The sequence below is a fragment of the Rousettus aegyptiacus genome, unplaced genomic scaffold (genome assembly GCF_014176215.1).
Source record: "Rousettus aegyptiacus isolate mRouAeg1 unplaced genomic scaffold, mRouAeg1.p scaffold_m13_p_19, whole genome shotgun sequence".
Lineage (NCBI taxonomy): Eukaryota > Metazoa > Chordata > Mammalia > Chiroptera > Pteropodidae > Rousettus > Rousettus aegyptiacus.
Window position 1 is genome coordinate 1,006,613 of NW_023416294.1, and position 72,089 is coordinate 1,078,701.

At 37.9% G+C, this 72,089-nt stretch overlaps 2 protein-coding genes across 4 annotated transcripts in view; both read right to left on the minus strand.

Annotated features, from left to right (window-relative positions):
* The window catches only part of LOC107507052 (heat shock transcription factor, Y-linked-like), a 3,091-nt gene extending 939 nt beyond the window's left edge, over nucleotides 1-2,152 (minus strand). The window contains exons 1-2 of the mRNA XM_016138038.2: nucleotides 1,397-2,152; nucleotides 1-932 (exon numbers count right to left, since the gene is read on the minus strand). The exon at nucleotides 1-932 is cut by the window's left edge and continues 939 nt beyond it. Of these exons, the coding sequence (XP_015993524.2) occupies nucleotides 246-932; nucleotides 1,397-1,909 (1,200 nt within the window). The 5' untranslated portion in view covers nucleotides 1,910-2,152 and the 3' untranslated portion in view covers nucleotides 1-245. The remainder of the gene's footprint in view (nucleotides 933-1,396) is intronic.
* A 3,406-nt stretch (nucleotides 2,153-5,558) lies between these two features.
* On the minus strand, nucleotides 5,559-14,249 carry LOC107507417 (endogenous retrovirus group K member 7 Env polyprotein-like). 3 transcript variants are annotated; one of them, XM_036235669.1, is made up of 3 exons: nucleotides 14,227-14,249; nucleotides 9,111-9,144; nucleotides 5,559-7,974 (listed from the first exon to the last, which is right to left on the minus strand). In XM_036235669.1, exon 3 carries the CDS (start codon nucleotides 7,310-7,312, stop codon nucleotides 6,065-6,067), a length of 1,248 nt encoding a protein of 415 aa, XP_036091562.1. In that variant the 5' UTR covers nucleotides 7,313-7,974; nucleotides 9,111-9,144; nucleotides 14,227-14,249; the 3' UTR covers nucleotides 5,559-6,064. The 3 variants fall into 3 exon arrangements, with proteins under 3 accessions (XP_036091562.1, XP_015993993.2, XP_036091563.1); XM_016138507.2 differs by lacking the exon at nucleotides 14,227-14,249 and adding an exon at nucleotides 11,867-13,198; XM_036235670.1 differs by lacking the exons at nucleotides 9,111-9,144; nucleotides 14,227-14,249 and adding an exon at nucleotides 8,499-9,085.
* Between the last annotated feature and the right edge of the window lie 57,840 nt (nucleotides 14,250-72,089).

The window sequence follows — 72,089 nt, forward strand, 5'->3', positions numbered from 1 at the left end:
TACTTAGAAAGTCTGGTAAGTATTCCTAATGACCAAAATGTCCAAATGTTAAACACTAGTAAGTAGCCTAACATGAAATAAAGCATCATTTCACTCTTAACTCTTTCAAAAAATAAGGGCAATTAACCCGTAAGGTGAACATGTAAGTTTATTGTCCAGATAAGGTGATTGCATGCATTTTGCTGATGTTTGCCAACATGACTTAAACTTCGTGTTTTTGCACGGTCCGGTAGTCCATTGGTACATCACTTGTAATTAGGGTATTGTTCACCTAACGAAGGTGGTTGACGAGTTAACCTTGAAAGAGTGGCAGCAGACGTATCAGCTATCGTTGGCAGGGGGAACCATGGGTTGCCTGCTGGTTGCAAGGTGGAAAAAGGGCCGTCAACGACTGATAAATCAGGATATCTAGTTGGAAAAGTAGAAGGCACCATCATTCCAAAATAACTTCTCTGCAAGGGAGATGTAATATACTGAGAGGTCGAAGTTGTGCTTGTAACAAAATTCACGATGCGGCCATTTGCTTGGGTGTAACTGCCATGTGAGTGCATGTGAAAAGTGGTCAACTGATTCAAGACAGCATGTTGGTCCATTACACTTTGTTCTGATGGTCTACCTAAAGTTGATGATGGAGGAGACAGTTCACTTCTGACTGGAGCAGTTGTACTCGCAATTCTCTGGCTGGTAGCAGGCTTGCTTATTGGTGGCGTGTTTAAATTTGCGGAAGTTGAAAATACGCTTTCTGCACGTGTGTCAGCAACAAATGCAGAATGATGATTACCTTCAATATTCTCTGTTCCAGAGTGCTTCTTGCTGAAATGTTGAGCTATCGAAGCTGCTGGAGAAGCATTTTTGATCCTAACTCTTCTTTTCAGTCGGAGTAAAAGTTGGGGACAGCCTCGTTTAAAATTCGGATTTTGATAGAAGTGTAACTAAAACCAGAGGAGAAAGTTATTTGTTGACACAAGACTCTAAGAAAGCTGACCTCTAAATCATATAGCAAATTTATTATGCAAAGCTAATGCCATCAACACACGGACATTGTTAACTATTGTCAAAAATTACTTATTGGGAATAAAAACTTAAATAGCATAGCTCTCAAGTAAAAGTGTTTTTTTAAATTTAAACTATCACCGAAAGCACTTTTTAAAGTGGTTTCAATACCTTTACTTAAGAGTTCACTGATGAGAGTCAAAGTTGCTAGCAAAATTTTTATAATCCAGAATGCCCCGTTCTCAATTTTGTGAAAAAAAACTTTTAACCTTACTAGTGTCATATATTTTTATGAGATATACGTATTTCATTATATGTCTGTATGCACACACACGCGCGCGCGCACACACACACACACACTTATATAGGACCTACTATATGTTGTAACTAAATTTAGTACTACCTTGCTTAAAACAGAGACTTCTTTTTCTTCTGCCAAGAAGTCAGCTAGAGAAGCAGATCTTTGAAAACTCTGTTGCACTTTACTAAATCCGTAAAGGTTAAGCTGTCGAACTAAACTTTTCATACTTGCAGTTTCAAATACTCTGAAAGGGGCCTTTCTTTCCAGGACTTCTCTCTTGAAGAGTTCTTCATTAATCACTACGGAAGTTCCATTCTCATCCCACCAAATTGACTTAAATTGATTGTTTTCAACTATTTTCCAGAGTTTTCTGGGGAAGGTCATAGATCGAAAATCATTATCTCCATCCGGTTCAGAGACACAAAATGTGTGATGTGGTCTTCTTATCAAGGACCGTGCAGACAAAGCCTGAAAAGCATCTTCTTCGATCACAGACCTCAAGTCCGAGTCCCCAGTCAATGTGTGATCACACAACAGAGATCCAATGGAGGCTGCCGAACCAGTTGATTCATCTTTAGAAGAATCGTCTTTAATCTCTGAAGAGACATGTGCCATCTCAAATAAATCTTTCTTCAGCTGCTTTTCTCACCTACCTAGTTTTGAACACCGCAGCCCCACATGCTGCCTTGGCAGGCCTATACTGATAAACTACTCAGAATCACCAGTGTTTCTCAACCTGAGTAGCTGTGACATCACAAAATGACTGTGATGGTCTCCTAGCAACTCAGTATAACATGCGCCCAGTGTTTCCTTCTCACTCTATCAATTTCATTCACTTAATATAAAATAGAGGCTGGTTATTTATATAGTATACAGTGCAAATCTTATTGTGAAGAACACTTTAAGTAAATAAATTTTGGAGGTCCATGGAGTTAAAGAAATTTCCTGCCTTTTGCACACACACTTATTCTATGATTCATGACTAAAGGATAAGGCCTGGTAAATGGGCAATGCAAAAAGTAAAATAAACAAAACAAACAACCGGGGCCCGGTGAAAGAAGCTCTTGGTTCCACCTACAGGTACGAGCATTTGAAATCAGTTCCAGAGACATAAATTCTTAACACATGACTGATGTGAAGTCCTTGAGTCTTTTATTATCTCTGGTGCTTCAATCATCAACCCTGCAGCCCTTCAGGGATGGGAGAGGCTTCTTTTTCTTAGATTGCCAGCTTCTGTGGCTAAAGTCCCATATGCTCCTTCATCTGGGTCCACTGCCTATACGGGCAGTAAAAACTGCCTGTATAGCAGTAAGCTTCACCTCTCAGAGGGTCTTATGCACTTCTCTCTTTAGCATAGCAGAAAAGAACTGGGGTTGAGACCATCTGTCAGGTGAAGAACATAGACTTTATAAAACTATCAGGGTTTCAGTGAGTCTGTACATGGTTTGGAGAAGAAACTGTGGACTCGACTGCACTGCTACTGATACTGTAATCTCAGGCAGGGAATCTAACTTTTGCGTGCCTCTGAAACCTCAGCTCCCTCATCTATATATGGTGATGGTTATAGTGCCCACCTCACAGGGGTATGAGTGGGTTTATCCACGTAACATTCTTTAAAAGAGGCTTAAACATTTGAAAATAAAACAAGTTTACCTCCTATTGTTGCTGTTGTATTAACCAATAAAATGATGGTTAAATCAGCCACTGTGTTGGAGACAAAGAAAGAAAGGCAGCAGTTCCTAGGTTATTCTGCATTTTCTACTCTTCCCTGAATTTGCATCCATGAGGAAGTCTTTACTATTAACAGGATTTGGGAAACACTCACATTCTGACGCCCACTGCATTCCACTCGAGGCCACCCACGAAGCTCTAACAAAAATTGATGAGAATTCAATGTTTTGCTTTGTAAATGTTTTCAAAATCTTATCAAGAATACAAAACTCTGCATCAGAGAGGGACAAATATAAGTACAACCCAAGGGTTTTTGGAAAATGATTTCTGAAGAATCATTGAGGCCTAGTCTTCTATTTGGGGCATCAGTTTATTTTCACTAAATGTCAATGAAATTGAACATTTCTTCAGCCTATGTTTATGAAGTATCTACTACACAGATACTTTATAAACAGAGATTGCTTTGTGTAAACCTCCAGAGACAGTCTCACCAAGCCCCACTCTATGCTGGTTTCTGAAACAGGGCAGTGCCCTTACCCAGGCAAGGATGTGAGGCATTTCCCCCTTATCTTTGGTGAGTCACACCTCATACTCCAATCTATGTTTCCACATTCTGTATAACTCCTTAGTATCTGCCACATGGTGTGGAAGGTATCCATCTTGTCCCCTCTACACGTAAGACACACCTCACTTGAAAGTTCTCTTAATGATCTCTCAATTTAATGATGAAGTTGTCAGCCTCCTTGGAGGCCCGGTACCAGGAAACTTGACACAGCAAATATATACTGAAAGCATTAAGCAATTATAGGAAATAAAATGGCCGTCAATGTGGAAAGTAAGAAGTGAAATTATGTCAGTTCTCAGATAACATAATCTTATGTGTAGGAAATGCTAAAATTCCCCCCCACAAACAAGCAAACATCCTATTAAAACTAATGAATGAATTCAGTAAACTTTTAGGGTACAAACTCAACACACAGAAATCAGTTGCATTTCTAGGCACTAACAATAAACAATCCAAAAGGGGAAAAAGAATGTAGTAATTAAAATTAACTGGAAAGACTTGTACACTGAAAATAACAAAACATTGATGAAAGCAAGTTAAAAGAAACACAAGCAAGGGCATTCCATGTTCATGTGTCAGTACACTTAGTGCTGTTAAGATGCCCATACTAAAGATTCAATGTGTTGATATGAGACTGTCCAAACTCTAGAGAACTTCCACAAAAATTTATTTGAGCCAAACAGAGGATATAGCAGGAAGCAAGATCTTAACAGATTAAAATTATGTCGAGATTCTCCTCCAGTCATATTGCCATGAAACTAGAAATCAATTACAAAGAGGAAACACAAACACAAGGAAACCGAAATATGTGCTACTAAATAATGACTAAGTTAACAATAAGATCCAGGAAGATATCACAATACATCTTGAGACAAATGATGAAATGAAAACAAAACAGCTCAAAATTTATGGCACCAAGCAGTATAAAGAGAAAAATTTATGACAATACAGGCCTACCTCAACGAAATTCAGACAAATGATTTAACCTTACACTTAAATTAACTGAAGGAGAAGAAAAAGCCAAAGTGGTTAGAATGAAGGGACAATGAAAATCGGGATGAAAATGATCAAATTACCATCTAAAAATCAATAGAAAAGATAAGTGAAAATAAGAGTTGGTTTTTGAAAAGATAAATAAATATCATGAGACTTTAGTCAGAATCATCAAGAAAAACAGAAGACCCAAATAGATAAAATTAGATATGAAAGAGAAGTAACAATTGCCCCTACAGAAACACAAAGGTTTATAAAAAAAATACTACTGACAATTTTATGTGAAGAAATTAGATACCTCAAAAAAATGAATAAATTTCTTAGAAACATATGACCTTCAAAGAAAGAATCAGCAAGAACAATCTGACCAGATAAATAAATACTACCAAATTGAATTTATACATCAGAAAATTTCCAACAAAGGCCTAGATCATGTGGCTTTAAAGGTGAATTTTGTAAAGCAATCAAATAAGGTCTAAGACCTTTTTTTTTTTTTTATCAATGCATTCCCAAAAATTTGAAAAAGAGGAAACTGTTATGCCCCGATTCGGAACCCCACGAGCCGCGAAGGAAACAACTGCTGATGCAATCACGCAAGGGAGTTTATTAGTGAGCTAGCTTGAACCCAACTCCATACACAGCCTAAGCAGTATGCAGGAGAAGGACCCCTTCCTTAATCTTACAGACATATTTCAAGGGAAAAACCACAGGCTGGGGTGACAGGTCTTGGTGAGGCAGGATTGGTAAATCAAATTTGACCTTTAGGGACACTGGTGGCAGGTAGCTGCAGGGGAGGTCTAACTAGCAAACAATAGAAGGGGAATTCCAGGGCCATTCTTACTGGTTGACTACATTTGGTATGGGGGGTGGCAACCATTCCCATAGCGCTCCCATAGTGATAGTCAAACAGTAATTTCCAGGAACTGACTAAAATGGAGTTACTTTGGTTCTTCTTTCCCGCCTTCTTCTGGAAACTAGCTCAATATTGAGCTCTAAGAGATCCAAGCATAGTTACAGAAGCAGAAAGCACAAGTTGATCACAATGTTATATTTCAGATTCTTTATTATGGGGGAGTTGATCATATCCTCTACAATGCAGTACAAACAGTTTGACAGTATCTATTCATTTCTATACATATGATAGTATGAAATTAAGGACACATGGGCCAAAGATGACTGGGAGGAGAAGGATGACTAGGGGCCCAGGGTGGTCAACCAGGGTGACCATTGTTTTAAACTCATCAGGCATACTACGGCTTTTAGCTACGGGACTTCTTCAGTGCCTCATAATGGCTTCTCAAAATGGCTCCCGACATTTCCCCTTTTTTTTATTATTTAAAATGCCAAAGCTTTCTCAGCTATAGTGCAGATAGACTGTGCCTGTCTTAGGCGACCCTTCACAGGCCTGAGCCTTACCCGTCATTGGCACATGAAAGTCTTGCAATCATGCCCTGTCTTAGGTTAGTCCCAGCCCTGAAGGATTCTTACCTGTCTTTGACTACTAGCCTCTGCAAATGGGAGATGTATAATTATTTTATAGCTCAAACCTGAGCCTGGAGCCTGAGACTATGCATCTCTGCACAAATCTTCAGCAGAGAATTGAAATATTTCATCAAAGGTAGAAGCAGACATAGGCCTATAATTATGCAAAGGCCCAAGGCTAAAGCCAAGATAAGCAAATGACCCAAAGGCGACCAGAATGGTAGAAAACTTTTTAGATGTTGTAAGAATTTTGAAGCCTCCTTAGCTGCATCAGACTGAAGAGGTCCTGCATCCTGCAGCTCCTGAATTTCTCTATGCAGCTGTAGTAAATCTAGGGATGTGTTAGCATCATGCCAGACACCTTTGGGACGAGAGCGCACGTGATCCCATCCGTGCTGACACTCCTTAGCTGCATCAGACAGAAGGGGTCCTGCATCCTGCAGCCCCTGAATTTCTCTATGCAGCTGTAGTAAATCTAGGGATGTGTTAGCATCATGCCAGACACCTTTGGGACGAGAGCGCACGTGATCCCATCCGTGCTGACACTCCTTAGCTGCATCAGACTGAAGGGGTCCTGCATCCTGCAGCCCCTGAATTTCTCTATGCAGCTGTAGTAAATCTAGGGATGTGTTAGCATCATGCCAGACACCTTGGGGACGAGAGCGCACGCTATCCCATCCGTGCTGAAGCTCGTTATAAATCTTTGCGGTAACACAAAGCCACCGATATGCTGCATGGCATTCTAAATAAAATCTTACTTTTAAACCTTGGATTTCATCTCTTAAATACCTAACTAAACTGTATAAAGCATCAAGCTTCTGTTCTAACTTGTTATTAATATTTTCCTGGGTCCCTAAAGCCACTGTAACATTTTTAGACAAATTATTAACATAATGAGCAGTCTGAACAGTTTGAGATAAAGCAACAGCAGCAGTAGCAGTGGTAGCTATAAGTGATACAAGGGTGGCAATTCCAGCAATAATCAATCCTATTACTCTTTTCTGTCTACTTAAAGCCTTATTGATTTCTTCTAACACCTGTAAACCTCGATCTGCATACCACGGTCCCGATGTGTTAACAGGTAACATTACAAAAGATGGTTGATGAAAGACTATTACAATAATTCCTCCCAGAACAAAAGAAATACAGTTAGTTAAAATGCAATCATAACACGTGACATAGAAATTTCTACCTCTCATAGTTATATTAATTCTACCAATCATCAATACGTGCTGTGCGGTTACACATGCAGTTATGTTTGTGTCCACTATCCGAGGAAACCATCCCACAGGGTGTAGTTCTCCCATGGCTGCACCCAACTTCCAAATATAAGTTTGAGGAAATTCTGTATCTGTCCACTATAGTCCCACTGTCCAGCTGGTACATGCTCCATGTCCTTCTGTAATTCCCCATTCTTCCCCAGACCAGTCCAAGATGTATCAATCTGTTCCAGTCACATTATACCTGGCAGGAGCAGGGACATAGCATCTTTTCCAATGAATCGTACAACTGGAAAGTTCCTCCTCCCTGCAAGGAGGAAAAGACTAGGGAGAAGGTGGAGGCGAGTTCACCTGTGCCCCCTTTGGGTAATTAAATCCAAAAAGCAGAGGCCTTTTTTCCCTATCATTTCTAATTAAACTGGAACCGTATGCTGGCAGGTGTCCAGTAGTAGCTGACCATCTTTTTGAAAAGCAGATAGGCAAACTGATCCCTGATCCTGTGTAGTTGAGTTTCCTTTCTTCTCTTTTATCTCCTCGGCCCGTTGCTGGTTGGTCTAGCAATTGCGTGTCATTCACCTTTACCATAATTTCTGTACCTTTCCAGATAGAATTATGTAGAATGGGTGAATCAGGTACATAGGCCCAACACAATTCTCCTTTAATCAGAGGACTCAACATCATCACCATCAGCAGGAATGATCTCTGGAGGTGGAGAAGCGCCCGTGAATCGGACCAATCTTTCTGGCATCCTGTGGAAAAACACAAACATACCCTCATCCCCATTTTAGTACCAGGTCGGGGCCATTCCATGTGCCTATGAGGGGATCCTTCCACCTCATCTGCGTGTATGTGGTCTGAGTTTTTGGATGCCAGAAACACTCTGCTGCAGAAAATCCTTGAGCATCCACAGTTTAAAAATGCAAGAGAGAAAGAGCATGATTTAAACTGTTTTGTGGAGAGAAAGGGTATAGCTCTCCCTTTTTTATTTTATTTAATTGATTTTTGAGAGCACCATGAGCCCGTTCTACTATTCCTTGACCTTGAGGATTATAAGGAATGCCTGTTTTATGCATGATAGAGAGTTGTGAGCAAAAATGCTGGAATGCCTGACTAGTGTATCCTGTTCCATTATCAGTCTTAATCACAGAGGGTGGGCCTATCATAGCAAAGCATCTGAGGCACTGAGAAATGACAGGTTTAGGAGCCTCTCCAGTTTGAGCTGTAGCTACAATAAACCTAGAGTACGTGTCAACCGTTACATGCACATACATACCTTAGCTTTCCAAATTCTGGAATATGTGAAACATCCATTTGCTATAACTGGTTAGGCTTCAAGTCTTGTGGGTTGACGCCATAATGGGGTTCAGTTTGATGTTCTGGGCATGTAGAGCACCGTCTAACAATTTGACGAGCAGCCTCTCTGGGAATATTGAACTGCCTTTTTAAACTTTGACTATTTTGATGATGCAATGCATGTGACTGCTGGGCAAGCTCCAACTGAGTGAGACCGACTACCTGAGTAGCTCGATCAGCAAGAGCATTTTACTCTGTGAAAGGTCCTGGGAGTTCTGAATGTGCTTGAATGTGACTCACATAACATGGATGGACTGATGCACGCAACATCTTTGCACTTGAGAAAAAAGTTCCTGTACTTGATTATTTGCAGTGTCAATGTAAGCTACTGTTTCTAATACCTGTAAAGCTCTAGCAATGTAATGACTGTCTGTGTATAGGTTAAAAGAACAGTGAGCCATAAGTGTAAATACGGCAGCACTGCTCTCAGCTCTATAATTTGAGCTGAGGCAGGAGGTGCATGCAGTATATGTGGCTGACCTTGAATCACATAAGCAGCATTGCCATTAGAAGACCCATCAGTAGAAATTACCTGAGTATCCTTTATAGGAGTTTGCTTCATAATCCTAGGAAAAATTAAAGCATTAAAAATTAAAGGTTATTTACAAATTGCAACAATAGGAGTTTGCTTCATAATCCTAGGAAAAATTAAAGCATTAAAAATTAAAGGTTATTTACAAATTGCAACAATCTGTCTCTTGGAAAATGATTGTCTGTAACTCCAGGGTAGTGAGCAAAGGCAATAGCCCATGTTTCATCATTTTGAAATAACTAATCTATTTGTTGTTTAGTAAAAGGAACGCCAATTAGAGAAGGCTCTGCTCCGAAATGTTTGCGAGATTCTTCTCGAGCCAGTTGTACCAAACAGGCGACAGAGTCACAATAAGGTGTTAACACCCTAGCGGGTGACACAGGCAAATGCAACCAAAGCAGAGGACCGTTCTGACATAACACTGCAGTGTGCATGTATGCGGTAGATAGGACATAAGCGGCCCATCCCTGGGAGTAGTCGACGTAAGTCTCCTGTCCTTGCTCTATAGCCAGTTCTACCTTCTGTAATGCGAGCCGACCATTTTCTGTGAATTCTCCTTGAGAGGCAGGAGTGGGGTCCCCCTTGAGAATGTCCGACAGAGGTTTTAATTCACCTGTGGAAATTTTTAAATATGGTCTAAGCCAATTAATATCACCTAAGAGTTTTTGAAAATTGTTCAAAGTTAACAACTGGTCCTTTCTCAACTGAATTTTCTGAGGCAATATAGTCTTTGGGTATAATCTATGTCCTAAATAAGAATAAGGAGGCTCTGCCTGCACCTTTTCTGGAGCAATAACTAATCCTTGTTTCTTAAGAGCCTTTTGAAGGTGAGCATAAGGTGCTAGACGTAGTCCTTCCTCTTTTTCTGCCAAAAGAATGTCATCCATATAATGGATGATGTACACCTGTGAATATATTTGCCTGGTTTTACTCACTGCTTGAGCTACAAATTTTTGACACAGAGTAGGCTTTAATTGTTTTTCCCTGCAATGCTGCGGCCATGGCCAGACCCTGCGTATATGCCGGCCCAATATCAGAACACAAGCAGATATAGTCTGCCATATCTCCTTTCTTTCTATATGGCCTGAGAGCAGCCTGACATGCAGAATTAGCATTTTCATAAGCCAGTTGCTTTACTAAAAGAATACCTGCCTCTGCATTCCCTATCAGTCGTTGAGCTATTTCCATAAGCCGTGCTACAAATTCCTGAAATGGCTCATCAGGTCCCTGCCTTATCTTAGATAATTCTTCAGTTTGCCTTCCAGTAGTGGGCAATTTATACCAAGCCCTTTTCGCAGCAGCACTTATTCGTGCATGTGCTCCTCCCTCATATTCCAGTTGCTGATCATTAGCAGAATATTGGCCTTCTCCTGCTAAGATCTCAAATGTAACTCGTACTGGGGGATTCTGATTTCTATTTATCTCTGCTGTTTTTTTTTTCACATTGATCATAATACTCTGATTTCTATATTTAAAAAAAAATCCCCAGGGGTGAGACAAGCTTGAGCTAAATTCTTCCAATCAGCGGGAGTTAGGGCTTCTAAAGATAATGTTTCTAGGATAGCCTGAGTGTAAGGGGCAGTAGGACCATACTGAGCACATGCCAATTTCGACTCCTGGATAGATGTAAAGGGGATAGGAACGTGCCCTCTCAAGCGAACCCGTTGACCCTGTGCATCCCGAGCCTGTTGTTCTGTTACAGGACATGTCAAATGAAACGCCTGTGTATCATCACCTCTTGGTCTTGCCTGATGTAACGTACTTTGTAAAAGCGAAAAAACTTTAGGCCCCCAAGACTGCTTAACAACATCAATGACTGGTTTGACTCCTCAAACGAAGGCAGATGATCTATCCTATATGGCCTGCTAGGTATTTTAAGTGTTTTTTTTTTTTTTTTGATTTTCCAGTTGCAGAGTTGTACTGCACCTTGCAATCCCTGAACAACTTTTTCTAGATCTTTAGTTTTATTATCAGAGCTAACTGCCGCCACGAGGGGAATACAACCTCCTTCATTATGATATTGTATGGCTTCTTCCCCTAGTTGTTCTGCATCCCCTGGATCCAATGATTCCTTTCCGTGTCTAGAAAATGAAAACTCAAAGAAAGACTCAGGGGGTGTCAGTGGCACAGAAGGCTTAGTTTCATTTTCCTTCCCGTTTGCCTGACTGTCTTCATTTGGTTTTTCCCTCTCATGCCCTCAGGGAATCAATCAGGGACAAACTTTTTCTATAAATTCTAAAAAATTTACACAATTGTTGATGCCCTACCTTAGCTCCTCTAGCCCGGAGCATATTCTTAAGTATATGTACAAAAAGCATGCGGCCATTTCTATTTCTCAATAAAGACTAGAACACTTATGACCAAGATTAATCTCTGACTGCGGGTCTGATCAGAAGGTGCCATGCACAGCAAACCTAAAAAGAGTAGGGTAAACGGGGCAGCGAGGAGGATGGTGATAGAAGACCACCCACAACAAAACACTTAACAACAAACAGGACAGTTCACAAGCAACAAAGAACAAGCAGCAAAGAACAAATTCAATTATAAGATCCAGATGGTCGCGAAGACCCAGATGGCCTCCCAAGATCCTCTCAAGAGACCCCGATTAGGGACTCAGTTGTGGTCTATGAGTGCATTGACTCTACCACTTAATAACCACACAGAAAAGCAGAAGTTTCAGAATATACTAAGTCAACCTTAATACCCGGGTTTCCAACACAGAGCAGACGTACTCAGACACTTAGACAAACACTTACCAGTTGGCCAGACCGGCCGACACCCTCTGGTGTGTCCGTTCAGGGATGTGGGGATCCCTGACGAGCCCCCAAATGTTATGCCCTGATTCGGGACCGCACAAGCCCAAAGGAAACAACTGCTGATGCAATCACACAAGGGAGTTTATTAGTGAGCTAGCTCGGACGCAACTCCATACACAGCCAAAGCAGCCAATGCAGGAGAAAGGCCCCTCCCTTAATCTTACAGACATATTTAAAGGGAAAAACCACAGGCTGGGCTGACAGGTCTTGGTGTTGCAGGATGTCCACTCTAGCCACTTTCATTCCTTATTGTGGAGGAGCAACTGTTCCACGATGTGACCACTGTATGACCCTCGAGGTGGATCCAGCTGGATCCAGGGCAGAACAGAGATTTCTTCATGTAAACCTCCAGAGACAGTCTCACCAAGCCCCACTCTATGCTGGTTTCTGAAACAGGGCACTGCCCTTAACCCAGGCAAGCATGTGAGGCATTTCCCCCTTATCTTTGGTGAGTCACACCTTGTACTCCAATCTATGTTTCCACATTCTGTATAACTCCTTAGTATCTGCCACATGGTGTGGAGGGTATCCATCTTGTCCCCTCTACACGTAAGACACACCTCATTTGTAAATTCTCTTAATAATCTCTCAATGTAATGATGAAGTTGTCAGCCTCTTTCTTTGGGCCCTCGGCACTAGGAAACTTGACACAGCAAATACATACTGAAAGCATTAGACAAGAATAGGAAATAAAACGGCAGTCAATTTGGGAAGTAAGAAGTGAAATTATGTCGGTTCTCAGATAGCATAATCTTATGTGTAGGAAATGCTAAAATTCCCCACAAACAAACAAACAAACAAACATCTTATTAGAACTAATTAATGAACTCAGCAAACTTTTAGGGTATAAAATCAACACTCAGAAATCAGTTGCATTTCTATGCACTAACAATAAACAATCCAAAAGGGAAAATAAGAAAATTGTCCCGTTTACCATAGCACCGAAAAGAATGAAGTAATTAAAATTAACTGGAAGGACTTGGACACTGAAAATAACAAAATATTGACGAAAGCCAGTTAAAGGAAACACAAGCAAGGGCATTCCAGGTTCATGGATCAGTACACTTAATACTGTTAAGATGCCCATACTAAAGATTCAGTGTGTTGATATGAGACTGTCCAAACTCTAGAGAACTTTCACAAAAATTTATTTGAGCCAAACAGAGGATATACCAGGAAGCAAGATCTTAACAGACTGAGGACAATGCTTCTCAGAGTAACAGTTTGCAGCCTCTTTTGGGCATTTGAAATTAAGGTGGGAACTTAGGGAAAATTACATGAAGGTGCAAAGAAGAGTTCGTAGAATGATGTTCTCTCTTGCAGATGGTTTTCCTTCTGAGCTTCTGAAAGCGGCATTTCAAATCTGTGTGGATCCAGATGCACAGAATCAATGAACAGAGTTTTCTTATGGCAAAGATAAAGCTTTTATTAAAGAAGTTATGAGGTCCGGACATGCCTGCTCACCATTACTTGCTCAGTTAGGAATGTACGGTCAAATCACCCTTGAGGTTATTTCAATTGAACCCCATTTTAAGTCACCAATGCAAGCCCTAGCAAAATTACAAAGGCATTTTTTTTTGGCAGAAATAGAATAAACCATCCTAAACTTAATATGCATTTCTAAAGAACCCCAAAAAGTAAAAACTATCTTGAGAGAGAACAAAGCCAAAGACCTCACACTTTCTAATTTCAAAGCATCCTACAAAGCTGCAGTAATCAAAACAGCATAGTGCTGGCATAAATACAAACTCATACACACATCGAATAGAAAAAAATTCTGGAGCAAAAAGTCAAATGACCTGCACCATGGATGCAAAGACTACACAGTAGGAAAAGGATAATATCTTCAACAAAAGGTGCTGGGAAAACAGAATATCCACATGTGAAAGAATGAAGAAGGACACTTATCTTGTACAATATACAAAAATCAACTCAAAATGGACCACAAACCTAAACTTAAGACCAGAAACTATACAACTATTTGAGGAAAACAGAGGGAAAAGCTTTGAACACGAAATGCTTTCTTGGATATGACACCAAAAGCACAAAAATCAAAAGCACAAAAAGCACAAAGATCAAAAGCAAAAATACACAAATGGAATTTGTCCAAATCAAGCTCTATTTTTGGACTTATGCACAGGTGGCTTTGCTTGTTCCTTAAGGCCCTTGAGCCAGTTCAAACTCGCGACAGCACTTTGCTTAATATACTTAAATATGAAGAGCCCAGCAAGACAGCAACTAAGTAAGGATGCAGACACACAAACAAATAAGATTGCGAGCATGCTAGGGTTTATTCATACCAGATCCTGATGGCTTTCAGTCCTAGCAGACCACCGGGCGATGCTGGCTGAGACAGACACACGATGAGCAGGAATGGCGCCGTATCAATGCTGGGTCAGTTGCCAGTCAATCAACCATTGATCGGCGAAGAGGCCTCTTGTTTGGCTCTCGTTTGAATGGGCAGAGTCTTAGGCCAAGAAGGAAATCAAGGGATGGAGAAACATGCTCTTGTGAGACAGAGAGAGAGCTCTGATTCAGGCAGAGAGTCCTGGAGATTTTATGTGTAGCGGTGACGTCTTCAGTGTCTTATCAGCCAGGTGCACGGGTGTCTAGTTATCACTCTTAGTCAAAACAATTTCACTCTTGGGGTAAACAATTTCAGTTCGGCAAAACAAGTTGGTTACATTTCTAAGGTTTAACATTAGTGGAGCCATTTTACACACATGTAATATAATTCAAATCTAGTTCACACAAGGGCAAATAAACTCACAATCCACATGTAACAAACCATGGATTACATTAAACTTACAAATTTCTGTGTAGCAATGTAAAAATAAAGAGTAAACGGCAGCCTACAGGATTTGAGAAAATATTTGTAAAACATATATTTGATAAGAGAGTGATATCCAGAATACATAAAGAACTTTGACAATTCAATGATAAAAGACAAATTATCGGATTAAAAACTCAGTGCTATTGACTGAATTATGCGCCTCCCCCGCCCCCAACTAATATACTGAAACTAACCTCCGATGTGAACGTATATAGAGATGGGACCTTTGGGAGGTAATTAGGGTTAGAGCAGTTCATGAAAATGGAGCTCTCAGGATGGCATTACTGCCCTCATTACAAGAGAGGGATGTCTCTTTTTCTCTCCAGAAACATGCACAGACAAAGAGGCTGTGTGAGCTCAGAGTGAGATGGAGACTCCCAGGAAAAGAATTTAACAAGAATGACCCCCCTGATCTTAGACCTCCAAGCTCCAGAACTGTGAGAATACAAATTTATGTGGCTTAAGCCACTCTGTCTGTGGTATTTTGTTTGGCAGCCTGAGCTAATACAAAGGGAAATGATTTCAAATAGATATTGCTTTAACAATACATACAAATGGCCAAGAAGCATTTGAAAAGATGATCAGTGTACCACTAATCATCATGAAAATGCAAAGTGGAGCCACAATGAGGTATCTGTTACCCATTAGGATGGCCACAAAAACAAACGAAAAGACAGACAGACAATAACCCAGCATTGGCTAGAAAGTGGAGAAACTGGAACCCTTACACACTCATGGTGGGAATGTAAAATCATTCAGCTACTATGGAAAACAGTATAAAGATTCCTCAAAAAATATTATAACTAGACTGCCACATGATATAGTAGGACAAACTTGGGGCTTATATCCAAATAAAATTGCAAGCATTCTTAAATAAATACTTGCACACTCATGGTCACTGCAGCATTATGCAAAACAGCCAAGATGTAAAAGCAACCTAAATGCCCATTGATGATACAATAAACTATTATTCAGCAAATCCGGTCATATGCTACAACATGGATGAACACTGAGGACCTTTTTATGCTAAGTAAAATAACCCAATCACCAGAAAGACAAGTACTGCAGGACCTCACTTATGGGAACTATTTAAGGAATGAAATTCATGGAAACAGAATAGAATGGCAGTTGCCAGGGGCTGGAAGAAAGAGAAAATGGAGAGTTGTCGTTCAATGGTTAGAGTTTCAATCATGCAAGATGACAAAGTTCTAGGGATCTATTGTAACTCAGTGAGCATATAGTTCACAATACTGTACTGTACATTTAAAAATTAGAAGAGGATAAATTTATGATGTGTTTTTTAAAAACGGATAAATTATGTATGTATGTATGTATGTATGTATGTATGTGTGTATGTGTGTATGTGTGTATGTATGTATGTGTGTTATGGGTTATGGGTTTTCACTGAGTCCAGATAAGAGGTGTACATGTACGGTAAACCCTCTTTTGATGTTGAAATATTTGTGGACAACCACATGCTGGATTTCAGAGTTCTTACACTATTTTTTATAAGCCTGAGGAATCAGAAATACATAGACGAGGAAACCACAGACACAGTCCAAGTTGCCCTCTCCAGTTTAGGCAGATTGACTTTCTTCTAAACTCTCCTTAGAGCAGAAGAGGAAGTGAGCTTCTCATTTCTATTTTATGACTGCACTCATTTTATATATGCAGTGCTGTCTCCAGTCTGTGACATGTGGGAGACATCGGGGAGACTCAACAGCTGTCTGAAAACTCCTCTGAGAAGCAACATAAACAATTGTATTTATCTGAGGGTGAGAAGATCATGAGGTGTGACAAAATATACATAAGTGAACTATGTATCTTCGCATAAAATCTTCATCATTTTTTTTCTAAGACATTTAATGCAATAACTGAACTACTATGAGATCAGGGTTAGAAATCTCTTCGGTGGATGACAATATAACTAAAGTTTCTTTAATTGCCCTTTAGTTGACCACGTTTAGTAAAATTAATCTCCCTTTAAAAAGAATTAATTTTACACAAATAGAAACAATGGAGAATGTTACTAGAAACCCTGTATATCCACGACCATGCCGTCTAACCTCGACATCTGCCACAACAATTTCGGATCTTTTAATTTCTATTTCAAAATTCAAAAATAAATTAAGAAGAAACTAACCAAAACACAGAGAAGTCATCTGCCAGATCTTCCTCCTTCTCTTCTGACAACTATTCTGAATTTGTTTTTATTCGCTCTCAAGATTTTTATTCATGTACTACTTATTAATGTGTGTCAATATATGTATATGTAACATATATGATTATTTTACACATTGAAAAACATCGTATGAATGGCGTTTTAGTGTATAACATACTGTTTTGCATCTTGCTTGATTGCTAAACAAGCAAACAGTCTCCTGGTAACCTGCTGAGATGCAACTCAGACCTAAACCCAAGTAAGTTTCAGGGTAGTACCTCTAACTCCTCCTTGCTGCCTTGGAGTCCATTCTTCATCAGAATTCTCAGTGTAATCCACCTGGGGTTTGATAGCCTGCCTCCCGTGACACAGGAAGGCTGGTCGAGGGGCTCTGAGACCTGGAAAGAAGCAAAAGCATTGTCCTGAAAGGAAACAGCTTGAAGGAGAAAGAAAGCAACACAAAGCCAGGGCGACTCACTCTGATGGGCTGAGAGAGCACAGAGCAAGGCATCCTGAGCTCTGCACTGTTAGTGTCAGCCTTAGGCTGATAAAAAAGATGAAAATTTCCGTCCAGATTATTCTCCACATGGAAGGAAACTGCCTAAGAGAGAATCAAATGTGTTTCCCAGGCTCATCTGTATCCAGCACTTCCTGCTACCTGTAGCCTGTGGCACATCATAGTTCCTTTTCACATTCCTGAAATAGTTTTCTCCCAGTCTGCCATGTCTGTCCATTCCTCTTGGAGAAGTATATGGAAATGTATTTGAAAGCACCTTTGACCTGCACAAAATAATGGATTCCATCAAAAACTTCATAACATAAGTCAAAACTTAGAGCTGGGCCTTCTCCTCCACCTGTGTGCAGGGTGTCGATGAGACCTCTGGGTGGTCTCTGTGAAACAAGGATTTTCTCTCCCTCACGATCCTGTCCTGATACCTAAGCAAACAGTGAGCTCTTTCCTAGCTCTCCACTGCCCCAGAGCAGGTGTTGTTACTCTTGTCCTGTTCTCATCTCATGTCCCAGATAGGACAGAATACCCCATTCTGTGTACATGTAAAGAGAGGGTCATCCATCAGAGCAGGCTAGGAGTCTGTGGTCCTCTGGTGACCAGTAGCTCCTAGTCACCAAGCCCCTCACTGTGTCTCCCACAGGGCTCTTGTCTGAGGACCTGCTAGGCCTCACGCTGCCAGGACCACAAAGGCGCCCTGAGTCTCCCAGCCCTGAGGCCAAGGTGCCTGTGGAAGAAGATACTGAGAGGGGCTGACGGTGCAGACCACTACCCAGAGCTAAACCGTCTTCTCCATTTGAGAAAGCTTCCAGAGAAGGAGATGTGTGAACCCTACAAGGATCTGTGTGTGTGTGGGAGAAAGTCGGCGGATGGGAGGTCTCCACCAGCTGTGACAGACCAGCTGAATGATAGCTGGGTTGTGTTTCATTAGCTCTCCTGTAGCTCTGCCCATCTCTGGAAAGGGGGCAAAGGCAGGTGGAGGGACCTGGCCAGGAGTGGTTGCGGGGAACCCTGAAGTTAGAGGCCACAGAAGCCCAAAGGAAACTTGGAGGCACCTGCTTCGTGTCACGGGGTCAGACTGACCATCAGCAAGCCCTTGCAGAGATCAGAAATGCATATTTCTCACAGAAGGCTTGTGGGATTTCCACCTGGGGCTGCTGGGAAAACCTGGCACAAAGCACCTAAAGCAGGCTAAGTCTTCCCGGGGCAAGGGTCTCTCAGGCTGAGACGATTTGGGGTCCATCAGGACGATGGTGTTTGTGGTCTCTCAGGACAAGATTTGGGGTCGATAGGAGGAAGCCATTGAGAACGCTCAGGTTGACAGCGTCTGGGCTCCTCCAGGCTGAGGAAGTGTGAGGGCTCTCATTAAGACGCGCTAGGTTCCCGGACGCTGAGTTAAGCTGGGGCCTTTGAAGCAGAAGGGACTAAGATTTCCAGGATGAGGCTATGTAGGATATCTGACACTGGGGAATTCGGTCTTCCTACGCGTGCAATATTTAGGGTTTCCCAAGATGAAGGTTTGGGGGCTGCCTCAGGCTGAGGGGAATTGTGGTTTTCACTGTGTTTGCTGGGTTCTAACCATTAAGGGATTGGTGGTTTGTCAGGGCGATGAGATGTGAGGTCCCTCCAGGTTAGAAGATGTGGGCCCCCTCCAGGTGATGGGATTTGGTGGCCTTCGAGGGGGATGGGATTTGGAGCCTCTCGGGGCGAGAGGCTCTGGCGCTCTTAGGCGGGAATTTGAAGATCTAGGACTAAGAGTTTACGAGGGTTTCTCATGGCAAAGCCCCTCACACTGCCGTTTGCCTGTCGGTTTCCTAGCTGAGCTGGGCACTGCCGCACCCTGCCTGGGACAGATGCGGCGTTCAATCTCCCGAGCGCTTGCCGGACTCAGGAGTCAGAAACCATGCACCCGCCAGCATACCCAGTTCACCAACAGCAGCCAATCAGTGCTGCGATCCCAGGGTCCTACCCGCCAATTGCAGTTGTGAAGACGCAAAAGGGGCGGGGCACGGGGCGGAGCCTGCCTGTCGGTCACCGACTGGGTACTCCGTATCTATCTATCATCTATTTATTATTCTATGTGTCTATTAATTCATCTATCATATCTATCACATATCTCAATCATTTTATTTATCTTTTCACTTATTTATTTGTTTATTTATTTATCTATCTTGCATATAAATATATACATATCTATGTATTTCTCAAACTATTTTCTCCTATTTTCATCTGCATATCTATCTGTTTCTCTATTTTATAGATATACAACTTTTTGTCATTGACATATCTTAATTATGTGTCGTTTATCTATGCATTTATCTGTCTTTATTTCTTTCTTTCATCCCTCTATTTACCTTGCTATTTATTCATTTATCTATCTGTATCTATTTACATCTTTTTTCTATGATCTACATTTCTATCATCTATCAATCAATATATCTATCTATATTTATCTACTATTTATATTTTTATTGATCAGTATCTGTCTTTCTATCTCTCCATCTAGCTATCTTTTATCTATCTATAATCTATGTTTGAAGCTATCTATCTCTCTTTGTTTCTATCTCTCTGTCTGAATGTCTATTTCTTTATTTATCTATCTTTCTATCATCTATTTATCTCACTATATATTTATCAACTATCTATTGTCTCTCTGTGTATTCATTTATGTAGCTTTTCACATATCAATTTATTTATCATCTATTATTATATATCATTGTGTCTATCATTCAAACTATATTAATATATTAATGAATCCATCTAGTTTTATATCTATATATTATTTTTATTTATATCAGCTATCTATTTATAATCTATTTATAATTTATCTGTTTATCAATTCCTCATGCATTCATTCTTTGATTCTTTTATTCATCAATCCTTTCATGTATCTTCTATTAGTCTCTCTCTATTCTCTCTCTATTTATCTATCATCTATCTATCTATCTTTCAATGATTCTATTTATCAATTCATCTATTTATCTATCTGGATTATACATTTTATATCTATTTATCTGTCAATCTATTTCTCTATGTTGCATAATTCATTTATTTTCATCAGCATATATATCTATCCTCTATCTCTGTTATATATATATTCATCCATCTTTTTTGTATTGATCTATATTTCTATCTATCTATCTATCTATGCATCTATCAATATTTCTGTATAACATATCTTCGTTCATGTTTCTATTCAATGATCAAGCTGTTGAAGTATTTACCTGCCTATAATTTATCTATTTATCTGACTATGTTTCTATCAATTCAATCCTCCCTTCATCTATCTATATCAATTAATCTATCATCTATCTTACTATTGATTTATTTTTCTTTTATCTTTTATCTACTTATCTTTATATTTATTTATATTTTTATGTCTTTCTATGTAGAATTTATTTATTTCCTTATCTATTTATCTATCATTAATCATCCATCCATCCATTCATCCACTATTTCATTCTTTGAACCATCTATTCATTCATTTATTTATCGATCTACCTATTTATCCATCTAACAAGAATCTGTTTTTCTTCTCTTCATTCATCTATCTATCAGCTATTTATCTTTTTAACTATTTATGCATATATTGCTACTTATCTGTCTATCTATGTATTTATCTATCCATGTAGCTATAATTTAACAACTTATCTACTTAATATATGATGCTATGTATCTACCTATTTATCTATTTATCAAATTTATCTATCTATCTATCTATCTATCTATCTATCTATCTATCTATCTTACTCTCAGTCTTTCTGTGTGTCTTTCTGTGTGTCTGTCTGTGTTAAAGTCTGTATGACAGTCTATATGTCTATATATGTATGTATATATGTATGTATGTATTTATCTATATATTTATTCATTTATGTATCTATCTATCAATCTACCTATCTACCTGTTTGTCTGTTTTATCTATCTATTATCTATCTATCTATCTATCTATCTATCTATCTATCTATCTATCTATCTATATTTCTGTGTATCTATCTACCTATCATTTATCTATCTCTATTTAGTTATATATCTCTATCATTTATCTATCTATTCTACCTATCCATCTATGTGTGTATTATCTATCTATCTATCTATCTATCTATCTATCTATCTATCTATCTTTTTCTTAATCTTTTTATCCATTTCTTTATTACCTTTTTATTATTTTTAAATATTTTTATGAGTCTTTATCTACTTTCTATTAAATATCTGTGTCTTTTTCTTTGTCTATCCATCCATGTACATGTCATTTTTTGTTTATCTATCTGTCTTTTATATGTTTATTATATATGAGAGTATATCTTTATCATCTATTTATTCTTTTAAATATCTATTATTTTATATATTTATCTATCTACATATTTAACTTTCTAATATCTTTATAATGTACTATGTATATATCTATCTATGTATTTATGTATCTATCTTTCTACATACCTAAGTATCTATGTATCTAGGTTTATATCTATTTATCTATCTTTCATTTATCTTTTGACCATTTTTATCTATTTATTGTTTTAAATCTCTCTTTCTCTCTATCTTTTTATCTATGTATTTATATATTTATATATCTAATATCTAAATATCATGCTATATATATTTATGAACAAGACTATTATTTACATAAGTTAATGATCTATATATCTATTTATTTAATGTTTGATTTTGTTTTGTTGGTCTAGATTTTTTCTATCTATTTATCAATCTATTTATTTATTTCTGTATCTATCATTATTAATTTAATATATATATATAGCAAAGTATAAATTTATCTATGTATATATCTGTCTATCTATCTACTGGGCAAATGACAGATAGATCCTAAACTAGTTTTCCCTCTTTATCAATTATCTCTCTATCATCTATATATCTATCTTACTATTTTTCTATAAACTACCTATCTCTCTATCAATCTTTCATCTATCTATTTCTCTAGCTATATATATGATGTAACTATTTTACTGTCTATGTATGAGACTATTTATCAATATACCTTAAAATAGATATTTCAATTTATATAAAGTTTGATTTTTTCTTAGTCTTCTGTAGCTCTTTCTTTTTATTTATCAATGAATCAGTCTATTTATCTATTTTCCTGGTATTTTAAAAATATATCCATTGCATTATCTTTCATGTATTTATCTATCTATCTATCTATCTATCTATCATCATCATCATCTATTCATTTGTCACTCTATTATGTAGCTTTCTATTTAAATATACATGATTTTATCTATCCATCCAATGTCTGTATATTTATTAATCTATATCAATCTTTTATATCTTTAAAAATTTATCTGTATTACTTTTGTCTTTTACTTAATCCATTGGTCATTTAGGCTTACGTTGTTTAATTTTCCAGTTTTATTCTGTGATTGATTTTGAGTTGTATACCATTGTGGTCGAATGAAACACTTGTTATAATTTCAGACTCCTTCAATTTGCCAAGATTTGTTTTGTGATCTAACATGTGATCAATTCTAGAGGCAAGTTTCATGTGTCCTTGAGAGGAACTTATGTTGTGCTGTTGTTTAATGGAAGTTCAGACTATGTCTATTCAGTTTATTTTGCCTAAAGGAAACTCAAGTCCAGTGTTTCCTTATGGATATTCAGTCTAGATAACCTATGAATTGTTGAATTTGGCACACTAAGGCCCCCAATGTTATTATTTTGTCAGTTTCTCTCTTGGTTTTTATTAGTATTGCTTAACAAATTAAGTGCTTCAGTATGATGAATAGAAATATTTACACTTGTTACAGCCTCAAGAGTTGACTCCTTCTCTGTCTTTAGTTAAACCTTTGACTTAAAGTGTACACAGGTTTTAATACATGAAAGCTAGATCTTTCCTGTTCTGGTTTCGAGTTCCATGGAATCTGAAGTTTTGGCAAGATTTTAAGGCAAGAAAGGTCATTACTTGAGTCTGGTCTTAACATCCATGATGAGACTCTTTTAAGTCTCTTCATGATCAAGGGTTCCCAACAGCCCTGAGGATGGTCACTGCAATGTTCAGTTATCTGTATCAATTTGATTGGGTCAAATTTGGTTACACATGATCTTGCAGTGTGTCTGAGAAGGTGATTCTAGATGAGCTTCACCTTGATCGCTGTACGCAGTGTGGGTAAGACTCATGCAATCTTTTGAAGACCTGATATGAACAAAATGGCCGAGCAAGAAAGAATTCTTTTTCTCTGTCTGAGTGTCTTCAAGCTGGGATGTTGATTTTCCATTGCTTCAGATTCAGACTCTGATTGGATCGTACCTATCAGTTTTCTTGCTTCTCAGGCCTTAGGAGTGGACGGGAAATATGCTACTAGTTGCTGAGTGCGAGACTGGTAATTCCACTGCGTTGGGATCTCTACTGCAGTCATTCTCTCCACTATGGCCTCTGTGAGGGAGGTAATCGACTGGACGGCAAGAAGCAACAGGCAAGGCAGAAGGGGGCAGGCGCCAAGGAGGAATACTACTCCAACTAAGTCTTAAAGTCCCCAAAGGTAGAAAACCAACCTCCAAAGAAGTTATCAGGGTCCTATCTGTGCCATACTTGCACAGGCACATGTGCCAGTTTTGTCCCTTTTTTTGACAAGGTTCTCAACTGCCTGGCCCTCGTCATCGATCTGTATACAACAGTTGGTGAGATTGAATTTCCCATGCATGCCTCCATCTGCTGCCAATATAGATAATCTAGTGTCAATCAGTACTGGTAGATGGCATTTCTCACCTCATTCTGTTGATGTGCAAGGAGGGTCAGGGCTCTCCCAGTCTCATTGGTAATGATCTCTAAAACTTCTTGCCATTGACTAATTCGGTTTAACATATAAATGGGGGTACCGTATTCCCAAGATCCATCTTTTGCCCAAGTGGCAGGTGTATGGTATTGGATTATTCATTCTAGGGGCCATTCATCATCCTTCCAGTCCCCTATTTGGAGTTCTTTTTTACACATTGTAAGGGTTGTGGGACCGGGTGACCAACCAGTTCCCCTGTTTTCAGAGGTAAGGGGGAAAAGGAGGGTTTTATCATCCCAGTTACATAGCTCCCATCTCAATTTTTTGGGAGGTGAATGTAAGTGGATATTTGTTTCCACAAATCCAGTACAGCCACATGGAGGCTATCAGGTTTCAGGCCCTGCCTGGGTTATGCCAGGCACTACTCAGCTCTGGGAATTGGGCCAAAGCAGATTTCTCTCTTTCCTGTATCCCCACTACACACTTTATTTAGAGGTGGCATTATGATATTTTTGGCCTAAGCAAATTAAATTTCCGACTGACTTTATGAAATTTCCTCCATCTCTGGCCAAACAGTATCATCCTATAATAGTATGTTCTAAAATTCATTGACCATAATTAGAAGTATGTGGGGTCAGTATGTCTGGTGTTGCTTGGGTGGGAATCAATTCAGTAGCTTCCCACAGCTTCCTGTCCCCTACCAGAGTTTCCCCACATACATAGCAAGAAATGACATTCAGGAAGTGCACTATCCCTCAGCCATCTTGAGAAATAAGTGTTTGATTGATTGTGTTAGTGGGAGTAGGGGTTCAGTTACTTCCTTATAGAAGGACTTATGAATCTGATAGGCTTGAGCTGAATGATCTAGTAATTGACCTCTAAAACAAATTTCAACATAAGGATTTAGTCCTATCCTGTCAATGCCAAGTGTAAATACTTCTCCGAACTTTTAATGGGAGTTCAAGGGGTTGGTTATGATTAACTCTAATGGATTGCACATGTGTGTGGTGCAATTTGATAAAGCTACCCCTTTTCTTAGATAAACTTCATACTTGTTGGTGGTGTCTTCTTCTCAAATAGTCCAGAGGACACATGACCAATAAGCACAGCTTATACTACATGAGAAATTTTGGGGACATATATACTTTTCTTCTGTCTTATAGCTTTCTTTTCAGCTGAGAGATCTGCAGAATCTCCCTTCTTCCCATTGGCCTTAACTCATAGCAGCATATGCATCAAATTTTAGAGTTATTTGACTGGGATTTTCTTTTACTTTAGTCTGAGCCAACATGGGTTCATCTGTCTATCCTCCGTCGTAGTTCCTCAAAGATACCCTTATTTCAAAAACTGTTTCAAAAACTGTTTCAGTGGGAAGGTCATTTGGGTTGTAGTATGCATAAGGTTGATTACTTCCTGGATTGCATATTGAATATTGAGTCTGATTATAGGTACAGGTCCCTTTCTGAGTTCCCTGACATTCATAGTAGGTATAGAAAATCAAGGTGGTGAAAATACTTTGACCCCCTTCGGTGATGTGGATACATAGCTCACAGTCCTCTGCCCTAATTTCCCTCCCTCTCCAGTGTCCAATTATTAGGAGCCCCATGATGAAATTCCTCAGGCTTAGGCCAACCGTGACCAGCCATCTTCTGGGTTGTGGCTGGAGCAGGGATCATTGTTTTCCTCAGAGTCAACTTATGAAAGTTGGTGGGATCTCTATACATTGTCCACAGAGGAGTTTCTGCAGGAGTCATCAGTTGATCCTCAAGCTTCTGCTGTGCATAGACTGACAAGCTTCTGAGGGTAGCCAGAGAAGGGCCAATAATTTCAAGTGGACTTTTGTGACCCAGAGTGGCTGATCAAAATGAGGCTCTATAGTCCAAGTCTCTTGATTTTCTAGAGATGTTGCTTTCTTCACTCAGGTGTGGTGGATTTACAGGATGATACCTGCAACTTTAATGGTGGTGAGAGTTGCTAATATAACAATATGAGAGCCTGTCCAGCTTAGCTGAAGTGGCTCCTTTTACCAATCTCAACCCATACTTATTCTCCTGGCTGAAAGGGGTGGACCCAATTCCCTAAATGAATAGGAGCTCTTTCTGAGGTTTCCCTAGTGATGTGGTGAGGATCCTCCCTAAGGAGTTGGGACATTTCTAGGTCAGCTATTAACCTAGGGTCTCCTTCTAACTTCCTTATCACTTGGGGAGATCTAAATGGGAGTGGCCTGAAGGCCTTGAGTCCATAAAACCTTAGCTAGTGTGGTTCTGAGGGTCCTGTTCATGCATTCAACTTTCCCTGATAGTGAGTTATTCTGACATCGATCAGTCACTTATTGTTCTTGATTATTCATTAACACAGTTACAGAATAGAGAACCTTTATATTTAAAGCTCCTCTTCTTGTTTAGAGCCTCAAACCAAGGGGTCTTTACCAGGCCCTTTTCTTGGTATTTGGCTGGGGTATTGAGCAGATGGCCAGTTTCCTATCATGTCCAAGTGCCTGATGTCCTTCTGAGATGATGAACCCAAGAGATCTGACTTTCTGTTTGCAGATTTGAATCTTCTTCCATGACACCTTTACTCCATGGTAGAGAGTAGGGCCAGTAAGGCTCTATTACCTTTCCTACAGTCTTCTTAGGTGGGACTAGCCAGTAACAGGTCATCTATGTACTGAAATAATGTGAAATTTAAAGTTTTCTCAGGGAAGGCAGCAAGATCTGAGGCCAGTGCCTCGCCAAGCAGGATGGGTGAGGTCTTGTGGTAGTCAAGTCCAGGTCAGTTGTGTTTTTCTCCAGCTGCGTGAATCTTCTTACTTGAAGGCAAACAAAGGCTGGCTGGCCGCTGATAACCAGAGACTGAAGACAGTGTTTTTAAGATCAAGGCATGTGAACCAGCTTGCTTGAGCAAGTAAGAGACTCAGGAGAGTGTACGGGTTCGGGACTGCTGGATGAATGGTGACCACTTCATGGTAGATGGCATGGAGATCCTTAATGTGGCAGTAGTTGTTCCCTTCTGGCTTATTGACTGGCAAGAATGGAATGTTCCAAGGTGACTGACACTCAACTAGAATTTTGGCATTGCATGAACACTGAATATGGTCCCAAATTCCTAGGCATGCTTCTGATGACACTGGATATTGTTTTTGTGTGACTGGGATAGCCACTGGTTTCTGATCTACCACAATGGGTGTGTGATTTTTGGCTAGACCTGGCCCTCCTTTTCTGCCCAGATAGTAGGGAATTCTTCTAGGAGACTGGTTGGTTTTGTTTGTTTTCTTCAAGAGAGTAAAGATCCCATTTATCCTCCCCAGACATAGTCATAGCCATCATTAAAGTAGGTTGGCTTCTCAGTGTGAGACTAGTGGAATTCCCTAGGGTAAAGGGGATTTGTGCTCCAAGCTTTGTTAATAAGTCTCTACCCGGAAGGGGGATGGGGCATCTGGTAGGCACAAGGACTCATGAGTCACTAGGTGCCCCCCTAGCTGACATGAGTGGGCTTTACAGAATGGGCCGCCGACTTGGTCCCCTGTGGCCTCAACAATAGTTGCTGTTTCATCCATGAGGGGACCCACAGGTCTAGTTACTACTGGGTATTCAATCTCAGTGTCCATAAAAGTCATTGATTGGCCTCATACTTCTATTGTAACCATAGACTCCTGGGGTAGACTCCTAGGATCAGGGAACCCAATCATTCCTAGTCTAATATTTTGGCCTAGTCTAATTTTTTGGATGGCTGACTCAAGCTAGTATTTTTCTTTATGAGGTTGACTGAATTGTTTGGCCTTTCAGGCACTTCCCTACGATGAGGAAACTTATTTCTCCAATGGCTTGCCTCTTTAGAGTTGGCACATTGGGAGTGGTGAAGTGGTGGTCTATTTCTGGTTTCTCTCTTCCTTGTGGGAGTGGCAATCTGTCGTACTGGGTCCAGGTTCCCTAATGCAGCTGCCAGCAGGAACTCCTCTTGTTTCATCCATTTGTCAGCTATCTTTTGGGCATCCTGGTTGCGATTTACAAACCCCTTGTTTGTAACCTCCAGCAGCTGGGCTGCAGTCATTCCAGCAAAGCCCCTTAATTTTTGAAGCTTGCAGTGGAACGTCAATGAAGGATTAGGCCACAAATGCCATGTTGACCATGTGAAGGTCCTCTTGTGCTTTGGGGTCAAAAGGGGTATACACCCAGAACACCTCTCATAGTCTTTCATAGAACTCTGAGGATGACTCCTCTGACCTTTGGAGTATCTCTACCATTTTTGACATATTTATTTTGGCTTCCTAGCCCCAGCTTTTACCCCTTGGAGTATGGCCTTCCGGAACCTGTTGAGATACTCCCTCTGTGTGGTACGTTGAAGTTCCATTTGGGCCTGGTGTCAGGCATGACCCCTAAGGCCCATGCTGCAGGGTTTAGCGTACCTTCTGGTGCCTGTCCTTGAATCCATCCCTGTCATTCAGTGAATCTGGTGTCATTCTTTGGTGTTAAGGAATCAGGAGGAGTTGACAGCAGTCGTCCCAGGTAGGCTGATGAGTATAGAAGATCGATTCGAGCAGGCCAATTATTGCTTGAGGTTTCTCTGCACAGGATGGGGTATGCTGCTTTCAGTAGAGGAGGTTGGTTGTATTGGCTGATAGTTGAAAACAGAGCACCCCGGCTGGAGTGTGCCTTCTTCTCCAATCTTAAAGGGAACTTGCCCCTCTCGGAGGGGCATTTGAAGGGCTGCAGGTTGCTGAACCGGTTGCATGGCCGAGTGGAGGCTCCATGGCCTTAGGCTTGGTGGTTGCTCGAGTCATTGGGGTAGCAAAGACATAGATAGTGGAGGGCTGTCCAGCAATTGCAGGTAGGGGTAGCTGTGCAGGGGCTGATCGAGCTACTGGGATATACAGCTATGGGAAGATAGTTTCTCCTCAGGGTCCCCTTGGCAGATTATTTTTGCCAGAACTTTGTCTTTCCACCTAGCCAGTTGGACCACAAATACCTATTCTCTTTATACCTATTTGTCCAGAAATGGACCCAAGGGGGTGCTATAGAAGAGTGGGCACCATGAGTCTGGGTACAGAAACTGGTCTGGAAATTTCACTACCTGGTACATGACTCTGACAGTGGGGAGCTCTAGAGTTCCTTCTGAGGGCCAACCTACCCCAAAGGCAGGCTCTTCGAGCTCACTAGGAGTACAAAGCTTTCCCGAGTTCAGCTTGACCCGTAATCCTCTGAGAAACCTTCGTTAAAATTTTTCAACATACAATTTAAGACAGTTGGCTTAGAAGAAATTCCCCCCATATTTTCAGGGAGCTTCCTTTGAAAATTAAGTGCAGAGGCCAGTGTTGGAATATTCTCTAAAGTCTCAAACACCTGGTTAAGGCATCGTAAAACACTGAAATTATCTTTTGATGAAGTACAGAATCCTTGTTTTCTACTCAGAAAACCTTTTATGACATTATTGTCAGAACAATAACGTAAGAAACATTAAACAGAATTCTAATTTTGCATTGGCCTCCTTTTAGCACTTAAATTTTCAACCTTGTTCCACATAGAATTTTATTCTCAGCATTTTACTTCACAAACCTTTCATACTTTCTTTATTCCTTCAGTTTGCCTCTTTTCACTCCTTCAGCAATAACCATCTCTAAAACAAACAACTTTCCTTCATTTTCCTTCAAAATAAGTCTCTAGACTTTATACTTTCTGTCACAAAAACAAACAAACAACAAAAAAAAACATACTTTTCTTTCCACCAGATAGATCAGGAGTACCTCCCATATCTCCCACAACAGATAACAATCAAAGCACATGGAGGGCTGAGGGTAGCATCATTGAAAATGTGGAGGCAACGCCACTTACTTTTGCCAACTCCAGCTGCTACACTCGTGGGGATTTCAGGTGCCTCTTAGCATTGGTGGATTGGCACAACCTTGCAACCTGGATTACTGGAGTAAACTCCTCATGGAGATCCAGTGAGGCCATCCTAAACCTTATGAGGTTCACGAATAGAACCGTGAGTTAAGGCTCAACTCTTGCTTCATGGAGAAGCCACATCTCAGTCATTCAGCACTCACGTGCTTTCATAGGGCCTCCCACCATTCCTTAAACTGTTCTCTGGAGAACAAGCTGTAACTCACCCTAACCTGTGGGGAGGGGCACTCAATTATCTTTCAGGGGATAATAGACCTCCCTCTTTTACTTAATGTTGACTAAACTCATTCCATGCTGTGACGGAGATGCAAAGACAAACAGGGTGGATGCCCCCTCCACAGAGGAGACCATTCAGATGCTCATCTGACCATGTCCCAAATAAGCTTAAGTGATACTTAGCTGTAGCAGACTCAGCTTTGTGACTTAAGATTGGGCCCTAGTCCAATGCTGCCCTGGACTGTATGTTGTTCACTATAGAAACACACAGGGAGCCCACACAAACTCCATAGCATTGAGCGGAACTTAAGTGTGCTCAGCTATGGAGCTAAGAACTCATACCTGACAGATTAAGATGGTCAATCCATTCATTCATACAACAGGTTATTTATACATCAGGTTAAAACATTGCTCCTCCCTACCAGTATATGCAACAGGTTTTACTCTCAGCCAGTGAGTGACTGCTTCAACCTAACATCTCCTCCTCTGGGGAGACTCCAAGGTCTCTGCTCACTCATTTTAGAGACCTTGGTGTCTTCCCTCACTAAGAAGACCCCAACCAACATCTTTTTACTGAAGACTAGGGGATGATCAAGCTCCTCTTCCATCTGACAGACAGGACTTACAAGAGGACTGATCCCAGATCCTACCTTGGTACTTCTTCCTTTGACCATTCCCGGTGAGTTGGTCTGTCCCTCCTATGAATCCAGTTGGTGACTCAGCTGTCTCAGGAGTTGGGGCACCGATCCAAAAGAGAACCCAAAATACTTGGGGGGTGCGCCTCATCAGTCATCTCGGTTCCTCTCTGCCTCCTCTGGCCAAGACACCGGTCCAGTGTCTCAAGGAGCTGTCATGGTTAGAATCTCACTGTGGCCTCCACAAAAATGTTGTGGAAAAGCTCAAAAATCAGACCAGCCAAAAAATAAGCAGCATTTGGAGAGTTAGAAAATTCAAGTTTAATACACATGGTCCCAGAGTAGCTAGTGCTCTGAAGATCTGGGCACTGAGCTGAGTTGCAACATTCCTCATATACAGGTTTTTAGCATGAGCTGATTGGTTAATTTGAACTCAGACCATTACAAACCTCTGGAGATGCTACAGTTGCATGTAATAATATTGGTAGAAGGGCAGTGGATATTAGGGGTTACTGAAGGTTATGAACTGTTACAGGAATTGGGGGCTGCTAAGGAATACAAACAGTTACATTTGTTGTTCAAATAAATAGGACAAAATGCAAGTGAGCTCTTTCATGTAATAAGCATATTTATAGAAGCAGAAGGCTGATTAGCTTTTAATGAAAATTCCTAAAATTTGTCTTCACAGGCACCACCCAAAATTGGACAGGTACAGCATTATTGCCCTTCTCTGGTGTATACCTGAAGGACAGTGGTGAAAGAAAGTCCTCCAGAGGGCAGATCTTCAAGGAATACAGCAGTGTGCTCACCGAGTTTGGAAGAAGAAATGACTAGACATGTGATAGTGAGATCATAGAAGCGATTTCTGTCTTGTGCTCAATAGTTTGGCTGAATAGTGATGTTTCCTGGAAGAACAAATTTGGAAAATTGGTGACCAAAAATTGGAGGAAAAAGAATGTAGATAGACTTGCCTGAAACACATGAAGACAGCGTGTCCTATGTGTATGCTCACCCAAGTGCGACCTGCAGCAGAGGAAGATTCTAATAATCAAATGGATAGGATGACCCATTCTGTCATGTTGAATGCATGGATCAATCTATGATCCCTCCCATTATAGAATGATTTTATTCTCCAGTCTCTTTCCCTGGCCCACGTCCCACTGTCTCATGGACTCAAGTGATGGAGGATATGCCTGGGCTCAGTAATATAGAACTGTCACTCACTAAGACTGATCTGGTTATGCCCACTGCTGAGTGCCTAGTTTGCCCGTAGAAGAATTAAGAAGAGTCCCCGCCCCCTGGTAGCTAGTTGATTACATTGGGCTTCCTCCATCATGAGTGGGAGAGTGTTGTTCTTCCTGGAAGACATACTCTGAATATAAATTTGCCTGCTTTGTATGCAATTTCTTTTCCCAAACTGCCATGTGTGGACTGGCAGGATGCCTGCCTCTCTGTCATGGGGTTAGCACAACTCTGTTTCAAATTAGGGAACTCACTGTGTAGCAGGAGTGAGGCAAGGCATCCATCCCCATGGAATTCACCATGATCTCCACAATTCTGAAGCAGGCAGCCTGATGAAGCAGTGGAATGACTGAAGACCCAGTGATAGGAAAGATTTGGTGGCCTTAACTTGCAGGGTTGGAACCAACTTCTCCAGAAGGCTACACTTGCTCTCAATACCTCTACCATATGTTCCTGCTTCTGCCACAACCAGGATTCCCTGGTCTAGGAATGAAGAGGTAGGAAAGGAACTGGCAGCACTCACCATTGCCGCTAGTGACCAACTGACATTTGTGTTTTCTGTTATGTGACCTTACACAATATCAGCGTGAGTATCTTACTTCCAAAGGGAGAAATGCTTCCACATGAAGACACAATGTGATTTCACTGAGTCACAAGTTAAGACAGCCACCCAGCCACTTGGGCTACTGATTCAACTGGCAAAGATGGAAGTTACTGTGCTGGTGTGGTAATTGATCCTGACTATCTAAAGGAAACTGGAGTACTGCTGCATAGAGGTGAGGAAGCATGTGTGTAGAACGCTGATGGACCCCTTCAGGGTCTGTGTTACCATGCCCTGTGATTAAGTTCATTGGAAAACTGCTAATGTGAGCCTATTCCAAAATCTCAGTATGTATTTCTACACCTATCAGTTCTATCTATCCATCTATCTAGCTGTCTTCTGACATCTATCCAGCTGTTACTATCTATTGTCATTGTGTGTCTTAAATGTCTCTAAAATCTGTTTATACACGCATAAGGTAATGGAAAAGTTCCATACAAAATCTGTCTCAAAATGTACATATGTATCTCCTATTGGTTGTTTCTTTGGAGAACCCAGAGGAACTACAATCCTAGCACCGTGAGAGTCCCCCGGCCCCTCTCTACCCACTTACCTTGTGTGTTCTTGAAGTCCTTTAGTTGCCTGCTAGATACCAACATCATCTTCATGCGTATCTCCCTGATTGGGTATCACTCTCTTTGTGTTTGTGTCACACACTTGTGTACAGAAAGAATAGACCCCAAGAAGGAAACAGAGTGGCAATGGTGATTCTAGGACACTGGGGAGCTAAGACAAGGGAGAAAGCAATTCTTCTTTCTCTGAAAAATGGCCGGGAGCATAACAGTAAACAAATACCGAAGTAAACTGGTGGGCCTTTGGGTTTGACAAAATGGGCTGAGAAGTGAACAGTGCCACCAGGTTTCAGGAGCTGTGCTGCTGTCAGACTGGACTCCAGAAATTCAGTGTGTGAGTCCCTGATTCAGGTGTTGATGCAGATGGAGACAAAGTGCAATGGCTCCTACCCCACGGAGGCATCTCGTTAAAATTTAACCTGAAAAAATTCAGTTCATCAGTCACACTAGCTTCATTTCAAATACTAAATAGTTAGTTACGTGTGGCCTAGTATTTACAGTATTCAGCAACAGAACATTTCCATACTCATATCAAATCCTATTACACTATGCGAGCATTGAGTTTGGAAACTGTGAAAGTGAAGAAAGGCGGCAGAAGAATGCAACTTGTAGGCAAATTTGTGTGGGTGCTCTAGAGTGGTACTGACTAAAAGGAGCCTGTGTTGTAAACCTTTGCATTTTACCTAGACAGATGAAATTACTGTTAAATAAGACACTGGGGCTAAAGCCTATTTGCCCCTTATGTCTCACAGTCTGTCTTCATGTAATAAGTTGAATCCCAGGAAGAACAGACCAAAAATAAGTCTTAGGAGGCAAGGGAATATACTATGTCTAGGGGCTAGAACTGGCTCAGTAGAGCCTTAGGTTGGCACAGATGAGGTTCAGGGGCAGGGTGAACTCTTCCTAACACCCAGGATCCAGTGGACCTTTTTCACTTCAGGTCCCATTATAGCAACAAACCATACTTGTAAATGGTCTGGGAGCACCAAGTGATGGGGGCTATGACCAAACGCAATCTGAAAAGAGGTTTAGAGGATCTAAACTCTCAGACAACAATAAATGCATGTAGAACACATTACGTCTGTGCTAGGTACCAATCACTTGAAGGAGATTCAATCCATTTACTCCTCTACCTAACAATTTGTTATCTCTCTCTTTTACAAATGGGGCATTTGAGTTACAAAGCAGAATGTGACAAAGACTGTGCACATTGGCAAAACTACGTTCAGACTGATAGTGCAGGTTCAGACCTCTACTACCTCTCAAAACAAATATGGCAAGAAATTGAAGACAAAAAAGGTAGAATAAGAACCTGAGTCAGATTTAAATACATGTGCAAAGATGGCTCTATTCTGTGGCCCACTGGTGTCACCTTTTGTTCTAACCAGTGAGGAAAAGAGGAAAAGGCAGAAAACCCCACACTGAGGAGAAGAGTAGGAATTAATCTTCTCTGTCTTCTAACCATGGATTTGGGTCAAATTTTATGCTGCTGGAGTGGGGATGAACACCCTGGATGGATGATCGCTTAAATCAACATAGCTACAGAACCTCACTCCTTCACGGAGACAGGCAGATGTGAGCTGTTGCCAAAACAAGGACAATGCAAACCTCGATTAACTATGTTTTATTAAGAATTCCAATTCTAAACACTAGAAGGCAACAAGAAGTTAAAAAAATTCTCAAAACAATGTAGGCCTGTGGGCCTATTTGAGCCCAACTTTTTGCCATGACTACTAGGAGTCTGTTGAAATAATGCCTGAGGAGGGCAGAGGGCTCTTCATAAAGGTTTTCAGACTTATGCTAAGTAGGAATGTGACTGGAATGAACTGGAACTAATGTGAAGAGGGCCAGCAGAGTTAGAAGGGATTGCGCGGAAAGAGAAAGGATGTGGGAGGTGAGTGAAGACATTAGCAGAGGCTAGATGGTGTAACATATGTAGTGGATCTCAATGCCCTCACTATTGTGGATCAAATCTCATGCACCAGTGCCCACATATGCTTACTAGCTTTCCTTTTGACACAAAGCTCATAATTTCTGTCATTCTGGGGGTGAGAGAGAAGAGAGTCAGAGAGGTAGAAAGCAGTAGAGGAAGGAAAAATGGGGCAAAGAAGGTAGGAGAAACTTAACAGAGTGGTGTAACTAGAAGTTGAGACTCACACCCAACACTTAGGGCTTCCCTCAGCCTGCCCAGTGGCCCAAGAGAAGACGGGGCTCTTGAGTTGGTTAGATAAGGGAACTGAATGGTTTTGGGTGGGCAGAATTTGGGTAAGCAGAATTTGAGAGGTCTCTGATGATTCTGACTCCTGGTTTCAGCCCTGAGGTCCCAACTCACTATCCAAGGGCATGTGTTTTGTGCCAGATACAGAATTACTCACCCACTCTTACGGACTGCCAGCTACTATATTAACTTAATTAACCTAGTAACTGAGTAAATCTCAGTTAATTCTCACAAAACTCTCATGAAATAAGCCATCAGTACTCCTGAAACTAATGAGGTGCAAATAGAAAACACGTGACTTGCCCCAGATCAAATGAAGCAGGGACTCACTTGCACTTAGTTGTTGTACTCTTAACTCCCAAAGTTCTCTCCTATGATCTCTGTACCCTCAATGGGATTGGGAATAGAATATGACTCACCTTATACTGCAGGTAAGGGAAAGAAAAACCAAGTCTCTTGCTTGAGGCAAAGTGCATGAGGTAAGGGGGAAGAGGCAGTCAACACCACAAAGCACAAGCTTAATTATTTTAATAGAGCCCCATGCCTTGGTGCACTTGCCATGGTTAGATCAACTGGAGTGAACCATGTCCACACCCTATAGCAAACTCCCTATTTGCAGGACCCAGCAAGTATGTAATACTTGGTCAGGAGGAAAGTTGTGCAGCAGCTGCTGGATGTTGCTGGAGTACTAGGTGTGCTAGTGGTGGCAAGCCCAGGTCATGCAGTCAGCCCAGGTGTGTGGTTGCTGCACCACCAGGCTGTGCTGCACGGCCTCCAGCACCTCCAGGGGGTGGGTACCTACCAGCCACGGTGTGAACTCCATGCACAAGGAGTCTCTATCAGGGATCAGAGGCCCCAGGAATAGGATTAGCTCCATGGAAAACTAGTCCCGAACCCTTAAACAAAAGCATATGGCTCAAGCATTTGTTCAGTCAATCACAAACCGTGCCAGGTGCCAAGGATTATAATAGTTACAGCATGCCTTGGTTGGCTGGTTGGAAAATGACTAAAGGAACATATGGACAGATGGGATATCTCATGTGAGATACTGGTTGACATTTTCTGCTGGTTGCCCAAGCCCACTGCAGATAGAGTAAATAGATTATATCGGGTATGAGAGACAAAATGGATTTTGAAAGATATGAGAAAGACCACCGATGAATAAAGCAAACAGGAAAAACATGCCTATATTGGAAGTGGAACAGAGGAAACCAACCTCCCAATGGGGCTCCTCTAACTTCCCAAGCCCTCATCACCTGAATTCAAAAACCTGTGACCTTGACCTCAATAGTGGTTACACTTGTGTATATGTGTGCAAAACTTAACTCTTAAGATGTAGATACATTATCCCCAACATGTTTGTTATGCCTCAGTAAAAAAGTAAAATGTTAATACAAAAAAAAAAAAAAAAGCATGAATGATCTCTATCTGGCCATGGGGACTGGGCAGAAAACTTGACAAAGGTTTTGCCCTCTGAGACTTATGAGGTCAGTAAATACAATCATTGGGTAAACTGATCTGGAGCATCTTAATACTGGGAGTTCAAATCCCAGTTCTGACATGGTATGCTACTTATAGTATACATGCAAGATAAAACCTTTCAACTCTTACCCTCATTTCAAAAGATATACTGTAACAGTATTATTACACCCTATGAGGTTGATATGAAAGAATGAGCAACTTGTACATATTTAAAGTCAAGTATATATCCAGTGAGAAGTGCTTCACAAAAGCTTTGTGAAAAATACTGTTGTCAGCCCTATTTCAGAGATAAGGAATCTGAAGCACAAAGAGGTCAAGTCCAAGAGCTTTATGAGAAGTTTATTGTAAAAGCTTTGTATAGGCCTTCCTGCACATGGGCCAGAGAGTAACAGAGCATCTACCACACACACATGGAGGGGGGATGGAGAGGGTGACGAAGGCACAAATATAAATACGTCTATCCTGCAACTCTTGGAGTAGAAGGAAACTGAAAGATCAAAGTATTTCTTCTCCTACCCTGGACTAGACCTAGCCTCAAAGATTGTATTAACAATCACTTTGATAGTACAATGGATTTTCTTAGATTGAAAGAGGACTAAAATTTTGGTTAGATTTTGAGTGCCAGTTCTCTCGGTATGTTTATCTGTCTGTCTAGAGGATACGTATGCTGCTCCGCATGTATGTGCACTGCACAAACAGTTATCCTGACAAACCAGCTGTTAAACATGTGTTGGGCAATAGTGAAGGGAATCTACATATGGAACTGATGTTAGGAATTATTATAACGAGCAAGGATGATATTGAAAATTAATTATGCTTAGCAAGAACACAGTACTATTTACTTTTCAGACGTATACTCATTTACATAAAATACTTCCCTGTGTGTTTCCAAAACAAAAGTTTTAAAGTTGAAACATGAATCATTCAAAAAGGATAAGCTACTGCATATAAAGTGAGTGAAGAAAGTTGAGAAACAGGCACAGGTTACATACTCTGAGACTGTGTCATCTGAATATGGTGAAGAAGAGGTTGGTGACCAAGTGCCACCTACATGCACAGGTGTGTCTTCTACCTCTCCTTTCAACCCAAGGCTGATCACCTGCAGGGTGTGCTCAATAGCATTGAGGAAGTTCTTCAGTGTGTACATGGAAATGGTCTTCTCAGGAGGGTCCTGTCTGGAGCTATATGACTATGTCAAAAATGGTATAACCACTTGTACATTGCCTTTTGTGCCCCATGGACCTGTGGCTTATAGTAAAAGACACAGCAGTGGTCCATACATGCCTGTGGTCCATACATGCAGGGGTGGGCAAATGCAGGGAGGGATGCATCAGATAGGTCACGAGGGACAAATCCGACTCCAAACTCACGGCCATCCACACTTTACAGGGCACTAGCCACACCATCCAGATTTTGGACAATGTCATCATCATAGATGTGCTCTGTGTCAGGCCCACAGGGTCCTGACTGCTCATCACGCAGATGTGTGGATTTAACTGGCGCACGGCTGCAGCAGTTGTGTCAGACTTTGATTTCTGGATGCACACAGAGAAACAGAGCTGTTATTCACTGAACAAACCTGTCACGGAACAAATCTGTGCAAAGGTTTCCTGAGGACTGATTTATCTGATGATGGGTAAGACCTAGGCTCCAAGTTCAGGAAGTCCTTGGTTTAGCAGAAGAGATAGGAATGGCAAATACAGCTAAGGATGTGACAAATGAGGCAGGGGGTGAGTAGAAAAGGAAACAATGACACAAACAAAAGAGCGGGTCAGATATATGTTCTGTTGTCTACCTCACTTATTTTTGTTTTAACTTAAGAGCACCCAGAATTAGGGTATATTCACACAAATAAATCCAAGATCCTAGTACAAGAACAAATAGATCCAGTGAAAACCTAAGTCAAGTACCTTCCTCTTCTGCTCAAAACACCTCTGCTGTCTACCACTTTCGCTTAGAGTGAAATGAACGGGCCACTGCTACTTCTCCCACTTCATCTCCTACCATGGTCTCCTCCATCTGATCTCTCTGTTCTTCAACTATAACCAAGGCAAATTATCATCTTCAGGTTTTGTTCAGGTTGCTACCTCTGCCTGGTACACTCTTCTATATCTACCTATTCTCCTACATCATCACAAGCTTTTGTGGAAAAGCCACCTTTCCAATGAGGACTTCCTTCACTACACTGCAAACTTCCCTCTATCCCACTTTCTACTCTTCATTTTTCACCGTTGCCATTTACAGTACTTTTTGACTTTCCAGTGTTAACAATCTACTTTGCTACTCTATTTATTGTCCAATGCAGAAATTCTATGACATATCAGTCTTAAAAAGAACTTCTGGTACATGTGGTTTGGTTGCCAATGTTGACTGTATTAGAAACTTAAATTGAGAAAATTAAAAAATATTACTAATCTAGCGGAAAGTGGAATTATTTCATTACACGAGAAACAATTATCCAATACAAAACTTCAGTAACAACAGTCAAACTGTAGTAACATTTCTGCAAATCTGTTTTAAGTCACACAATCTCTCAGGACTGTTGGACTCTTCTAACTGCTACTGCCATTAATCTAATCTCTCTTCTATTGCAGTGTAAAGAGATAGTCTATCGCATAGAATATTTTAACACTGCTTCCAAATAAATGTTGTATTTTTTTTTAAATCAAAGCTAAAGAAGTGATAGTGATTTAAAGCTTACCTGCAGGCTAAACTCTGGATTTCTGTACTATTTTATTTTGCATTTTGAAAGGATCTTATGCATAATTTGGCATCATCATGAACTAACTGGTCATTGGCCAAACTCTGTGAGATACTGTGCTACTGTGTCACTGAGTTAGCAAAAGCTTTCTAAAGTGAAGTGATCAATTCCACTTTCACCTGATAATCTTAGAATAAAATACACCAATAATATCTTAGTATTTCTCTTAAAAAGACTGTGCTCTTGTGAACTTCATGAAAGTGTGTTGTAGACCTCACACCACATTCTGAGAATTGCTCATTTACTCTATGTCTTCCCACTAGGCAAGGATAGGAACCATTCTTCTGCAACCTCATGTATTCCAAATGTCTATAGAGAAGTGCCTCTTAGTTTCATGACAAAAGGAAAGAAAAGACAGACTCAGAGTAGGCAAAAACAACACTGAACTTGACAAAATCCTTCCCAGATAAGAACCCTCTATAATCAACCATGCTTCCACAGTCTGTAGGCCCACATCAGCAATGACTGAAACAGTAAAAGGACATCAGAAGGATGGGGGAAGTGTGTCCCGGCCCACGGGACTGTCAACGGAGGTCCTAGGACTGAAGGAGAAGGGGGATAAGAGGTGCAAAGAATGGAGACAAGACAGGCTTTCTGATCAAGTCTCGTTTATTGTAAGTAGGGGGGTTACATATGTAGGGGCAGGTTTAAGGGAGGGAACATGTAGCTTTAGGCGGGAGTTACCTAATCACAAGACGTCTTAACTTCTTAACTTTATCTATCTTGATAATGTGAGCAAAGCGCTAGCTGTTTTGAAAGGATTATACTATTGTCTCCAGTTCCTGGAACCTTAGTCCCCCGGGCAATGTCAAGAACGACATTTGACATTTATCTTTACAGGTCTGAGTCCTTCCTATATTCAGGCGAGGGGCTTCCTCTGACTTTGGGCAGCCTGGCTTCCAACAGAAGTGGACAATAACAAATGAAGTAAACTATGTATTTAGTATGCAACAAATATGCACTAAAAGCAATACTTACATTGTAGAGAAAAAAAAGTGAGAGAACAGCAAAGGAAAGATTTATGACAACCAGTAACACAAGAAGATGGGAGAAAAGCAAGAGAAGCAGCTCACATACTCACCATGCCTCCCCCACTCACAACCTATAAAGGAAAACCCATTAGATTATTGTCTGACTCCTTGGCACAAACCTTATGAGCCAGAAAGGAGTGGAATCAAATATTCAAACTATTAAGTGAAAGGAAATATCAGCTCAGAATAATGTATCTAGCTATTCTCTCCTTTAGATATGAAGAAGAAATAAACATATTTCCAGATATACAAAAATTGAGGAAATTCTCCACGACAAGTCCTGTAGTACAGGAAATACTAAAAGGGGTCAGCTCACCTAGAACAAAAAGACAAAAAAGAATGCATAATTAGGAGTAAGGTGATTAACAGGCTAATAAAAGCAAAGGAGTGCAACCCTTACTAAGAACACAGCATCATAAGCTTAAAATAAGAAGAGATTTGCTTTAGAGAGATAGTAATGAATGTTCAGGATACAGATGGACAAACAGACAACAATGACTGAAAATGGGAGGATTCAAAGATCCAAACTGTCAAAGAAGAATGGAAATAAGAGATGTGCAGAAGAAAAAGGACAATTGTATATATATAACTATCCATTTCATATTTCTAACACAGACCAAATATTTAGAACAGAAGTATATAATATAAAACAAGAAGGACAGAAAAAGCCAACAAAAATAAAAAGAAACATAAGAGCTAGGAAGTAATGGACTGAACTCACCAAATAAAAAGACACGGAGTTGCAATATGATTCAAAAAACGAAACCAAACCATATGCTGCTAACAAGTGACACATCTCAGCTCCAAAGACAAATATAGGCTCAAAGTAAAAGTGTGGAAAATGATATTTCAAGCAAATGGCATTTAGAGAAAAGCAGGAGTAGCAGTACTAATATGAGATGAAATAGACTTCAAAATAATAAAAAGGTAAAGTAAGATACTGAGGAACACTTTATAAGGATAAAGGGAATCATGCATCAAGAAGACATAACACATTAATATCTATGCTACCAATCAGGGAGCCCCAAAATATAGAAAGCAATTACTAACAGAACTAAAGGAAGAAACAGACCAAAACACTATGATAGTAGGGGACCTAAACACTTCACTGTTGGATATGGACAGATCATTCAAATAGAAGATCAATAAGGAGATAACATCCTGAAATGGTACATTAGACCGAGAGCCTTCCATCCTACATAGAACATTCTTAAGAATCGATCACATACTGGAATATAGAATTAGCCTCAACAAATATAAGAAGGTTGAAATCATATCAACCATATTATCTGAACATAATGCTTTGAAGCTATAGATGAATTGTAAAAAGAAATCAGAAAGAACCACAAATACATGGAGAGTAAACAACATGCTACTGAAGAATAACTGGGTCAGAGAAGAAATAAAAGAGACCAAGAGATACATAAAAACAAATTATAATGATAGTACAAGATATAAAACTTTTGGGACACTGAAAAAGTGGTCATAAGAGGAACATTCATATCATTACAGGCCTACCTCCAAAAATAAGAACAAGCCCAAATAAACAACCTAATGTGTCATCTTAAAAAATTCAAAAAGGAAAAACAAATAAATCCTAAAGTCAGCAGGATAAATGAAGGCATCAAAATTAGAGCAGAAATAAATGAAATTGAAAATAAAAAACAATAGAAAAACCAAATACAACAAAGAGCTGGTTCTTTGGGAAGCTTAGTAAAATTGACAATCTCCTGGCTAGATTCACTAAAGAAAAAAGAGAAAGGACACAAATCATAGATGAAAGAGGGGAAATTATGATAGACACTTCAGAAATGCAAAGGATCATGCAGGAATACTATGAAAATAGTATATAACACCAAATTTAGTAACCTAGAAGAAATGGACCAGTACTTAGAAAACAACCTTCTTAGGCTCATCAAGAACTTGAAAATCTCAATAGACCATTCAGCACTATGGAAATTGAAAGGATCATAAAAACCCTACTAAAAAGTGAAAGTCCAGGACCAGACACCTTTATCAGTGAATTCTACCAAACATTGAAAAAACATTTAATTACCTATTCTGCTCAAACTCTTCAAAATATTGGAGAGGAGGCAATATCTTCCAATTTTATGTGGCCAATAATACCTTGATACCAAAACCTGGTAAAAATAACACAAAAAAGAATACTACAGACCAATACCTCTCATGAACACAGATGCAAAAATCCTAAGGAAGATACTAGGGAATCAAATACAGCAACATATTTAAAAGAGAACACACCACGATCAAGTGGGCTTCACAGGGATGATTAAACACACAAATCAATTAATGTGATATATCACATGATCAGATTAAAAAGAAGAATCACATGGTCATATCAATACATGCAAAAAAAGCCTTCAACAAGATAAAGCATCCATTTATGATAATAAAAAAAACTTAACAAAATTGGTAAAGAAGGAAAGTACTTTAACATAGTAAGCACTCAACCATTATACTTTATGGTAAAAAAACCCAAACTTTTCCTTTAAGAAAAGGAACAGGGCAAGGCTGTCCTCTATCAACATTGATTTTCAATATAACATTGGAGGTCCTAGAGAGTATGATCAGGCAAAAGATATAAAGTATAAAAGACATCTAAATAAGAAACAAATAAGTCAACTTGTCACTGTTTGCATATGACATGATTCTCTATATAGAAAACCCTACAGATTCTACAAAAACACTACTAGAAACAATAAGAAAATACAGTAAAGTTTCTGTATACCAGATCAGTGTTCAAACATCTATAGCATTCCTATATTGTAATAACTGTCAGAAAAATAATTGGAAAAAATAATTGCTTTTGCTATTGCAACAAAAAGAATAAAATACCTAGGAATAAGTCTAACAGAATAAGTAAAGGACTTATATAATGAAAACTATAAGACCTTGTTAAAAGAAATCAAAGAAGATACAGAGAATGAGAAGATATTTTGTGTTTTTGGATTAGAAGAATCAACATAGTTAAAATGACCATATTACCTAAAGCATTATACAGATTTGATGTAATCCCCATTAAAATCCAATCAACATTTTTTAAAGAAATAGAACAAAAAATCATCAGATTTGATGGGAGTATCTATCCCAAATTGCCAAAGCCATTCTGAGAAAACAAACAAACAAACAAACAAACAAACAAAGCAGAATGTTTGAGGCATCACTCTACCCGACTTCAAATTATCCTATAAAGTGACAGTAATAAAAACGGCATGGTATTGGCAGAAAAACAGACACATGGACCAGTGGAACAGAATCAAGAGTCCAGAAGTAAACCCATATTTACATGGGCAAATAATTTTCAACAAAGAAGCCAAAAACACACAGTGAAGAAGGCAAAGCCTCTTCAATACACAGTTCTGGGAAAACTGGAAAACCACATACAAAAGAATGAAACTAGACTCTTGTATATCACTATACACCAAAATTAACTCAAAATGATTAAAGACTTGAATATTAGACATGAAACAAAAAATGCATAGAAGAAAACATAGGAACAAAACTCAAGGCCCGTGGACTTAAAAAGGATTTTATGAATTTGATCTCAAAGGCAAGGGAAGTAACAGCAAAAATAAATGAAAGGGACTATATCAAACTAAAAAGATTCTGCTCAGCAAAAGAAACCATCAACAAAGTAAAGAGACAACCATCTGAAAGGTAAAATATATTTTCAAGCAATATCTCTGATAAGGGCCTGATATTCAAAACACACCAAAAAACTCATACAACTCAATAATAACAAAAAACAAACTATCCAATCAAAAATGGGCAGAAGACCTGAACAGACACTTCTCCCTAGAGGACATACAAATGACCTACAGATGTATGAAAACATGCTCAACATCACTAGCTATTAGGAAAATGCAAATCAAAACCACCATGAGATACCACCTCACACCTGTTAGAATAGTTATGATCAACAGGACAAGTAAAAACACCCTCTTGGAGAGGTTGTCGAGAAATAGAAATTATCATACATTGTTGGTGGGACTGCAAATTGGTACAGCCACAATGGAAAACAATATAGAGGTTCCTCACAGAACTAAGAATTGATCTGCAATATGGTTCAGCAATCCCTCTCCTGAATATTTACCCCAAAGATTTGAAAACTCATATCCAAAAAGATATTTGCACATTAATGTTCATAGCAGCATCATTCACAGTGGCCAGGACATGGAAACAAACAAAGTGTCCTATGATAGATGGTTGGATAAAGAAACTGTGGTACATATATACAGAGAAATAAGACTCAGTCATAAGAAGAGATGAAATACTGACATTTGTGACAACATGGATGGACCTTGAAATAATCATAGTAAGTGAAATAAGCTAGACAGAAAAGGTTGAAAATCACATGATATCCCATATGTGGGATATACACCTAAAAGCAACAAATGAATAGGACAAACAAACAGAAACTCATGGACATGGACAATGGACTAGTCATTACCAGAAGGGAGGGGGAGCGAGGAAGGGGAAAAAATAATAAAATGTTAAAAAATTCTGTATGTATAGTATAAAAAAATAAACTGGTATTTAAAAATATTACCAGATTATGGGTCTATGCCTTATTTTCAGAAACTCATAAATTTGAGGATTATTATTGCTTCCAAAACTTGCCAACTGGGTTGACTATGTGGAGTTTCCACCCATAGCAATTTGTGTGTTTAAAATCTTCCAAGTATGTTCTTAATGTAGTCATGAATTTCTAGAGATTCTTTTTGACATATGAGCATATTTCTAACAGCACTTTTAATGTTAATGTTCTGCTGATTTTATACAATGGATGGATTAACAAATTAACATACCTAAAGATGAGCAAATTGGACACAATAAAAGAAAATACTCAATATACAACAAAGAGTCAAAAAGTAAAAACTCAAGTGGCTTAATAACACATAATGGGTTTCTGGAAAGACGTCAGGTGGAAGAGAGTGAGAAAGTATTTTTTTTTTTGAAAAAAATTGTGACTACTAACTTATTTGATAAAACTATAAACCTACAGAGGACATAAATTTAATAAACAATAAGCAGAAATAATGGGGAAAAAACTACCTTAAAATACATTCTAATCATATTGCTTAACATCAGCAAGAGAAAAGCAACGTGCTACCTACAGAGGAACAAGGCTCAGAATGACAGCAGGGTTCTTGTAAACAATAATGTGAGCAACAGCTTTAAAGCAATGAAAAGCATGTCAATCTGGAACTCTACACCTTGCAAAAATATCTTTCAACACACTCACAAAATAGAGACAATTTCAAGCTTAAATTGAAAAGCTCAATGAATCACCACCAGAAAAACCGACACTGTGACAAATGTTAAAGGGTATTCTTGTAGAAGAAAAGTGATACCAGATGTAAATCTGGATCTACAGAGAAGTAGTACACTGGAAATGGTGTCATGTGGGTAAAAATAAACTTTCTTTTTAAAATTGATATAGAAATATAAATATCAAGAAAAAAGTTTATGATCCACAATAAAATATATGAACAGTAACAAACGGTGAACCACAAATGGAAATGCTCCAACATTCAATCTGTGAAATAATTCCTGATGCCTACTGAGAGAATTTTATAAGAAAATCCAGCTATTCTATCCTTAGATTCATGACTCTCAGAAACATTAGGTAACATTGGTTGTGGATTTGATTTTTTCCCCTCTAGCTTTATCGAAATATGAGGGACAATTGTTATTCATATTTACATTATACAATTCAATGAGTATGTTTTCAATTATAGTTGTTCATTTCAGTTGATCAGAGGTCTACATGACTCCCAAATGATCAAGCCACTAATCTGGTACCCTTCTTCCTCCTTACATATTTAGTACTTTGCTAACCAACTCCCCCATGCTACACTCTACATCTGCATATCTATTTTTCAACTATCCATTTGTATCTCTTAAACCCTTTGTCTTTTTTTCTGTCCTTCCAAGCCCCCTCCAATATAGTACCCCTCAATTGTTCTCTGTGTCTAGAAGTTTATTACTGCTTTTTAAAAACGTTTTTTGCTGTTACTGTTTATTTTGTTCTTTAGACCCCTCGTGAACTTGAAATCATCTGATAATTATCTTTCTCTGTTTGACCTATTTCATTCAGCACAATACCCTCTAGGTACATGAAAGCAATATCTTTTTCTATCCCTTTCTCTTTAGATTGTGTGTGTCTTTTAATCTGAAGTAAGTCTTTTGTGGGTAGCACATTTAGGGGTCTTGTTTTCTGATCCATTCAGCAACTCTACTTTTTGGTTGGAGCACTTAATTTTTTTTACATTTGAGGTACTTGTTAGTAGGAATATAGTTATCACCATTCTTTATTCCTGTTTTTGATACATGTTTTTCTTCTGAAAGAAGTAAGTACCTCCAACATTTCATGTAGTACTGGCTTAATGTTGATACATTCCTTTAGCTTTTTTTTGACTGGGAAGCTCTTTATCTGTTCTTTGACTCAAAATGATAGATTTGCTGGAGAAAGTATTCTTGGTTGTAGAGCCTGGGTTCTCATCATGTCAAATATATTGTGTCAAGCCCTTCTGTCCTGCATAGTTTCTTTTGAGAAATCACCTGCCAGTCTTCTGTGTGCTCTTTTATACATCAGTAACTATTTTCCTTTTGCTGCTCTTAAGATTCCTTCTTTGTATTTAACCTTTGTCATTTTAATTAGGATATGTCTTGTGGTGGTCCTCTTTGGGTCCCTATTTCTTGAGACTCATTGAGCTTCCTGATTTGTATGTCTATTTCCATAATTAGTGAATTGTTCTGTAATTATTTTTTCAAGTTGCACTTCAACTTTTTGTTTTCCTTCAGTTACCCCATGGAATGGATATTTTTAAATGTAATTGTGTCCGATAGGCTCCATGGATTATTAAACACTTGGCTTCTTTTTCCTTGCCATTCTGTTTGAGTGTCCTTGGCTTCCCCATCCTCCATATTGGTGGTCTGATCTTCTTTATCCACTCTGTTTTTCCCCCTAATATACACTTCATTCCAGAAATGTGTTCTTCATTTCTAACTGGTTATATTTCATAATTCCTGTTTTCATACTTTTGTTTATAATAACTTTGTTAAAGTCCCTGCTGAATGCATCTACACTACCCCCAAATTCATTGAGTATCTTTATAACCAGTGTTTGAACTTTGCATCTGTTAGACAGCTTCACTCCATTGTTCTTGGAGCTCTATTCTATGCTTTCATATGGTTTTTCTTCTTTGTCTTCCCATTTTCACTGCCCTTCTGTGTCTGTTTCTTTGTACTTAGCAAAGCTCCTAAGTGTCCAAATCTTATTAGCATGGCTTTGTGTGGTAAGTGTCCGATGGCACAGTCCTGAATGGGGATCAGTTGCAGGCCAGTTTTAGCCCCAGCCTTTGCCCCTCTGCAGCCACATGTTAAGATTCAGGAAGCAATCCACAGACACTGGTCTCAAGAAATCATACCAGAAACTGAGGCCAGCTGCTTAGAACAAACCTGAACGTGGCTTGTGTGGAGCTGTGAGTTGGGGCAGGCAGACCACTAAAACTTCCTCCATATCAACAATAGGCTGTTTCACTATCTTATCATCCCTGCATTCACTGGAATATGGCTTTTATTTCCTTCAAGATCTTTTCCTTTGTATTAACAACTTATTAAATTATAGACGACCCTATTACATGATTCCAAAGAACTAATTAAACAGACATAAAAAATAAACTAATGAGCAATTTAGAGAAAAAGATTAGAATGAAATCATAAATTTCCACCAAATACATAAAGCACACAAATCACAAAGTAAGAAACAAGTCAATTATAGGTGAAGACACACATTTTGTTTAAGCTCTCACAGCAACGACTTTCTGCATCGATTGATGCACTCTAACCTAGGTGTTTGCTAAATCTTTTTGGTAGAAGGCTTCAAAAACATTTTTCCATATAATCTTTAAAAAAATAACCTTAAAGTTAGACTTGGAAAATTAAAAATGTAAAAAACCATATACATTAAATAGAACATTTTTATCAACTATATTTTTAAATGATATAAATAAAAGCACCATTTATAAAAGCCAATAGCTATTGTTAATTCCATAAAATAAAATAAAGTTAGGTAATATGAACGAATACAGTTTTTACACATTCTACAACATGGATGACCCTTAAAAACATTTTGCTTAGTGAAACATACCAAACACAAAAGGTGACTTAATAGCTAATTGCCTTTGTATAGGCGGTACAGAATAAGCACAGAGAGAGAGAGAGAGAGAGAGAGAGAGAGAGAGAGAGAGAGAGAGAGAAATTAAGTTATTGGTTAGAAGAAGCTATATACGTAACAAGGAAATGAGAAATGAGTGTTTAACATGTAAGCCATTTATATTCAGGTAATGAAAAAGTTCTGGAACATAATAAATGGTGACAGCTGCCAACTATGTGACTATTTAATGACACTGAATTGTAAACTTTCAAATGGTAAGCTTTCAGTTGTCAGTGCTTCACTTCAACAGAAATTTACTTAATTTCAATTTATGTTGGGATGTGTATATCAGTTCTTTAAGCATCTTCCACATTTTTAAATATTATTTAAGCATTTAAATAGGCACATCAGAGGAACTACTTACCTTACCTAAATTACTCACCTTTCCTTAACTAAATTCATTGGTTTATCTTGTAACTCCTTCAGTTCTTTATCGGTGACTTCTTGTTACCAACGGAATTCTCAACCTACTTATTTGCTAAAAGGTAAAAACCAATTTGCTATGTGCTGCTCTATTTTCAAATACATGTAATGGGTAGAAACCTTTTTCTCAATGAAGTACATTACCTGAGAATTAGGGGTGTTGACTTTCATAACAAAAAATCAAACAAAATACAGAGGATCATGGTCAGATAAATGGAAAGGTAAATAAAAGGTAAAATACATTTTTTAATATTTCCATAACCTCAATATCCTCACTACCTCCCCTTGATATGTTTCAATAAACAAGAAATGGAAAAAGTAACATTTGATATTTATTATGTAAATCCCCAGTTAAAAAATTTATAATATGTATCCATCTGTTAGATTAATTTTATTAAAAAAAAACAACGAATATCTATTTGATAGATATTTTTGAATGTTCTAAAAGCATTTTAATGAAAGAGAAGTACTTAAAATTTAAAATTATTATATTTTGTAGGAGCAAGATAAGCTTTTCTCAAAATAATAATAAGAAAAATAATGAGCCTCTCTTTACTCTTATGAGTCTTTTCAATGAACTAAAGCAATCACTAACTTTGTAATAAATAACAAGCAGAGGAGTTTCTAAAATTTTAGGTTACAACTAGGTAAAGAAAGAAATACTGTCTTCTAAAAATTATTTTATGGAAACATTTGTTTTTACAGTTAATAAAGACCAACCATGCAATAGTATAATAAAATTAGGTCACACCTAAGATTTGTTAGATAATTTCAAAGTGATTCACAAAAACTTTTTTTCCTCCAGAAACCTAGAAGCTCAGCTTGCTTATTAGGACATTTGTCAATAAATATTTCTAAATCTCCTTACATAGCAACGATACCCTTCTCTTCGTTTAGGACACAAGTTAAATGATAAAATCAACCATATCTTTAAAATCCAAAAGTTCTCAGTTATGGCCATGCTACCCTGAACAACCCTGATCCTGACTGATCTCAGAAGCTAAGCAGAGTCAGGCATGGTTAGTACTTGGAAAGGAGACCACCTAGGCAGACCAGGTGCTGTAGATGTAAAAAATAAAAAATAAGGAATTATAAGCTGACAAGGTCCTCGAAATATTTGAGGTCAACCAAGGGTTGTCTCACCTAAAAAATAAAAATAAATAAATAAAAAATAAAATAAAATCCAAAAGTTCTTGTACCAGTAGGATTAATAACTGTGTCACTACAGAATTGCTAAAAAATAAAGTAAGTAGTCAGATGTTACCATCAATATATAACAGCTTAAATCCCTATAGATTGAATAAAGAATTAAACTTTGTATAAGAAAATTCCAGAATATTAGGGAATCAGACCTAAAGGAAAAATGTATTGCTCATAAAGACAATTCACTCTGCCAGTGAAGATAAGAGAAATATGTGTAAACTGATTGATTCTATGAATGAATAATTGTTTAGAAAAACAATAAACCAAACATGATAATTAGATGAAAAATTAAATCTGCAAGTAGAAAAGTGTGTTAAAATAAGAAACATTTTAAACATTTTAAAAGAAAAAGTTAATAAGTTGTACCATGAATCATTGACTGTTATTTACTTAGTAAGCAAAACTACTCTACGCAAGCACTGAGATGAGAAAATGATGACAGATGACTAGAAAAGAGCAAATTGAAGACTATTATGACAAAACAAAGGGAGCATCAGAATCAGAGCATCAAGGATATAAATACTAGAAGAAGTGTCTGAACCAGCGGAAATGGAGAATATCACTGAGGATGGCAAGCAGGGAACCCTAAACTCCATACTCTTGCTTTAGAACAATGATTAAGCTATCAAAAACTGTCAGTATTAAATTCTCAGAATTCTGGAATCTACTCAGGGACTTGCAAAACCAGGATGATCCTTAATAAAGAGAGTGGCTTTAAAATTAAGATAAGAAAGAATTTTGGCTCTTTAAGATAAGAAAGATCATACTCACTTGGGTATAATCTTATTTCAACAGCTTCACTAGTCTAAAAGAGTGAAAGGAAGTGACTCATCACATATGATGGATCCTCGCACACATTACAAGCTTTTAGAATGTGTGGAATTGAAAGGCAAAACAGATGGCTGAAGTAAGCACAGACATTAACATTTCAAATCCAACAAAATTGTTCTTCGAAACTGAAGGAGAATTAAGAAATTATCAATTAAACAAATGCTGAGCAAGTTTTTACTAGGAGGACATTTCCTACAAGAGATAATTAGAGAGTCTTTCAGGTTGAAATTTAAAAAAATAGGAAAAAAGGTGAGCTACGAGTAAATTTTTAAAAAGCACTGGTAAGTGAATTCGCATGGAAAAATATAAAGGCCATTTTTACTTTTTCATTTGGATCTACATTTTATCATATAGAGTGTAAAAGACAAATGTTTTAAACAATAAATGGATGTATGGATTAATGAACCCATATGTAGTTAATTTAGAACATCTCAGATATTTGGGGACATTTCTCCTTTTTAAATAAATATCATAGTAAAAGCACAGTTGATAAAAATCTGCATGATTTTAATGATCCTCAAATAGCTTTCCACCCTCAGATGGCTTTTCACTTGCTTTGTTCTGCATTGCTGGTGAAGTCCTATTTCTAGAAGGATGGGTCACACAGAATATGCACATCCAAGGATTATGTTATGTGATAGGATGTCTTTGGCCAATTTTGAGCAACAAGAGGTTGGGATTGGTCATCAGTCACCTACTGATGATTTTAATATTTTCAAAAAGTATTGTTTCTTTTGGAAAAGTCTAGGTTCAGTCTGTAAAGTAAATATAATGTTAGCATAAGCTTTCTTTTTGCACTTACTACAAAATTGGGGATGCCACATAGGAGAATTAAAGTTAATAATATCAAACGCAATTAGAATTATTAAACCAAATTGTATTACTTTTTTCCAAATTATAAACCTATCCCTGTTGCCACACAACTGAAATGATCCATGAGCAGAAAAATCTAAAGAGGCAAGTGGTTTCCTTTCTGTTACTTTATAAATAAGTTTCTACTTCATGAGACACAAATGTTTAGACATACAAAACCAGATCCATTAAGTACCATGGATACATTACCTTATCCTGTGAACAGATGGCCTGCAGCAATTCAAATATCTCTTAAGACCTTGACTAAAGCAACAACAGCCATTTTTTGTGTGTGCTGCAATGGAGGTGTCAACATCATTAACAATGTCACCTAAGTTAATAGACAGGTTCCTAACTGTCTGTTCATAAGTGGGTCAGACAAACACATTAGCTAATAATTGGGGGTTTGGGGGTTTAAGTCTTATTAAAAGTAAAATATGGAGTAGAACTAAAGTTAGAACAGGGTGTATTAGTGAGTCACTATGATTATGGTTGGTATGGGGCTTAGGAAATTACACTTAACATCTTGTAAGAAGGTCAACAATTGAAATCACCTGTAAATTCTGATGAAGAAATTAGCTGTCCATGCCTGAGTAAGGCTAACCATTACAACCAGTCAATACATATAAATCACCTTCATAATAATAATGGTGACAAAATAAGCAATCAAAATACAGGGGAATTGAGAGGCTTGCAACAGCAGTGAATCTCGAATTATCAGAATCCTAAGAACAATATTCCTATGACAAGTATAAAATAAACGTAAGAATTATGCTTAATAAATGTTAGTATTGAAAATATCTACTTGTCTTGTCCAGACCCTTGGGTGGAAACAGATTTTTAAAAGGTGTGATTAGCTTCCCCTCATGCTCAGACACACTTGATGTCACAGATTGATGGACTGTGAAAAGCCTTTTTTAAGTAGAAAAGATACATCCAAAACTCAATTCCCTTGAACTTGGTTGCAGAGAAATTCACAAAAATAAGAACCCGGAAAAGATCTTTCTAGAGGGATTCATCCTGGATTCACATTTCACACTGAAATAAAGTCTAATCACCTAAGTGGATTGAGCTGATGCATTTCAGTATGGTGATATGGGAGGCTGAGTGGAGAGTTATAATGTACAAAGTTCACCTGCTGCCTCATTGGTGCTGCATATAATAATGAGGTGAGTAAAATTTCCACTGCATGGGTAACATAATGGCTAAGAATGTTCCTATAATGTCTTCACAGTCTAGCTGTTCACTGCAATCTTCAAAGAAAAAATATCCTTTCTACTTTTGTGTAAGTACATTCCATGCAATGAAACGTTGGTGTAAAAATGGACAAAAGGTAAGTAATAGTTCAGATAACCCAGAGCTGGCAAACTGTGCAAAGTTCAGGATAAATCCATTTTTCATTGACTTTTAAAAAATCCAGTAGTCATTTGATGGACTGTTGGATTAAACCCGTATCTTGACTATTATAACTAATGTAGCAATAAATATAGTAGAGCATATATTTTTTTTGAATGAGTGTTTTAGATTTCTCTAAACAAATAATCAATGGTAACATTTCTAGATCACTAAGAAGTTCAACTTTAAAGAAAGTTGTTTTTATCTAGGGTTGGCATTACATATTATATTAGTTTCAGGCACATAGCATACTGGATAGATATTCATACAATTAATGGAGTAATCCCCTGAAGAATATAGTTCCCATCTGGCACAATACACATTTATTATAAATTATTAACGGTATTCCTAGTGCTGTATTTAATGTCCCTGTGCTTATTTTGTAACTGCCAACTTGTACTTAATGTCATCACCTTTCACTCAGCTCCCAAATCCTCCTCCCAACTGGAAGCCATCAGTTTGTTCTCTGGATATGGGAATCTTTTGTTATTTTGTTTTTACAGAATCTAAAGGTAATTTTTCTTAATAAATTTTGAGAAACGTTCAAGCTGTTTTCCACAGAGGCTACACCATTTCGCAACTCCATCAACAGTGCACAAGGGTTCCCTTTCTCTGCATCCTCTCCAATTCTTGTTTGTTGTTGGTTTATTGATGATGGCCATCATCTGACAGGTGAGAGGTGATATCTCCTTGTGTTTTAATTTGCACATTACTATTGATTAGAGATGTCCAGCATCTTTTGATATGTCTGTTGACTCTCTGTAAATCCTCCTCAGATATATGCCTATTCAGTTCCTCTGCTCATTTTTTAATCAAATGGTTTTCTGATGTCAAACTGCATGAGTTTCTAATATATTTTGAAAGTTAACCTCTGATTGAATATATCATGTGCAAATATTTTCTCTCGCTCTATGGGATGTCTTTTAGTTTTTTTATGGTTTTCTATGCTATGCGTCATTTTTGATGTAGTTTGATGTAGCACCATTTGTTTATTTTCCTGTTGTTTTTCTAGTCTGAAAATGCATCTCAGAACCTAAAATGTCCAAGAATGATGTCAAAAGTTTACCACCAATGTTATATTTTGGGAGTTTTATTAATTTGTGTTTGACATATGTCTTTAATCTGTTTTGAGTTTATTCTTGTACATGGCATAAAAAAAGGGATCTGTGCAGTTTTTCCAATGCCAGTTATTAAAGAAAATACTTTTATCTCACTGAATATTTTGCAGAATATTTTGACCACAAAGGAGTTGGTTAAGTTTACTCTCTTCCATTGATTGATGTTTCTATTTTTATGTCAATAACATGCTATCTTGATTACTTACGCCTAGTAGCCTAGTGTGATATCAAGTATTGTAGAGCCTTGAACTTTTTCTTTCTTAATTCTGCTGTGGCTACATGGGATATTTTTTGGTTTCATGTAAACTTTAGACTTCTTAGTTCTAATCCTGGGAAAATGCCATTGGCATCCTGATAGGAATTGCATTGACTTTATAGATCGTTTTGTGTAGTATGGATGATTTCATGGTGCCGAATGTTCCTATTCATGAGCATGGTATTTCAGTTGACATTCTTATGGGAGCTTTCCTATAGATAACCTAACTGCTTTTTCTTGGAGCTTTTAAGATTATCTTTTTCTCTTTTAACTTTGACATTTTAAGTGAGATCTGTTTTGGTATGGTCCTCTTGGAGTTCATCTTGTTCAGGACTCTCTGTGCTTCTTGGGCTTAGAAATGATGATGGGGATGGTGGTGATGATGATGATGGTGATGATATTGTCAGGTTAGGGAAGCATGCAGTGATATTTCTTCAAAGAAACTTTTGCTTTCTTACTGTCCCATTTCTTTTTCTGATACCTCTATTATGCAAATGTCATGATATTTGATGTTGTTTCAAAGGCCTCTGAAACTATTCTCATATTTAAAACATTTTTTTTCTTATTGGTGTTCTGATTGGGTGTTTTCTGCTACTTTTAGTTCCAAAACACCAATCCAATCTTCTGCTTCATTTTCTCTGCTGTTGACTCCTGAAAGTATATTTTTATTATAATTTCTTCATTTATGACTGTTTTTTAATGACTTCTACCTTGATTTTGTTTTTACTCCATCTTTATTTTAATGCTCACTGCATTTATCTACTGTTCCCGTAAGTTAATAAACTTTTTATGAGCATTTTGAATTCTGAATCTGGTAGATTGCTTATTCCATTTGTTTAGAACACTTTGTAAAGATTTATTTTCCCTTTTTAAAAAATTTTGGGTCTGTTTATTTCTCTCCTCATTTCACTACTGCTCTGTATTTGTTTCCTCACATGAGGTAGATTTGTCACCTTTCTAGTTTTAGTAGAATGTCCTTATGTAGTAGGTGTGCTGTAGGGCCCACAGGTATAGTCTTCCTCATCACCTGAGCCAGGTGCTCTAGGAGGGTCTCTTGTGAGAGTAGTGCATCCTCTTGTTGTAGCTTATCCTTGACTGTTGTTGACTACTCAGGTTAACCGACACTGAGCACTTGCCTTAGGTTATATAGCTGCCTATGTTGGGCCCAGAGACATGTGATAGAGGACAAGCTGCAAAATAAGGCCACAAGTCACCAATACCAGGAATGGGGATGCTCAACAAGGGTTAAAGTGCACCCTGAGTCCAGCTACCGTGTCTTGGACCTATGTACCTTAGGGAGTAAATTAGTGACTTCGGCAGTACAGACTCATGCTTACTTCCCAGGGAGAATAGCAGGTGCTAGAACATCAGGGGTTTTCTGGATCAGAATTTCAGGGAGTCACTAGGTGGGCATAAACTGAGTTCACCAGATTAATACAGATTCCAGTTTGGTGTGTACCTATATGTGCACACCTTGTGCAGCTTGTTTCAAAAGAGGAATATGGCAGCTGCCTACTGGCTATATGAGAAAAGACCTTTTAGCCAAGGCCAATGATGGCTGTCCCTCCAGTCCTTATCCTGATATCACATGATATAGTCTCTCTGTATATGTCACAGGCATCTTCTAAGCTTCTGTCTCTTTTCTGGAGCTTCACATGAGACTGTGAGAGAGTGAGTCTATATGTAGGATGTTTAGGGCACAGCTGGGTTTCCAGCAGCCTGCCAGCTCACCCAGACGGGTGTAATCCTTACTGATTTTCACAGCCGGCTGTGGGGAGCCCTCTTTCCAGCACTGGTGGCCCAGTGTGGAGGTGGGGAAGCTTGCTTCTCCAGGGCGAACTTCACAGCTTGGATATCCTTTTTGATATTTGTGTCCACACATGGTTGTGGGAGGAGCCCTGCTCTGCATCTCTGGCCCTCCTACAAGTTTCCACATGGCTATTTAGTTATATCCTTAGTAACGTACCTTCTGTTCAGCTTGTCTTCAGTTTCTTCCCAAAAGTGATTGTTCTATAATTTATTTGTAATTTTAATATGGTCTCTGGGGGGAGCAAGCACAGTGTTTATGTACTCTGTCATTTGACTGGCATATCATAATGATTTGTTTGGTTCAATTTTAGAATTAGTATTAGGGTTAGGTTTATGGTTCAGTTTAGCTTTATAGTAGGATTAACATTAAAATTATGGTTAGGGTTAGGATTAGGCTAGATGTTAGGTTTGTGGTTGGATTGAGGTTTAGGGTTAGAATTTAGAATTTAAAGTTAGGGTTAGGTTTACTTTTAGCCTTAAAGTTATGGCTATTAGGGACAGCTTTAGCGTTACATGTAGGTTTAGGATTGAGTTTAGAAAGTTAAGTGTTAAAGTTAGCTTTAGTTTACGATTCTGTTTAGAATCAACTATATGTTAAAGGATAGCATGTAAGTCTAGGTGACAATGATGGTTAGGTTTCTCATTGAGATTAATGTATGGTTTAGTTTATCATTTGGATTGTGGTGTTAGAGTTTGGATTGGTGTTTGAAGTTAGTTAGGGTTACGGTTCAATTTAAGTTTAGATTTAAGATTATGGTTTTGGTGATGGTTACTATTAAGATTAGGTCTAATGTTCAGCTTGGTTGGTATTGCACTTTGGGTTACAAGTAGTGTTAAGGTTTGAGTTCAGTTTTGATCTGGGGTTATGAATAGTATCATGGTTTGAGTTAAAGTTAGAGTTATGGTTTTGGTTAGCATTATTATTTGGTAGACATTAGGATTAGTTGCTGGGTTAGGTTCATTGTTGAGTTAGGGTTTAGTTAGCATTAGGTTAATATTAGGTTTATGGTTAGGATGAGGGTTAGGGTCAGTACAATGGTTAGGCTGAAGAAAATGGTTATGTGAGGGTTATATTTTGAGTTATGGTTATGATAGTTTTTAGGTTTAGAGTTAGATTTAGAGTTAGTTGGGAGTTGAGTTTTAATTTACTGTTAAGGTTAAATGAGGTATAGAGTTCGTTTTAAGGGAAGAATTAGGTTTAACTTGGGATTTGGTCTGGCGTTAGGTTTGTAATAAGAACTATTGTTAGGGTTAGGGTTTGGGTTAGGTTTTGGGTTGGGCCAAAAATGAGGCTTATTGTTAGAGATAAGGTTAGGGTTAGTGTTATGGTGAGTCTGATGTCTACATTTAGAGTTAGTGTTAGAGTTAAGATAAGTTTGAATTTAACTCTAGAGTTAAGGTTAGATTTCTGAGTTAGATCAGAGTTATGATATAGATAAGTTTAAAATTAGGTTTTTGATTAGGGTTACTGTTATCTTTGAAGTTAGAGTTTGCATTAAGTTAGGTTTATGGCTAGGTTGAGTATTAGGTAAAGAACTTAGGTTTTGCATTACAATTTGGGTTATGGTTGGTTTTAGAGTTGGGGTGAAGGTTAGGATTTCTTTTATATTTTGTGTTGAGTTAGGTATAGGGTTAGTGTGACATTTCAGTTTAGGCTTTGTGTTTTACTTGTAATTTGTGTTGGAATTAGTTTTAAGGTAAGGGTTTTGGTTATATTTAGGGTTAATGTTAGATTAAGGGTTAGATTTTCTTTATGGTGAAGGTTAAGTTTACAGATGAGTTGACAATTAGGAGGAGGCTTAAGTTTATATGTAGAGTTACAAGTTCCTTTGACTTTAAGATTTGACTTAAAATTAGGGTTTATGTTACAGTGAATATAAGTGCAAGGACTAGGTTTGGATTCAGATTAGTGTGGGTGTTTGCTGGTAGTTTATGTGTTACATTTAGGGTTAGAGTTATGTTTGAGTTTCTGATTAGGTTTAGGTTATAATTAGGGTTAGAGTTAACTTTGAGATTATAGGTTTAGTTTAAATTATGGTCAGGGTAAGTGTTAGGGTTAGAATAGGGCTAAATTAGGGTTTAGGGTTAGGATTGGTTTTTGAATTAGGGTTAGGTCTGAGTTTCAGTGTTGTGTTAAAGTTGGGGTTAATGTTTAGTTTAGAAATAGAATAGGGGTTAAATGTATGATAGGATTAAGGTTAGAGTTATGGCTTGAGTTAGCTTTGACATTAGGGTTTTGGTTAATTAAGCGTTAGTTTTAGTGTTATGACAAGATCCATGTTAGGGTAAGATTTATGTTTAAACTTACGGATTAGGTAATATTTTGAGATATCCATAAGTTTAAGGTCTCTGACAGAGATTGTCAGCTTTGAAAACAATATATGAATTTAAATTAGGATTAGTTTTAGGCTTTTAGGAAGAGCTATGGTTACATTAAGGTCTATGGTTCAGGTTAAAGTTAATGTTAGATTTAGGATAGAGTTTACATTTAGGTTTAAGTTTAGGTTTACAGATAGCTTTCATGTTAAAACTTGGGTTTAAATCAGGATAGAATTAGGTTTAGAATTGAGTTTCTGATTAAGGTTAGGCTTAGACTTAGCTTTTCAAATTATGTTTTCATTGGGAATTAGAGTGAGAGTAAATAGTAAATGTTATGGTAGGTACCAGGGAAAAGGTAAGATATAGTAGGTATCAGTTAGGGTTACCATTAGGGTTATGTTTTGTGTTAGTTTAATGGTGCATGGTTTGGATTATCATAAGGGTAATTTGTGTTAGAATTTAGAATTTGCTTTAGGTTTAGATTTATAATAAGTGTCAGTGTTAGGTTTAGTTTAAGGTTGAATATTAGGTTTTCAGTTTAGTTTTAGGATTAGAGTTACGGTTAGAACTAGGCTAAGTGTGAATTTTATATTCAGGATTAGGTGTCATAGTAATCAAAAGCAATGACCTACAACCTAAATTATACTACACAACAAGGCTATCATTTTAGAATTAAAGCCATTATAGAGATATTTCCAAACTAGCAATAGCTGAAGGTATTTATCACTGTCAAGCCAGCATTATCAGAAATGTTATAAGAACTTCTTTAAGAAGCATATGGAAAACAGATGAAAAAATATGAATTAAAGAATGGCAGTAATTGTACTCCTATTGACAATTGATTTAAATGTAAATGTATGAAATGTTCCAATCAAAAGACATAAGATGGCAAATGGCTGTAAAAACAGGACTTGCTTTACACATGCAGGGTAAATGAGATCCACTACTGATGGAAATCACACACACACACACACACACACACACACACACAAAGTAAATGAATGGAAGAGGATACTTTATGCAAACAAAATGTCAGGAGTGCTGTGGTAGCAATACTCATCAGAAAAAATATTTAAACAAAGATTATAAAAAGAAAAAAAGAGTAATCCAGAAATTGCACTTTTGAGGATTTAGAAAAAAAAAAACAACTATATGATAATTCAAAAACACTTATGCATTTACAATTATAATTTATTTATAACATTAACAATAGCCAAGGTAACTAACACATGTTACGTAGCACTAGAAAATTGGATTAAAAAACATGACACCTACACTCATGGCAGAACAATTTACAATAGCCAAGATATAGATGTACTGTAATGGTCATCAAGAGACAATTGAATAAAAAAGTTAGGGATCATACATAATGGAATATTACTCAGCCGTTAAAGAAATTAAATTCTACCTTTCACAATGACATGGGCAGTGCTGGAGATTATTATGCTGAGTGAAATCAGTCAGACAGAGAAAGGTAAATACCATATGATTTCACTTATAAGTGTAATCTAGGAACAAAAACAGCAAACTAATCAAAAACTGACTCTCTAGCATAGAGGACAAAATTATGACACCAAAGGGATGGGGGGTTGGAAGGCTGGGAGAATGGAGTGAAGTGTTTAAAAAGTGTAAATTATTAGTTGATAGATGATCATGAGGATGGGAGCACAGCATAGGGAGTGCACTTAACATTAACATATTGGCTAAGTGAAAAGCCAGAGAAGAGTAAGAGCAGTTAGTGGGATTGTTTCAGAAACTATATAAATGTCCTGTATACCTGTAACTAATACAATAAAATTTTTAAAAAGGTTGTAGTCCATATATACAATAAACTATTACTCAGCCATAAGAAAAACTAAAATACTACCATTTTTTAAAACATGGAAGAAATAGAGAATATTATGCTAAGCGAAATAAGTCAGAAAGAGGAAAATGTATACCTTATGAATTCATTTATATGTGAAGTCTAAAAAACCAAACAAAACAAATAAATGAGAACACAGAAACAAGCAAAAATTTATCTCGAATCAGAGGACATTTTGATAGATACTAGATTATAGAAGACTTTGGAAGACAAATGACAAAGGGAAAGGATTAAGATCACGAAGTGACAATCAGTTTTTATAACTGACAACTGTATTTTGGGAATTGCTTTAGCATAAAGGTGCAGCTAAAGCCATAGAAGAATGTAAAGATCACTTTAATGTACAACTCTTAGGGATAAGGGCTGAAATTAATCTCTATCTCGATGGATGTGTGTATTTTTATTGCACATGAACAGAAATTATATATTAAAACAGAATTTTAAAAATTACCCCCAAAAGAGTTCAATTCCAGGTTTATCTACATATGATAAAATATAACCTTGTTTCTGTCATTCCATAAATGAATAACTATAATAGGTGTAACAAATATTAAGGAAATCTTTATGGTAAAAACCTAAATTATGGTAAAAACATCTATGAAATATAAAATGTCACAGTTTTACACAGGGACTTTTACTTTTGAGGGGAATTGGAATTTTTTGTGCACGTCACTTGTCCAATAACAAGTAGGCCAGATTCTGGAGTAAATTAAGTGTTTTCTGGCATTTAGGTTTAGTACCCTGCAGAAGATAACACTATTTAAATAATAACTAAAAACTGTAAATCATACAAATTTTGATGTAATTGAATTACAGTGTATTAGATTAAAAATGAGGACATGGAGTAATATATGTCATGAATAAAAATACTTAAAAAGTTGAAATGTTTGTTTTCATTTCAGATAAAGAATACCAGAACAAATTATCAAAGTGAATTATCAGGATACAGAGAGACATTAATAATAATAAAGGTGTAAATATTCTAAAAATGTATTATAATTGTTTACATGTATGTGCCAGAGAATGAGTCTAAATTTCAGAGAAGTGTTGATAGAAATGTCCTATGATGTAACTTACTTTCCTGTGACTATTTCATAACTACCTACTTCCATAATTTTCAATGCAATATCAGTTGATAGTCAGCATGATTATTTCATATTAGTTTCAAGTGGACAGGCAGTGGTATGACCTTCATATGATTTTTGATGTGATCCTCAATGAGACTAGTACTTACCTGACACAATATGTAGTTAGCACAACATTACTGACTACATTCCTTTTACTATACTTCACATCTCCATGATAATTTTGTAACTATCAATTTATACTTTCTAATTTTTTCTCAAGGGACCCAAACCTTTCATTTGACAATCATCAGTTTGTTCTCTGTACCTATCTGTTTCCTTCTGTTTTGCTTGTTTATGCATTTTGTTCTTCAGATTCCACATAAAGTGAGAGCATATGCAAAATGTCTTTCTCTGAGCAGATTATTTCACCTGGTTTACAACCCTCTTGGTCTATCTGTTTTCCCAAACAGTAAATTTTTTGTTTTTATGGTAATTTCTATTGTGTATACATAACACCTTTTTATCTAATTATCTTTTGAGGGGCACTTAGGTTGCTTCCATATCTTGTCTATTGTAAATAATGCTATAATACACATAGACATGTAGATATCTTTTTTATGAATTTTATTGAATAAATAACCCAAAAATGAAATTGCTAGGTCATACCGTAATTTTTTAAGGAAACACCATAGTGTTTTCCACAGTGGCTACACCTGTTCACAGTCCCAACAATAGTACATGAAGGGTTCCTTACTTCCACATTCTCACAAACACATGTGTGTTGCTTTCTTTATGACAGCCATTTTCACAGGTGTGAGGTGGTATCTCACTATGGTTTTAGTGCTGTGTCTCTGATGAGTAATGTTGTTGAATACCTTCTTTTGTCTCCATTGCCCACCCGTATGCCCTCTTTGGAGAAATGCCTATTTAGAGCTTTAGGCAATTTTAAATTTGAATTGTCTGTTTCTTTGGTGTTGAGTTGTATGAGTTTTTAAAATGCATTTGGATATTAAACTCGTATGAAATGTATCATTTGTAAGTGCAGTCTCTTATTTAGAAGGTTGTGTTTTTGTATTGCTGGTGATTTCTTTTGCTTGCAAACACTTTTTAGCCTGATGAAGTCTATTTATTTATCTTTTTATTTTATTTTTCCCTTGCCTGAGTAGACATCTGAAACAAATGGTAATAAGAGCAATGTTAGAGAGTAAGAGCCTATGTTTTTTTACTAAGAGTATTATAGTTTGGGGGTCTTACATGCCAATCTTTCATAAAGTTTGAATTAACTCTTACAATTGAGGTAAAAGGTGATACAGTTGATTTTTTTTTTTTTGCACATACCTGTTTAGTGTTCCCAAACCACTCAAAGAGTACAGTCTTTATCCCATGGTATATTCTTCCCTCTCTTTTGAAAAATTAAAGGTGCATACAGACATGGTTTTATTTCAGTTCTCTGTGTTCTATTTCATTATCTATGAGTCTGTTTTAATGCCAGTACCAAACTGTCTGATTACTATAACCTAATAGAGATTTGTCAAAGTAGCAGAACACATTAATTGTGAGTAAATATTTCTGAAGCGCTTGATATTTTGTCTTGTTCTTAAGCTTATTTTTCATTTGCTTTTTAAATAAATACTATGAAGGAAAACATCATTCAACCGACATCTTAGTATCAACATAAATGACAGTTAACCAGATTTTACTGTAGTTTGAGTTTCAAAGAACTGATGGACATATTTTAACAAGTGGAAAACAGCATACTCATTTTTTATAGTTTCTTGATAAATGCAAATAAGAATTGTCTTGAAAACTGTTAATTGTATGCAGGTGAAATGACATTCCAGGTTTACTTCAAAATCAATAAAATATTAATTACTTTTTTGTCTAGATAGATGTGCAAATTTTGTCTGTATAAAAATAAGTAGGCTGTGATTTCTATCAAATCAATACAGGCTAGATTTGTCCTCTAATCAATAAATCTGGATGTGCACTGAAGCATAAAGTCAGTATGTGTTAACTGTTACATTCACTTCCAACACCTTCATTAAAAGTACCCAGCAATTTTGCTATTATTGACATAAATTCAAATGCTAGGATTAATTCTTTTGTTTTCAAGTACAACACTAAAGGGCAATATGTTTCTGGGTTGCGAAAAAGCATGTGCTTGGATCTGGTTAGATATCTACATAGCTTCTCCAGTGGGATTAATGTGGTAGCTACAATTACTTTGAAACCATACTCTAAAGCCAAATTAGGTACAAGACCATAGTAGAGAATATTGTAGTGTGTAAAAGTTATTACTGGGCTATTTGAAGTTTTTGTAGAAATTCTAAGAAGGTGGAAAGCCCAGGATAGTTAGATATCAAGGAATGGGAAATTAACTTTGTTCTTTTTCAAGAATGTTGTGGCAATTTTTTAATAGTCCCATAAACATTTTCTGATTATTTGTTGCAATTCTGTAAAAAATGCCAGTGGCGACTTTTTAAAAATGTCATTTTATTATTAGTTTCAAATACATAGGTCATTGGTTAGACATTTATATAGTTTATGAATGATCACCCTAGTTATTCTTTCTCTCCTTGGGCTCTACATGTCACCAATACATTACTGGTAACTGCCTTCCCCATGCTGTGCTCCCCATCATGATGACTATCTATCAACTACCAATTTGTACTTCTTTAACTCTTCACTCCATTTTTCTAGTCCCTCAATCACTCTCTCCTCTGGCCATCCAAACATTCTCCTCTATAATGTGGGTCTGTTATTGATTTTCTTTTTTTGTTCCTTAGATTTGCAAATAAGTGAAATCTATGGTATTTATCTCTCTCTGACATATTTCACTTAGTATAACAATCTTCAGATCCACCCATGTCATTGTGATTCACAGAATTTCATTATTTTTCAATGACAGAATTTACCATTGTATATTTGAACCATAACTTCTTTAAACGTTTCTTTTTGCCATTTTAGTTGCGTTTATGTCTTGGCTATAGTAATCTGTGTAGCCATGAGCACAGAGGTGCATAGATCTTTATGGATTATTGTGTTAATTTTTGTTGAATAAATACCCAGAAGTGCAATTGCTGGTTAAAAACTAGATTCATTTTTATTTTTATTTTTGAAGAAACTCCAGACTCTTTTCCATAGCGCTGTAACAATTTGTAATCCCATTGACAGTTTATGAGTGCTCCCTTTTCTTCACATTCTCACCAACATTGTTTTCCTTCATTTTATTTATGATAGCCATTCTGACACGTATGAGATGATATCTCATTATGGTTATAATTTGCACTTTTCTCATGATTAGTGACCTCAACCATGTTTTCATCTGTGTATTGGCCCTTTGTATTTCGTCATTGGTGAGATATGTGTTCAAGTTTTCTACCCTTGTTTAATTGGGTGGTTTGTTTTTTGTTTTTGAGTTGCATGAGTTCTTTATATATTTTGGATACTGACCTCTTATCAGATGTATCATTTGCAAATATCTTCTCACATTCATTGGGTTGTCTTTTTGTTTTGTTGATTGTTTTCTTTGGTGAGCAAAGTATTTTTAGTTTGATATAGTCTCATTTGTTTATTTTGTTTTCCTTGCCCAATTAGATATGTCTGAAAATAAATGACTAGTAGTGATATCAAAGAGATTATTACCTATGTTTTCTTCTAGGCTTTTTATGGTTTGAGGGTCTTACATTTGAATATTTAATTCATTTTCAGTCTATTCCTATATAGGTGTAAGAAGTTAGTCCAATTTTTGTTTGTTTATTTGTCTGATTTTGCATATATCTGTATAATTTTCCCAACACCATTTATTGAAGAGACCGTCTTTACTTTGTGTATGTTCTTCACTCTTTTGTCATATGTTAAGTAATCTTCTAGGCATATATTTATTTCTTGGCTCTCCATTCTGTTCCTTGAATCAATGTGTCTGTTTTTATGCTATTAACATGCTTTTTTGATTACTAGAGCCTTATAGTATAGTTTGATATCAGGTAGTGTGATATCTCCAACTTTGTTCTTGTTTCTCAAGACTGCCATGGCTATTTGAGGTCTCCTATAGTTCCATATAAATTTTAAGATGATTTCTTCTGGACTCTGAAAAATGCCATTGGTATTTTGATAGAGATTGCAAGGAATCTATTGATTGCTTTTGGTAGAATGGCCATTTTAGTGATATTGTTTCTTTCTACCCATGGGCATGATATATGCTTCTGTTTACTTGTATCTTTTTCAATTTTTTTTCCAAAGGCTTATCCTTGTCTGAGAACAGGTCTTTGACCTCTTTGGTTAATATAATTCCCAAGAATTTTATTGTTTTTGATGCAGTTTTAAATGGGATTTTTTTTTAAATTTCTCTTTCTGAAAGTTCATTGTTGGTGTATAAAAATAACACTGACCTTTGAAGATTAACTTTGTATCCTGCTCCTTTACTAAATTTGTCGATCAGTTCTACAGAGATTTTTGGTGGGATCTTTAGGGATCTCTACGTGTAGTATCATGTCATCTGCTAATAAGGAGAGTTTTACTTTTTCCTTTCCACTTTGGATAGCTTTTATTTCTCTTTCTTGTTATATTGCTATGGCTAAGTCTTCAAATACAATGTTGAATAGGTGTGGGGATAGCAGGCATCCTTGTCTTGTTCTTGATCTTAGGAAAAATGCTTTTAGTCTTTTTCCTTTGAGTATGATGTTAACTGCAGTTTTGTCATATTAAGAATATAGGGAACATACCTCAACATAACAGAGGCAATGTATGACAAAATTGTCTCTGTTATGTTGAGGTATATTCTCCATATTCTCGCTTTGTTGAGAGTTTTTATCATAAATGGATCCTGGATTTCATGAAATGCTTTTTCTGCATCTATTGAAATGGTCACATGATTTTTATTTTGATTTGTTAATGTGATGTATCACATTAATTGGTTTGTGGATATTGTACCAACCCACATCACAAAGAATAAAACCAACTTGATCACAGTATATGATATTTTTCATGTACTTCTGTATTTGGTTTGCTAAGATTCTGTTGAAGATTTTTGCATAAGAGCTATTTTTGTTCAAAAGAGATATTGGCTTATAGTTTTCTTATCTTGTAATGTCTTTGTCTGGTTTTGGAATGAAGGTAATTGTGGCCTCATATAAGGAGTTAGAAAGCCTTCCCCTCTTCTTAAATTTTTTGTAATACTTTGAGAAGAATAGGTGTTAATTCTTCATTGAATGTTTGGTAAAATTCCCCTAGCCATCTAGGACTCATTTTATTTTTCTGTGTGTGTATAGAACATTTTGATTACCAATTCACTTTTGTTGGTGATAGTCAGTTCAGAGTTTAAATTTCTTCTTATCTCAGTCTTTGTAGATTGTATGTTTCTAGGAATGTAACCATTTCTTCCAGCTTGTTCAATATGTTGGTGTATAATTGCTCATAATACTTTCTTATAATCCTTTGTATTTATGTGGAGTTTGTCGTTATTTTTCCTCTTTCATTTCTGATTGTATTTATTTGGTCCTTTCTTTTTCTTTGATGAGGCTGCTTAAGTGGTTGTCAATTTTGTTTATGCTTTCAAGGAAATAGCTCTTGGTATCATTAATCTTTTATATTGTTTTATGAGATTCTGTTTTGTTTTTTGCCACTCTGATCTTTATTATATTTGTTCTTCTTCTTGCTTTTTTTCTGTTCTTTTTGTAGTTCTTTTAAACATAAGGTTAGATTGTTGATTTGAGCATTTTCTTGTTCCTTGAGTTTGGCCTGTAATGCTATGAATTTCCCTCTTAGGACTGTTTTTGCTGTTTCCTATAAATTTTAAGGGGTTGTATTTTCATTTTTTTTTTTATCCCTAGGTATCTTTTTATTTCTTCCTAGATCTCATTGTCAACCCATTCATTGTTTAGTAGCATATTATTTAGCCTCCATGAGTTTGCATATCATCCCTTTTTTCCTTGTGGTTGATTTCCAGTTTCATACCTTTGTAATTGGAGAAGGTAATTTGATATGTTTTTAATCTTCTTCAATTTACTAATACTTGGTTTGTGTCATAACTTATGGTCTATTCTGGAAAGTGTTCCCTGTGCTTTGAGAAGACTGTATATTTGGCTCCTTTGGGGTGAAATGCACTGAAAATATTTATTGAATACATCAACTAAGTATGTCTTTTAGGCCTATTATTTCCTTATTGATTTTTTCATCTGGAGGATCTGTCTATTGCTATCAATGCAGTGTCAAAGTCTCCTACTATGAGTGTATTACAGCTAATCTCCCATTTTATATTAGTCAATAATTGTTTTACTTATGTAGGTGCTGCTGTGTTGGATGCATATATGTTTACTAGGGTTATGCTTTCTCAATATATTTGTTTCTCATTATGGCCTTTGTTTTAAAGTTGTATTGGGCATAAGAATTGCTCACCCATTTGTATATTTTTTCATTCCCACTTTTAAAAAGTATCCTTTTCTGTCATTCCTTTCAGTCTCTGTGTGTCTTCTGACCTGAAGTGAGTCTCCTGCTCGCAGCTTATTTGAGGGTCCTGTTTTCACATCTATTCAGCCACTGCATCTTTTGTTTGGAGGTTGTAATATTTTCTCATTTGAAACAATAGTTTATCAATATGTAGTTATTGATATTTATTATTCTGATTTTTTTACTTTTATTTCTTCCTAGAGAAGTCCCTCTAAAATTTCTTGTAACACTGATTTAGTACTCGTAAACATTTTTAGTGCTTGAGTGCTTGTGCGTGTGTGTGTGTGTGTGTGTGTGTGTGTGTGTGTGTGTCTGAAAAGCATCTTTTGATTTGACATGATAGCTTTGCTGGATAAAATTACATTACTTTGAATATTTCCTGCCAATCCATTACGGCCTGCACAGATGCTGTGAAAAAAATCAGGTGACAGTTCAAGGAAAGCTCCCTCTAGTTCAATAATTGTTTTTTACTTGATGCATTTAAGATTTTCTCTTAAAATCTTTTTTTTTCCTTGTTGCTAATCTTATTGGCTGTTTTTGCTACCTTGTCTTTTAGATCAGTAATTTAATCCTCTGCTTTAACTTCTCTGTTGTGACTGCCTCTAAATTATCACACTTTTTAAAATTTATGACTGGTTCTTTTCTATGACTGATATGTCATTTTATTTTATATTTTTTACTTTTGCTTAGCCACTCTTTGTTCCATTCTGTTTCTGGAATATCCTTATAACCAGTGTTTTGAACTCTGTTTTGAATCGGTTGCTGGCTTTATTTCATTTAGTTATTTCTCTGAAATTTCTCCTGTTTTTACATTTAGGACACTTGCATGATTTTCTCTTTTGGCCACCTGCCTGTGTTTCATGTCAGTTTTATGTGGATGTGCCATTTATTCCAGTTATAACTGGTGGCCTGATGTTATAGGTGTGCTGTGGGGAACTAAAAGATTCCATTGATGAAATGAATCCACTAGTGGGAAATAATATTCTAATGAAAAGGTGATTGAATTATCAATCTTAAAAACAAGACAGTGAAAAGCAATCTATCAAACAAAAACAAACAAATAAACAGCAAAAATGTGCAGGTAGTCTAAGAGGTCTCTGGGAGAACATGGAACATACCAACTGTCAGGAGCCATCTTAAGACTAGAGGTCCGCCATTATAAATTACCAGGAAGGTCACGTAGCCAGAAAGAACTTGTTCTTCTTTTCGCATAAGTCACTCAGCACCTTCTAACTAAGCAACGGGAAGCCGCAATAACCGCAGGACAGAACGACGCTGATACCAGCTGGCCAATCAGATCATGCCATATACTCCTCTTTCCCTAATCAGCCCTACCCCTTTCTCTTATTTCCTGTATAAAAGCAACTGCTGTTCAGAATAAAATTTGAGGCTTGATCAGAACACTGTCTTGCCTCCACTCTTTTCTCTCGTCCGTGTTACCCCTCTTTTCTTTAGGTTGGGTTCTCCTCGGTTCTCCCACCAAATAACCGGTCCCGCGGGCGGGACAAGTGGCGCCCAACGTGGGGCTCGAGTGCAGAACCCTTACCCAGGCGGACTACGAAATAACAGAGGCTGCAGCTCGTTAAGGAGAAGTTTTTCAGAGAAGACTGCCTTTCACCGCTCATGGAAGGTCCTCGTCTTCGGCTCACAGGAGATCGCCGTCTTCGGTGAGTGTTCATCCGCCTTAGTTTAGTTTCAACACGGACTGCTAGGATCATAAGTAACAAATTTTAAACGGGGAAAAGAGTTGAGCATAACTCCCTCTGTCTTCTCTAGGTCCTCTTGTCTTTTCCTTTTTTTTCAAAGGATTTGGGACTTTTCTCTCTAGCCCGCTTCTCGGCACAAGCCGTCCACCCCCGAGGTTAGAGGCTGCTTTTTCTGAGTTGGGAAAATACAGTGTGTCAGTCGACTTTAAGGCAGAAGTCGTCCACTCAGAGGGCATCCCGGTCGTAGACCTCTCCCTCCGCCCTGGAGAGAGCTGTAGGTCTGCGATTCGCCTCTTGAGAAGCCGTGTTGGCGGATTGTACCAACCGACTGCCCACGTCGAGACCTCTGGTATAATCCCTCCTCTGCCGCCTCTGTAAAAGAGCCTTGTCTATGCCCAAAGGCACAGCCGGCGGGACGTCCGTAGGCATCGCACCCCAGGGGGTCCGTGTTAGCGGATTGTACTAACCGGCTGCCCACGCGGGAGAGAAGTTAAGTTCCCTTCTCCTCCTTTTTGTCTTGATACCTATGTTCACTTCCTCAGTTCCTATCCCTCTTTCTTTTTAGATAAATAAAACAAAAAGATGGGACAAACCTTGTCCAGAGAAGCACTATTCATAAAAGACTTAAAACGCTCATTCAAGGAACGAGGAATCCGAGTAAAAAAGAAGGATTTAGTCAAATTTTTTCTCTTCATTGATGAAGTCTGTCCCTGGTTCATAGTAAATGGCCCCGAAATCCATCCAAAAAAATGGCAAAAGGTAGGCAGAGACTTAAACGATAAGTTACAAAAGGAAGGCCCTGATGCCGTCCCCGTCGCTGCTTTCTCTTATTGGGGACTAATTCGAGATATTGTAGAAACCGCCTCCGATGACCCCGAAAAACGACAACTCTTGTCAGTAGCGGAGTACTGCCTTAAACCGCTGTCTCGCTCAGCATCCGTTGCTTCTCTTCCCACTGAGAAGCCCCCCTCTAGATGTCCCTCAGTCGTTATAGACATGAGCGATCCCTCTCCAACTAAAGGCATATACCCTTCTTTGCCCACAGAACATCCCCCTTCTCCTAAAAGTCCTCTTACCAATCCCTTACTGACTAAAAGACCACTCAATGACCCCTTAGATCCTGGTGATGCCGCCACCTTAGGAGATGAGGCCGTACGATATCGTAACCCAGATTGGCCTTCTACTTGGCTCCCACCCTACAATCCACAGTTCTGTGCGCCTGTTCTGCCATTCCCCGCCTCCAACGGCAACAACCTTTCACAAACCAAAGATAAGCTTGCTGCACAGATGGCCGAGATAGAGAGCAAACTAGCCTCCCTTCAGGCTGCTTTACAAGAGACTGTCCTTACCGCCCAACGCTTGCCCATAAAACCCTCCAAAAACCCCAAACCAAAAACCCTCACCTTCCCTGTCATCACCCGATCCCAACGACCTGAATCTCCCACCTCTAACACCGCTGATCCCCCTGATGCCCCTGAAGGTGGAGAGGACACTGCTGACAATAATGATGAAGAAGAAAGCAGTGACGACGAACTCCCTCCCCCCGCCCCGGAGCGTAGAGAGTTCCATAAATTACAGTTCAAAAACTTAAAAGAACTAAATACAGCTGTCAGGACTTATGGACCTAATGCTCCTTACACCTTATCTGTCCTCGAAACACTGTCTCGAGGGGGACACCTTCTCCCTTGTGAATGGCTCCGCATAGTCCAGGCTGTCCTCACCCGTGGCCAATATCTAACTTGGCGG

What these genes read in the sequence shown, in the direction of transcription:
- LOC107507417 (XM_036235669.1), bottom strand. Translation starts at nt 7,312, where the DNA reads ATGGGAGAACTACACCCTGTGGGATGGTTTCCTCGGATAGTGGACACA.